This window comes from Aspergillus caelatus, assembly GCF_009193585.1.
Source record: "Aspergillus caelatus strain CBS 763.97 unplaced genomic scaffold BDV27scaffold_149, whole genome shotgun sequence".
NCBI lineage: Eukaryota > Fungi > Ascomycota > Eurotiomycetes > Eurotiales > Aspergillaceae > Aspergillus > Aspergillus caelatus.
Window position 1 is genome coordinate 1 of NW_022475412.1, and position 66,610 is coordinate 66,610.

The 66,610-nt window shown below is 46.7% G+C and overlaps 20 protein-coding genes across 20 annotated transcripts; 9 read left to right on the forward strand and 11 right to left on the reverse strand.

The window, feature by feature from the left end:
- Window positions 1–1,019: 1,019 nt before the first annotated feature.
- Window positions 1,020–3,603, forward strand: BDV27DRAFT_147175 (uncharacterized protein; the record flags this gene model as incomplete). Its single annotated transcript, XM_032070699.1, has 4 exons — window positions 1,020–1,147; window positions 1,210–2,164; window positions 2,196–2,499; window positions 2,576–3,603. 4 exons carry the CDS (start codon window positions 1,020–1,022, stop codon window positions 3,601–3,603), a joined length of 2,415 nt encoding a protein of 804 aa, XP_031925268.1.
- A 1,136-nt stretch (window positions 3,604–4,739) lies between these two features.
- Window positions 4,740–6,166, reverse strand: BDV27DRAFT_159974 (NAD(P)/FAD-dependent oxidoreductase; the record flags this gene model as incomplete). The annotated part of the gene is made up of 3 exons (XM_032072957.1): window positions 4,740–5,004; window positions 5,063–5,306; window positions 5,359–6,166. 3 exons carry the CDS (start codon window positions 6,164–6,166, stop codon window positions 4,740–4,742), a joined length of 1,317 nt encoding a protein of 438 aa, XP_031925269.1.
- Window positions 6,167–10,131: 3,965 nt separating this feature from the next.
- Window positions 10,132–12,781, forward strand: BDV27DRAFT_20298 (transcription factor domain-containing protein). The gene is made up of 6 exons (XM_032075994.1): window positions 10,132–10,494; window positions 10,552–10,628; window positions 10,687–10,861; window positions 10,913–11,448; window positions 11,502–11,639; window positions 11,691–12,781. Exons 1-6 carry the CDS (start codon window positions 10,396–10,398, stop codon window positions 12,691–12,693), a joined length of 2,028 nt encoding a protein of 675 aa, XP_031925270.1. The 5' UTR covers window positions 10,132–10,395; the 3' UTR covers window positions 12,694–12,781.
- A 107-nt stretch (window positions 12,782–12,888) lies between these two features.
- BDV27DRAFT_147178 (dehydrogenase with different specificitie) lies at window positions 12,889–14,360 on the reverse strand (the record flags this gene model as incomplete). The annotated part of the gene is made up of 4 exons (XM_032070700.1): window positions 12,889–13,178; window positions 13,272–13,481; window positions 13,512–13,836; window positions 14,235–14,360. 4 exons carry the CDS (start codon window positions 14,358–14,360, stop codon window positions 12,889–12,891), a joined length of 951 nt encoding a protein of 316 aa, XP_031925271.1.
- Window positions 14,361–14,932: 572 nt separating this feature from the next.
- On the reverse strand, window positions 14,933–15,888 carry BDV27DRAFT_166357 (alpha/beta hydrolase; the record flags this gene model as incomplete). The annotated part of the gene is made up of 1 exon (XM_032074170.1): window positions 14,933–15,888. Exon 1 carries the CDS (start codon window positions 15,857–15,859, stop codon window positions 14,933–14,935), a length of 927 nt encoding a protein of 308 aa, XP_031925272.1. The 5' UTR covers window positions 15,860–15,888.
- A 433-nt stretch (window positions 15,889–16,321) lies between these two features.
- BDV27DRAFT_166359 (NmrA/HSCARG family protein) lies at window positions 16,322–17,839 on the forward strand (the record flags this gene model as incomplete). The annotated part of the gene is made up of 2 exons (XM_032074171.1): window positions 16,322–17,232; window positions 17,779–17,839. 2 exons carry the CDS (start codon window positions 16,322–16,324, stop codon window positions 17,837–17,839), a joined length of 972 nt encoding a protein of 323 aa, XP_031925273.1.
- Window positions 17,840–18,950: 1,111 nt separating this feature from the next.
- BDV27DRAFT_159978 (uncharacterized protein) lies at window positions 18,951–19,310 on the forward strand (the record flags this gene model as incomplete). The annotated part of the gene is made up of 1 exon (XM_032072958.1): window positions 18,951–19,310. The coding sequence occupies one exon, from the start codon at window positions 18,951–18,953 to the stop codon at window positions 19,308–19,310; it is 360 nt and encodes a 119-aa protein (XP_031925274.1).
- Window positions 19,311–23,359: 4,049 nt separating this feature from the next.
- BDV27DRAFT_166360 (cytochrome P450) lies at window positions 23,360–25,069 on the forward strand (the record flags this gene model as incomplete). The annotated part of the gene is made up of 2 exons (XM_032074172.1): window positions 23,360–23,841; window positions 23,909–25,069. The coding sequence occupies exons 1-2, from the start codon at window positions 23,443–23,445 to the stop codon at window positions 25,067–25,069; spliced, it is 1,560 nt and encodes a 519-aa protein (XP_031925275.1). The 5' UTR covers window positions 23,360–23,442.
- Window positions 25,070–30,594: 5,525 nt separating this feature from the next.
- Window positions 30,595–32,457, forward strand: BDV27DRAFT_159980 (uncharacterized protein; the record flags this gene model as incomplete). The annotated part of the gene is made up of 5 exons (XM_032072959.1): window positions 30,595–30,769; window positions 30,825–31,799; window positions 31,847–31,912; window positions 31,967–32,106; window positions 32,161–32,457. 5 exons carry the CDS (start codon window positions 30,595–30,597, stop codon window positions 32,455–32,457), a joined length of 1,653 nt encoding a protein of 550 aa, XP_031925276.1.
- A 469-nt stretch (window positions 32,458–32,926) lies between these two features.
- On the reverse strand, window positions 32,927–34,605 carry BDV27DRAFT_147183 (glutathione-independent formaldehyde dehydrogenase; the record flags this gene model as incomplete). The annotated part of the gene is made up of 9 exons (XM_032070701.1): window positions 32,927–33,120; window positions 33,206–33,282; window positions 33,343–33,721; window positions 33,851–33,946; window positions 34,010–34,039; window positions 34,092–34,265; window positions 34,317–34,360; window positions 34,425–34,450; window positions 34,504–34,605. The coding sequence occupies 9 exons, from the start codon at window positions 34,603–34,605 to the stop codon at window positions 32,927–32,929; spliced, it is 1,122 nt and encodes a 373-aa protein (XP_031925277.1).
- A 551-nt stretch (window positions 34,606–35,156) lies between these two features.
- On the forward strand, window positions 35,157–36,473 carry BDV27DRAFT_147184 (sugar phosphate isomerase/epimerase family protein; the record flags this gene model as incomplete). Its single annotated transcript, XM_032070702.1, has 7 exons — window positions 35,157–35,259; window positions 35,322–35,409; window positions 35,500–35,637; window positions 35,694–35,852; window positions 35,912–36,014; window positions 36,074–36,243; window positions 36,356–36,473. 7 exons carry the CDS (start codon window positions 35,157–35,159, stop codon window positions 36,471–36,473), a joined length of 879 nt encoding a protein of 292 aa, XP_031925278.1.
- Window positions 36,474–37,198: 725 nt separating this feature from the next.
- BDV27DRAFT_131876 (ferredoxin-1) lies at window positions 37,199–38,310 on the reverse strand. The gene has a single exon (XM_032067733.1). It carries the CDS (start codon window positions 37,844–37,846, stop codon window positions 37,556–37,558), a length of 291 nt encoding a protein of 96 aa, XP_031925279.1. The 5' UTR covers window positions 37,847–38,310; the 3' UTR covers window positions 37,199–37,555.
- A 231-nt stretch (window positions 38,311–38,541) lies between these two features.
- Window positions 38,542–39,651, forward strand: BDV27DRAFT_166364 (glutaredoxin family protein; the record flags this gene model as incomplete). The annotated part of the gene is made up of 2 exons (XM_032074173.1): window positions 38,542–39,460; window positions 39,517–39,651. The coding sequence occupies exons 1-2, from the start codon at window positions 38,801–38,803 to the stop codon at window positions 39,649–39,651; spliced, it is 795 nt and encodes a 264-aa protein (XP_031925280.1). The 5' UTR covers window positions 38,542–38,800.
- Window positions 39,652–39,934: 283 nt separating this feature from the next.
- Window positions 39,935–40,824, reverse strand: BDV27DRAFT_131878 (uncharacterized protein). The gene has a single exon (XM_032067734.1). The coding sequence runs from the start codon at window positions 40,624–40,626 to the stop codon at window positions 39,982–39,984; it is 645 nt and encodes a 214-aa protein (XP_031925281.1). The 5' UTR covers window positions 40,627–40,824; the 3' UTR covers window positions 39,935–39,981.
- A 447-nt stretch (window positions 40,825–41,271) lies between these two features.
- BDV27DRAFT_131880 (PhzF family phenazine biosynthesis protein) lies at window positions 41,272–42,435 on the reverse strand. The gene has a single exon (XM_032067735.1). It carries the CDS (start codon window positions 42,374–42,376, stop codon window positions 41,399–41,401), a length of 978 nt encoding a protein of 325 aa, XP_031925282.1. The 5' UTR covers window positions 42,377–42,435; the 3' UTR covers window positions 41,272–41,398.
- Window positions 42,436–42,704: 269 nt separating this feature from the next.
- On the reverse strand, window positions 42,705–44,378 carry BDV27DRAFT_147189 (uncharacterized protein; the record flags this gene model as incomplete). Its single annotated transcript, XM_032070703.1, has 1 exon — window positions 42,705–44,378. The coding sequence occupies one exon, from the start codon at window positions 44,376–44,378 to the stop codon at window positions 42,705–42,707; it is 1,674 nt and encodes a 557-aa protein (XP_031925283.1).
- A 1,104-nt stretch (window positions 44,379–45,482) lies between these two features.
- BDV27DRAFT_131883 (major facilitator superfamily domain-containing protein) lies at window positions 45,483–47,095 on the reverse strand. Its single transcript, XM_032067736.1, has one exon. It carries the CDS (start codon window positions 47,069–47,071, stop codon window positions 45,665–45,667), a length of 1,407 nt encoding a protein of 468 aa, XP_031925284.1. The 5' UTR covers window positions 47,072–47,095; the 3' UTR covers window positions 45,483–45,664.
- Window positions 47,096–47,421: 326 nt separating this feature from the next.
- BDV27DRAFT_166369 (putative glucokinase regulator family protein) lies at window positions 47,422–49,555 on the forward strand (the record flags this gene model as incomplete). The annotated part of the gene is made up of 1 exon (XM_032074174.1): window positions 47,422–49,555. Exon 1 carries the CDS (start codon window positions 47,525–47,527, stop codon window positions 49,553–49,555), a length of 2,031 nt encoding a protein of 676 aa, XP_031925285.1. The 5' UTR covers window positions 47,422–47,524.
- An 8,290-nt stretch (window positions 49,556–57,845) lies between these two features.
- On the reverse strand, window positions 57,846–60,195 carry BDV27DRAFT_131886 (uncharacterized protein). The gene has a single exon (XM_032067737.1). It carries the CDS (start codon window positions 59,748–59,750, stop codon window positions 58,278–58,280), a length of 1,473 nt encoding a protein of 490 aa, XP_031925286.1. The 5' UTR covers window positions 59,751–60,195; the 3' UTR covers window positions 57,846–58,277.
- A 5,020-nt stretch (window positions 60,196–65,215) lies between these two features.
- On the reverse strand, window positions 65,216–65,654 carry BDV27DRAFT_159990 (ankyrin repeat domain-containing protein; the record flags this gene model as incomplete). Its single annotated transcript, XM_032072960.1, has 2 exons — window positions 65,216–65,239; window positions 65,295–65,654. 2 exons carry the CDS (start codon window positions 65,652–65,654, stop codon window positions 65,216–65,218), a joined length of 384 nt encoding a protein of 127 aa, XP_031925287.1.
- Window positions 65,655–66,610: the final 956 nt, after the last annotated feature.

Sequence of the window (66,610 nt, forward strand, 5' to 3'; positions counted from 1 at the left end):
GTGCCTTGCTCTTTGTCTCCGGATTGAATAGATCTCGAATCCATACAAATCCAACATCATCATTTGTCCAGCCACTTGCTGAAGAGGTAAAGAAGCAGCGGTGCTTTGTAGTATCAAAATCCTGGAACCAGGAGTCTTGTAGATTGCTTGAAGCCGCCTGGTAAATAAGCCCTGGTGGTAGAGCTGTTCCATCCGCGCAAATACAAGCAATAGTGGTAATCCATTCACGATTACTATCTTGTAGGCGCTGCTTTATCCTATCCTGCTCATAGCGGCGCCTGGAAAAGATTCTTTTACCCTTAGATAGTACTCCAATGAGAAATCCTTTTTCATCCATATTATACATATTTTCAGACTGTATTTCATATTCCTTGATCTTTCTGGCGAGTAACTCAAAGTATAGAGTATACTTAAATGCAGAATCAGCCCTCTTGCGTGTAGAATCGATTCCAGTAGTGTAGCGAGAGATCAGCTCATTTTGATACTTCTTTAGAAAACGGCTTGGCCAGTGCTTTCCAGGTTTTATTCCTGAGATCTCTTTCGCAAAATTCCGAAGCATCTCAGAGGTAGGATATAGGCCTCTCTCAGAGAGTTTATTAATATAACTTATAAGAGTTTTGGCTTGCTGGCTGTTGAGTAATCGCTGGTTTTCATATTGATTCTCTTTTGAATGCATAACACCCCGGTGGCGCCTTGAGAGTGTTGTACAATCAACACCGAATCTTTTGGCTACTTCCGCATATTTAAATGATTCTCCTGGATCTAGGGATTTTAAAAAAGCAAGCGCCTCATCAATTGAACCCATATTGACGGAGTTGTGATGGTTTGAAGTTGAAGTCAAAAAGTCGGTGTATATAGAAATCCGTGCGGCAGGTGGGGACGTGCGTCAGGTGATCAAGTACGGTAAATAGGCCCTACTTGCATCACGTGTCGCCTCCAAGATTCCCCACATTATTTTCCCCGACCTCCACACTTTCTCTTTACACCCTAGTTCATACTTGACGGGGATTTTTCAGGATATGGAGGCTGAGTGTCAAGTCTGTCACCAGCGATTCGCGCGCAGGGAGCATCTTGAACGTCACCTTCGCCGCCATTCCGGGATTCGCCCTTTTCCGTGTCCATCATGTTCACGCTCTTTCTCCAGGAGGTAAGCTAAGAATTAACCCTCGCGATGATATAGGGCAAACCTCACACGCCGAGGAAACATAGGGACACCCTGGCTCGCCATGTCACAACCCACGGTACCGGAGCCGATGGGCTACTTGTACGTACCAGAGGGGCCAACGCCTGCTTACCGTGTTCTCGCGCCAAGCTGAAGTGCAGTGGCGGCGCCCCATGTCACCGGTGCCAGAGTAAGGGTCGCAACTGTGTGTATCGAGGCTCTGATAAGCCCCCAGAGACTGCGCTGGTGAGCCCAAATGGCGCCAATAATTTCGCTCCTCGTAGTATCATAGGCAACGATACCACCGCCCTGGGCCATTTGCCGCCTAATCCGCAGTACAACCCAGTTTATATGCCTAGCGGCCGAGACGACATGACCAGCATTCCAGCTTCTGATAGTGCGGTTCCCATGTCTCCTGATATAGACCTCGGCTTTCCGTGGATGCTTGACTATGCAACCCTTTTTCAAGGGGGCAGTCTGGGCGACCAGCAGCCTCTTCTTGACCTAGCCACCCAGCTCCCAGATGGACCACTTGCATCAACCTCTAGCCTGGCAGACGTCCAAAGCCACAATATCGATATACCAGTTGTTTCTAACCAACAAGAGCATTACCAGTCTCGTGTCTTGAACCCTAACCGAGCATCGATCATGGATGCGACAGACGACGATATAATCATAGCTGAAAACTTCTGCCATGCCATAGTTCCGCTGAATAGGTCTTACCAAGCCATTTTTGGACTCTTCAAGAGCCAGTTAGATGTCCGCTTCAAGGACTTCTCGTTTCCCAGCCAGCCAGCGTTTAAGTCGTTTATACAGTTGTATTACGAATACTTCGACTGTCAGCTGAGCTTCGTTCACCGATCTGTACTGGAAGAACAGGACACCCCGTGGATTCTTGTCCTGGCTGTGGCATCTGTCGGATGCCAGTATACACAGTTGGCCAAACGGGAGCAGTATTCTGCCATTCTCACAGAGCTCCTGCGATTGTCGCTGCCTCTCGATGTATGTCTTTACCATCAATCACCCAGTATAGACGCCTATGGAAACGCCGCTAATAAAGCTGCAGGGCCCCAAAGCGAGGATATATGACACCGTAGTATTAGCCCAGTGCTCATTGCTTGCCATTGTCAACTTCATGTTTACCGGCTTCAAAGATAATGTGGTCAACTTGCAAATCCAACGAGCATGGCTCGCAACTTTAGTACGGCCGTTTCTTACCTCCCCCAAACCTAAGAGTTCATTATTAAGCCAAGAGGTCAACGGTCGCACCTCCAGCAACACCTGGGGTTCGTGGATCCGTTCTGAGATGGAAAGGAGATTAGCATACTGCTACCTAGGTCAGTAAACCATCTGACGGGACGGCAAACCCCTCGTTCCGATATGTCACCGCAAGCTTACACATCTTTGTTCCAGTGGTTGACAGTTGGTGCTTCATATTTTTGGGACTTCCGGTGACCTTCACGGCAAAGGACTATCAGCAAATGCTTCCCTCTTCTGACATATTATGGGGGGCGCATAATGCAGATGAATGGAGCGGTCATATGGCTCTAGATGGACCACAACCAAAGAGTCTCAAGGAGCTCTTCACCATGGACTCGGCGGCTTCAATAGCTAGCGCATCGCAGACATCTGAATTTGCCAAACTCTGCCAACACCTTATGCTATTTGTGGAAGAAAGGCGAGTTATAGCAGCAAACCAGTCGTGCATTCTCCATGATTTTAGTGACGATACTCAGCACCGAAATCCATGTTCACAACAATCGGCCTATAGCAGCCTGGACTGGAGGTACAGAATGTTGATGCCCTCAAGCCCAACAGCCTCTTTGGGCAAGGGTGTCTCAGACACAAGGGATACATTCTTCCATCTGCTGTTCATTCTGAGACATATACCTCTGGAAAGCTTGTATACATATTCTGGATGGTATGCTTCTAAAGAAGATATTTCCGGTGCAGAACTTTACCTTCGCACTTGGCTGCAAGACAACCCTGCACTCTCGAGGGAATGTGTGTCGCATGCAGGGGCTTTAATAGGCAAAATTCGGCTATCCCTTACCATGTCCTGCTACGACCCTTTCTGTCTCCTGATAGCTGTATTGTTTCTATGGACCTTTGAAAAACTAAAGCCAGCCTTACCGGCGGCACTGAGACAAGCGTCACCGGGCAGCGGACCTGCAATCATCTTCAAGATTGACCAATGTCACGAGGAGGGCATAAGAGAGCGATGGATTCGGGGTGACCCAGAAGTATCAGTGCATATTACTGGTGTTGGTTTGCTATCAAGTGCGGGAGGAACAAGGCGCCTGCTACAAGAGTACTTGCGCATCATAAGCCCCCAAACTGGTTGGCCTACGCTTCGCAGGGGCTTGATAGCTTGTGGGTGTGACCTCATCAATGAAATCGCCCCCATAACGACTTCCCCGCACCGAGATAACGAAACATAGGCCGCAGTCTATGAGGCTCGGCAAATAGTTTTTTCATTCAAATCCCGTATACCATGCGGATTGCGGAGAGTCGGCGCGGAGAGCCGAGTGCCAGGCATGGGTGTGGAATATGTTGTTTTCGGTCGAGGACCCGGCCGAGAGCTTTGACTTGATGAACGATGCTTTTGTGCATCTATGGCGTCTAGCACTTTGCGTGTTTCTCAATATGCAATCCTCCACCATCCGGAAGAATGGTTCGAACACCCACATGACAGCACGACTGGCAAAAGCAGATGTCTTTGGAGACGACGTAAGTTTTCTTTTGTCTCAGCATCGCAAAGCTAATTAGAAACCAGTGCGTAGTTGGAAGATACCACCATATGACAGCGGCTATAACATAGGAGGAAGGGAACTCAGTTTGGAAGCCCAGGAACACAAAGCCCCTGTGATTTGCATTAACCATGGACTTGACGCAGCCAAAAATCTCAATTTGCCATTAATACAGGCTCAGCCTGGGTCTCCGAGTAGCCTCGACCCTCGTGAATATGAAAAAGGCAATTTAAGCCTCGAAGAGCTGATTAGCTATGCTGAAGACAGCTATCAGGCCATTGGCTTCAGAAATTATCCAGGAATATCTGCCAATACGGAGAGCCCGACATTGGCATAACACCCCTGTACCAAAGCGAGCTTGCCGTCAACACACGAGGCCGACGACTGTATGTGAGGGATGGAGTTTCAGGTTTGTTAGAGAAGGCTCATTCCTTGTTTTCTGATTGGGGCCGGCAACAATATTCGTGACTGGAGAGACGAAAATCCACGGAGCTGCACTCCGAATCAATCCACATTCCAAGGAGAGCCAGAGGTTCGGGACGGACTGATTAATACCGAATACTGAGGGATCAATGGGCAATCAGACACCTGGGCGATATCCACTTGCAGTGAAGTGGTGCCAGTGTCGTCCAGGACGCTGGCCTCTACTTAGATAACTGATAGTTTAAAAACAGTAGGGTAATTGTTGCCTGAGTCAACCATAGTTAAATGATTATACTGGGGTTATAACAAGGTTATTATATATGCTGCTCTAATTAAAGCAGAGCAAGGAGATCTAAATATCAGAACAGGCCAAATTCAACTTCAAAAGCACTTCCAACTTTCTACTACAGCTTCGATGCAGGCTGCAAGAGATGCTTCATCTCAGCATTTGGATACTCAACATTCTGGGACGAATCAGGTCGCTCCCGATCCCAGGCCCATCTCTCAACCAATTCGGGCGCCAACTCGCTCTCAAGCATCTGTACGACGTACTTGCCCAGCACGGGGAAGAACTTGAAGCCGTGGAACGAACCGCAGGTGGCGATGTAGAGACCCTTTGAGGCAGAGTGAGGAGAAATGATAAAGTCAGATGTCGTGGTGAAAGCGTCCCTGTTGAGTGTTAAATGCTGATCGTCATGTTAACGATTTGTTGGAAGGGGGTACTCACCAGCAGATTCGGTGTTTCTTCATCTCCCAGTCCGCGCTCTCGGGCCCATACCATAGATTCCTAGCCTCGACAATGTCCTGCTTAAGGGGCCCAGGAACCTTCCACTGGTTGTAATCATGTGTGGGCGGGGGTGAAGAGATATAACGACCAGGTAACACCTCCCGGGTATTTGTGAAAATCTTAGAACCCCACCATTTGAGCTCTCCATCCTTAGTAGGGGGAATGCTGCCAATGAAGGGTTTGCCTAAGGACTGTTAGTGGCTTTCATGCAAAATGTAATTGATTGAAGACCTTACCCTCATTGGGTGTGTAGCCTTGGAAGCCAACGGGCATGTCTTTGAACTTCTTGTACTGCTCCGCATTGAGCTGTGCCATTCCTGTCGTAATACCCGCAGCCAGAATTCGCTCTTCAGCTCGCAGGCCGGGATTGCCGCTCGACGCAGCAGACCACTCCAGCAATGTGGGTGTGAAAGCGCCAGCAGCGACGATGACATGCGTGGCCGACAAGATCTGTCCTGATTTCGTCTTGACGCCAGTGCAAGAGCCGCGGCCATCGAATTGCAGAGTGGCAATGTCAGCCGTCACGTACTCGACGCCCAATTCCAGGCACTTTTTCGTGACTGCACGAAGCGCATCTCCAGCGGCGGCCCAACCACTGGCCCTGTTAATCAGAACCTCCTTGACACCAGTATAGTCCGCATTGTCAAAAATCCCGCCATAAAGCTTTCGGGCCTTTGCGACAGGCAAGGCAATGATATCGTCATTGCGGCCGAGCTCCTTGTGGTTGGTGATGACGTTTTGCGCATAGCTGCTGCGGCACGTCCAGTAAACGCCAGTCTGGTGGAAATGAGGCTTCCAAAGAGGATCCGACTTAAAGATGTCCTGTGCCTCTAGAGCCAGCTGGCAGTAGACCTTGTCATCGTAGTCAGCACGAACAACCTTGTTCCAATCCCATGATGCCGCCACACGAGAGTCGGCGTCGTATGCATCTCGGTCTACCAGCGTCACCGACGCATTGGGATACTTCTGGATGAGATGATAGGCCGTTGACACGCCAAAGACACCGGCACCAACAATAAGGTAGGAAGGGTTGCGCGAGGTCATCTTGAGAGCGATTACTAAGTTTTTCTTGCGGGGATGATTTGAGTCTCGGCAGCTCTTTAAGACTTTGGGGGAATGCGAACTTTATATTTTTCAATTGCCTGGAGTGAATTGGCCGCTTATCCGTCAATCCGTCAATCCAGACTTACTCCGTAAAAGGCTATCTCAATTGACCGACTCTAGACCCGGTGGTCGTGCGGGGGAGGTCCAGACGGAGTTCCACTGCCATTCCTGCCAAGGTAAAGGAAAAGCGGAAAGCTTACGGAAGGTCGGTCGGGTAGTGGAGATCAAAGGACTGGATTCGGAAGTCAAATGCAGTGGGAACTCGGGAAACTCATCAATTTTATATGGACTGCATCTTAGGGCATCCTGCGGCTATACCTATTTCGGACTTACATTCCCGCGGGAAGTGTTTGCAGTTTTTGGTTCCGCCTTCCATCTCTCATCCACCGCCTAGAGAGTGGACGAATAGGGATGATTCTGCGGGCAGAATGAGTTGAGAAACAAAAGAAAATGAGTGAAAATGTGGATTGGCGGCTTTGCTTCGCCGCGCTAGTGTGTGGTGGGTGTGTATATATGTTGACGGCTTTCGAATATAGAAGAAAAAAACTAAAAACATACAACAGGAGGGATTCGCTGGTGGCCACCCACCCAACTACTAACCTCCTGGCGTGTGGCTTCTGCGCGGTCAATAGATCACTGCGTGCCTCTGCAGGGTAAGTACAGATATTGATATCAAGTTATCGCGCGCATAGCGTGGGTATATTTTAGAGGGGGGTAATAACTTGCGATATCAACCATCCTGTGGTGATGGGCCAGAATATATATGCCCATCCACATCTGCCTAGGCTATCAGTCTGCCGGCTCTCTGATTAGTATATAGCCCTGTTCAGTCAGACACCCAGTCTCTTGGTAGCTATGCTTCGCCACCTTTCCTACTAATTAGTAAAAGCTGAATAGTTAAATTTCAGATATAATAAGATAAGTATATCACAGTCTCTCAAATTAATATTATCCAGTTATATTCTGATTTTGGGCGAGTCTCAGAGATATCCTTGTACAGGCTATCTCGACAATCCTATAGTATTATATAACTAAGCAGTATCGAGAAACTAATAGCGTATTCGGTAAGCACCCTGCGCATGCAAGTACCCTGCGCAGCTCTGTATTCCATACAAATCAGCGCTTTTTACTACTTGAACATCTCAGGAACCAGGGATAGTAAAGATACAATAATTAATATATAATAGAGTATAGGGTAAATAAGGCTATTGATAATTTTTTGAATTTTTCTCTTCTTAACTTTACGTTTTAAAGTAGAAATATCAAAAATACAGCTGTAATATTCGATACCGAAAGACGTATTGCTTGTATAAGTTTCTCTGCTTTATATATTAATATTTAAGTACTATTATATACTCCTCTTGAATTTTGGACTATTATTGCTTGTGGTTGCTGAGATATTCGAATACTAAAAAGGGCTGATTGTATGGAATACAGAGCTGTGCAGGGTGCTTACCGAATACGTTAACTAAGTTAACTAGGACGACTTAGTAAGCCGGGTCCAAGCGTAACGTATTTTACCGGTGAGCGGTCCACCTCCGCTCCGATTCTACCTCTAGATGAGATTGTAGAGCCTATATTAAGTACATATTTGCATTTATATATAAAAGCTGATTACTAAGTGGATTAGGACATCTAACTCTAGTATATCCCTGGATATGACAATTAGAATACCGCGGGGGGGCTCATACACACGGTCTAACTGTAGAAAGTGTAGAATCTACAGGGATAGTATCCTGAGCTTTATCAACCTTATTCTCGCGCTGGAAGCACTCTAAGCCCTCCTGAATAGCTAGGCTCTCTGTAATAGCTAGCTGTCTAGTAGAGTGTTTTTGCTTTTGGCCTTTCCATTCATTCTCCACATGATGTTTTCTTATTTCTTCCCTGACAAGAACAAGCTCATTAAGTGTCAATTCATAACCTTTGATAATCTTGTTTAATCGCGCTTCTAATAAAGGTAAAGGACTGCAGACACGTTATCTAAATATTTTTCTTGCAGCAGCTGCCTGTCTCTCTAGCTGCTTAGTAGTATAGGATATTTTAGGCGCTAAATTAGTTGATTGACTGCCTGGTGGTGTAGGAGTCTCTAATTAAATATTCAGCTTGCTCAACACCCTATCTAAATTAAATAGAACTAGGCCAGTAGCTATAGAGCTATTCTGAATATTCTCTGCTGTAAAGGCGCTTTGACAAGTTTTTAGTAAAATGTTTAGAAAATCAAGCTTGGCAATATGACTGATGCCTAGGCGTACTTTTTCTTCCACTAAGTGTCCATATCCACCTTTCAGAGACCGAAAACAGCCTACATCTAAAGGCTGAAGCTTGTTGGAGGAATGCGCAGGTATGCAGATAGGAACAATATCATTCTCACTGCATATTTGATCAAATTGAGATATAAGATAACTTCATGGCCATCGAGAACTAGAAGACAGTATTTCCCAACTGTACAACTAGTAGTTGCAGGAATAAAGAGATTTTTAAGCCAGCGAAGACCTATTATCGATAACCTGTGCTTTTCTATAGTAATTAACTCTAGTAACTACTTAAGCAGTAGCTACTAGACCTATAGTAACGCCAGTTTTGTCAAAAATATAGATATCTTCCCGTGTGATTATATATTATATTACAGTATTTTATACACGGTCAAACCACTCTTTAATAACTTTAGGATCTTCGTATTTCACTTGTCAATAATTATAGTATCGTATAACAGGGTTTGATCTCATCATATCGTTTAATCAATTTCAGAGACCCAGTTTTCTCCTACTATTTGAATAGACACTGTATCACATACAGCAAGAAGAATATTGTCCGTTTCTCGTATAATAAGACGGTCGGGGAGGCGCTCTATATCGATCTAGTGATAGACTCTATTATACAAGCAATTCCTCTTTATTTTGAGTTAATATATGATTATTGGCGCGTGTTTCTAAGCGCGAAGTAATTCCATTTAATCGTTGTTGAAGAGTTGTGCGAGGAACATTATAGACACGCGCCGCTTCACATTCCTCTTTTTTTAAGGCAGATATAGCAATAGTATTCTGTCCTCCTGCCCAGCCAGATTTCTTGAATTTTGAGGCGCTTTTAGAGGCATGGTTGGTAGTTGAATTGAGTGAGGCAATAAAACCCGTCAATTTTTGATGAGGTGGCCCGCTCGTTGGTGTGGCCCTATTCGGGAGCGCTCTCGAGCTTATAAAGGATTGGTCGGAGAATCCTGGATTAATTCTCAACTCTCCTCGACATGCGCCTAATATGTCGCGCCTTTCAGATGAAATCCAGAACAATTACGTTGACGATAGGCTTATGACATAGACACCGATTTTGTCATGTTTGCACTTTTGTCTTCCTTTTTCCATATAAATTGGTTGCGCTCTTTGCAATCCCCCGTATGCCAGAATATCGCCTACCATGGATGAAGCCATTTCGACCGAGTAGGGCGGCTTTTGACCGAGTTCTCTACGAAAGTTCCAAATTATGGTCTTCCTATCTCAGCACATCCAATACTACAACCCTACTCCCGTTTGATTGTATCGACTTGAAGATTCACAGGCGCACGCCTTCTTTTCTTGGATGCGGCCTGCTTCCCCAAGGTTACAAGAATAGGGAACCGGCCTCTGTAACAAGCAGACCATACATATAGCAGCGTTTGTCATCAACTATGTCACTGCTAATCTCACCAAGAATGCTCAATTCCATCACAACAGCAAAGTACAGTTTACATCCGTCATTCGCAAAACTCAATACCGACTTGACATCCGGATATATGAAGAGGCACAGAACAGAGCTATGAAACGAATTCATGGTCATTGCGAATTCGCTATGCAAAAGCCGGATTGACATGCGGAGACTCAGCACGTCTTATACCCACCTCCTGGCATGGTCCTTGACCTGCATTAGACTACTGCACTTATAATAATTTGTCTCTTCAGAAAGAAGTCGAGTGAGAGCTTTCATTCCTACCAAATTTTGAGATATCAGGCGGTGGGCAGTCGGAACCGCCACTGATACGTAGCGAAAAGGCACCGGAACATAGTTATCCCAGGCCCCGCGTTGGATGGCACCGAGCCAATGATACATAGGGTGCTTTGGCAAATTTGGCACCGCTCGCACCTCCCGACCGCTTTGTGTGTCAAATTGGTTCCAAGCTGCTGGTTTAACATACTCACTAGATGGAAATGTCTGGTCCTTTGGAAACTGGCCTCCAGACATTTACCAAGAAGGGGAGGCCCACGACAAGCTGCACCGAATGCTCGCGTCGAAAACAGAAGGTCCTGGCCCTCAGTCCTTTCCATTTACGACGAGCTCTAACATCATCTGCCGTTCAGTGTGATCGGAAAAAGCCCTGTAACCATTGTTCCGCTCGAAATGTCGTCGACAGATGTGTTTACACAAGACCCTTATCGTAGGTGCTCCCATGAGGTGGGGTTTACTATATGCCTTCTAAGACTCCTACCACGTAGTCTGCGATCGGGGGAGTCGAGTGTCATTCTAGATGTGCGGGAATCAGAGATGCATCATATTCAGAATGGCGAGCCGGTCCAGATGCTGCCTGATTGGACGAACCATATTCAGCGGTCCAGTCAGCTTGGATACTCATCAGTTGCTGGAAGCAACTCCTTCGTGGAGCTGGGGCGGGTGATGTGCCGTATCGTATATAAATGATATAACTCGCTAACTGGTACGTAGATTTTCAACGAGGGAAATGAATTTGAGTCTATGCATGCCGCCTATAATCGGCACCCTCTGCCTCCATCCCAACTGTGTCCTGAGGCTCTGTCGTTAATTTCCCGTTTGCCCCCCAGGCAGATTACCGACGAGATTATTGAGGCTTTTTTCTTGGATGTCAACTGGCATTATTTTATCGTGGAAAAATTCTATTTCAACGATTTATTTTCACGCTGGTACAACGCCGAAACAAGCCCGGTCACGTATCTCAGCTCGGACGGTCTCGAGAGAGAGTTGAGATACTTCCCCACACTGTTGTTTCAGATCGTCGCGTTGTCGTTACAATTCCTTCGCCCAGATGCGGCAGCGTGGCGGTTCTTTGGAGGCGAGGCAAATCTCTCGCAAAAGTATAGCGACATGGGCGTGGAGCTGTTGGATCTATTAGGCAGGCAAGACACGGCTCTGACTGCTGTCCAAGCAAATCTCTTAAGAGCATCTTGGCTGAAGAACCTCGGCCGGGGAATTGATGCTTGGCGGTCTTTGGGAGAAGCGATCAGGTTTGGCATTTCTGACGAATCCGACACGTCATAGGTACTGACGGTTTCAACAGACTGTCTCAAGAACTTGGTCTCCATCGACAACAGTGCTTTCATCAGCCAAGCTCGGATAATGTTGAGAATTCATTGGACTCGTTCTGGTATAACGAATATAAGAAGCGTGTGTGGATTAATTTATATACTTGGGACAGGTATGGCGTACTTTACGCGCGAGCTAATTCCTTTTGGTTCTGACGGAATAGTCTCATGGCTCTTGTCCTTGGTCGACCGATGATGATCAACAACTGTGACTGTGACACTCAGCTTCCAATTGATTGCGATATACCAGAGCTTCCTTCAAGGACTGTGCCAATGACACTCTCAGCCAATCCGGACAAACATCGTCCCACCTCTCTTTCAGCATCCCTCGTCAGGTATTGCATATCAGCTAAGGTTCACCTAATACGCGAATTAAAGCTCGACACCCCGTACCCCGTGGACTACTCGATGGTTGGAACTTTACATGAGCAGGTTTTGACGATTTTAAAAGGTATAAAACCGGCCCTTCGACATCAAGATCCCGACACGTCTTGTGATTCGCAGTACCACTATCTTCCTCAACAGCGTGAGGAACTCCTCACTGTCGTGTACACGTTCCTCATGGCATTACATCGGCCTCATATCAGTTCACATGCGCAAAGCCGAAGAGCTGTTTTACAGGCGGCAATTGTTGTATTGGACTCCCAACAACGGCTTTTCGAGCTAACGGAATTACACCATTATATGCTGTGTCATCTTTCGTTCTATACAGTGGACGCAGCTATTCTACTCTCCGTAGTAACTTCACTATACCCACAGCAAAGCTCCGAGGACACGAGTGATATCTACCGTGCGCTCCAACAGTCTATTGCTAGATTATCTATGATAGCACCGGTGAATCCCACAGCAAAATCGGGCCTGGATGTTATTAAGCGGTGCTATCAGAGGCTTCAAGAGCCACGTAGATCCCTTTCCGCGGCTGAAGTGATACCGGCGCATCTACCTTCTACAGTAGGTCAGCTGCAAGATACCTCGGAGGCTCCGGGCGACGAGCAAGGGAGCCATGCGGAGTACCTGCAGTACGAATCATATCCTTTTCCCGTGGAGCTTCCCCAGAACTTCTCAACAACACATGGAGTTGCACCGACACACTACTTCGACCAATCATACTGGCTCCGCCAAGTAAATAGCATCTACTCTACTGCTGCTCACGTTTCAGATCTTTGACCCAATGTTGGGGCCTCATGGAGACTGAGCCATGATTACAAAGCTTAACATAGCTGCGTCAGCGTTGGTAAGTGGAATAGCACACAACAAGCGGAATTTCATGATGTGGACAAAGAATACATGCGGCAATGCAAAAGCGTATTTTAACCTGACTGTGCCGTCCTGTCAGAGCAGTCATGCGAGTCAAACGATTATTCAATATTCGTTTAGCAAATCTAGGCTTATGGCCCACAATCTTTTCTCCATTTCGGGACTGTATGCCCAAACCGCATAACCGGGCCCGTGGCGCTGTGCAGGATCGGCTGGTAGCGCAATTTGATAATTATCCAAGTATTTGCCTCCGATACCTTCTAATTCCCTCGCAACTGCCCCCCAAACGGTGGTCACGGCGCCTTGTTCAGTACTCTTCCAATAGTTGATTAAAAACTTATTTTTCTCCCAGTCGGCTTTCTGTTCTTCTGATACGTGGCGAAGAAGCTCTGTTACTATGGCACCCGGGTGTAAGCTGAAAGCATGGAGACCCTGACCACCGTATCATCTCTCGATTTCGTTCGCTGTCCAGATGTTAGCAGTTTTACTCTGGCTATAGGCCTTCCAGAGCTCATATTCTCCTTCTAAGCTAAGATTGTCGAAGTGAACGGAGGAGATGCGGTGTACACTGGATGCCACAATGACAACTCGCGAGTTGAACGCTGGGGTTGACAAGGAGAGAAGGCAATGTCTAAAAAGATAAAACAACAAAAAGTAGGCTAGATAGTTGGTTCCAAACTGGATTTCAAACCTATCTGCTGTTTAGCCTTCCGGGCATGCCATCACACCGGCATTCGCGATTAGGATATTCAGAGTATACGACCTCGACTGAAATTCCTCGGCGCACGTACACACAGATGCCATAGAGTTCAAGCCAAGGTGTAAAAGATAGACCTGAGGACTCTCCACAATATTACCCAAGGAGGACTTTGGTTTATCCAAATCACGGGCAGTAAGGTACAAGGTTACTCCAGTATGGACGAGTGCACGTGCAGTCTCTATACCCAGGCCCGACGAGCAACCTGTGATTAAGATTACTTTGCCGACTAAGCCACCTTCACGGCCGGCGTCTTTGATGATTTGGAGTGCAGTGGGACGCGCATCTCCAGGGCCCTTTTGGCGATCGGTGAGCTTCGGCGTATTTGGAATCCATCATGGTTTGTGTGGGTACGATTTTCACATCAGCGAGGCGGTAAACGTGAGAGCGAAATGGAAAGCAATCTACTTTAGGCTATATTGTTCGACGTTATATATATGATTTGCCTTCCGCCTCAGCTGCTCCAAATAGCGTCCAATGGATATCGAGTCTTTTCAACGTTTTAGGATACGTACATCTCAGTTTGTTCTTGTCACCGTTGACCTCGGCTTTACGAGATTATCACCGATGCTGACAATCATTTCAAATGCTGACAAATGTCAGCTTCCTAACAATGCGCGAGGTACAATGCTTCTATTCATTTCATGTCGTTTCGTTCTGTGTCGAATCCGTGACCCTGATTATCGCGCCAAACCAATTCCTGCATGTCATCTTTAGACTTTTCATGAATTTGGTTCCATAAGTGGTTCTTCGGCAAAAGATCTGCAGTGCCAAGTGAACTTCGGGAAACTGTGACGTCTGATTTCCCGAGCACTCGCATTGTGGGGAAGGCCTAGCCTACTCTGGGCCTGAGCTCCAATATTCTTCGCTCGAAAAGGGAGAGTTGCGGTTATGATGTTTGCATGGTGCAGACGAGGGATGGTTGGGAGCAATAGAGGAAGCCCTTTTTGCGCATCATCGGTTAATTGTGCTACTCTCGATCGGTGGTTGACTGGAACTGGCTTTTCAGTCGGAAGAGTAGTCAAATTACGCCTTGATCCCTTGGGCACTAACCCTTTGTTTTTTTTTTGTTTTTTTTTTTTTGTTTTTTTCCTTTTTTCTCTTGGTCCAGCTCAGGACAATAGGTATTTGATGATGCTTTCTTGGCCAGGAGCTAATAGTGGAAGACAGATACCAATCTAAGTAATAACGATGCCAGTTACCAGATATAGCTTCATTAATTTCAAACAAGGCCTTTGATTCCTAAACTACTCATGGGAACCGCCATTGACATTCAATGGTTTCAAGAAACAACGAGTTGCAGAGCACAAGGATAGGAGAAAAAAAAAAAAAAAACATCTTTCAATAATCCTCCCATTGCCATACATTCTGACTCAACCCTCAGCATTAATCTTAGAGATTTTTCCCGAAAAATTCAACAAGCTTCGGGCCAGAGACCGCGAGGTCGTCATAAAGATCGAAATGGTTCTTTCCTTGGACGATGAAGAGCTCCTTGGGCTCATAGGCCGCCGCAACAGCGTCTTCACTGTAATGGAGAGTCTGGGCCTGGGATCCGGCGATCATCAACAAGGGCCGTGGGGATATCAGGTGTTGAAAATGGAATGAGTCATAGCTGACCATGAGGTCGTAGCTAGATGGTGGAACCTTTTGGTCTGAGCGCGGGTGGTTTCCACGCTGCGAACCATAGTAGGAGGCGGCATCTTTGAAGAACGAGTCGGCATCCTGCGGAATCTGGGATATATCACTGCTGAACATTGGTGGGGGTTCGATATGGGAATTGATAGCTGTGTTTATACGCCACTGGCCGGCCGCATGCAGTGCACCAGCAATGGCCTGAGGTACTTCCTTGTTGTTTTCCCTGTGTAGCCCCCCATTGCGGGTCATACGGCCAACGCAAGCGGCACTCACAGTAGCAAGTGCCTTGATACGGCTGTCCGACTGCGCGGCATACGATGTATAACCACCCGAGGCGCAAATCCCAAGTACACCAATCCGACTGGGATTGACCTTGCCCTTCAGGGTGCTCAGATAGGTTACAGCAGCCTTGTTGTCTTCGACTCTCTGATGGGGATCTTCCAGCCCGCGTGGCTGGCCGGTGCTTTCCCCCTGATAGCCTGCGTCGAATGCGAGGGCATAGAACCCAGATTGAGAGAGCAATCGGGCATGGTCTGCAGCGGTTTGTTCTTTAACACCGGTCATGGGATGGCTAATCACGACCGCAGCGCCGCCGCGATCAGGGGAGCCAGCAGCAGGAGCATAAAGCTCGCCGCTGATTTGCAGCGTAAAAGACGGGAAGGTGACCTTTGTGGGTGCAGACATTATGTAAGGATTATCAGTGGAGGGGTAACGGATTCTTGGACTGAATGTGTAAGGAAGATATCGGGCTTCGTCAAACAAGAGACCCTTTTATGCAAGCAGCCAGAATAAAGTTGATGTCTAGAGGCCCATCTATATGACGTAAACGACCCACTTCTTTCCCGACAAACTTCGGGAAAAGCTTTGATGTCCGGGGCAGCAGTACTTGCTGTATACCAGAAAACCCTGTCTTGCTCGGCGATAAAAGCTGACACCGTCTTAACTTCGAACCTTGCTTACGGACATGACAAATTGGTCCTCATAAATCAGAATGCTTCGATTACAAATCGGGCCCGAGGTGTCGTTGGGGGATATCCATATTAAAAGGGCCTTTTGCTTTTTTGATGTTTCTTTAACGGTCCATTCCACCAGCAAATCGCCCTCCTTTATCCACTGTTGTTATACATTTATACGCATACCACAGCTATGAAGAAGACCCTCGTTGTCTTCGGGGCCACCGGAAACCAGGGTGGCTCGGTAATCGATTATGTCCTCAACGACATAGAGCTCTCCAATCGCTACCATGTTCGCGCTGTGACTCGCAACCCGGATAGTGCAGCAGCCGTAAAACTCAAAGGCAGAGGTGTCGAAGTAGTTCAGGGTAATATGGACCATCCTGGCACTATTGAACGGGTCCTTCATAACGCCAACATTGCCTTCATCTTAACAACGTACCAGACCACAAAAGTCCGCGAAGTCGCCCAAGGCAAGGCAATCGCTGATGCAGCTGTCGCCAAAAACTTGGAATTCATTATCTATAGCACCCTACCAAGCGTCATCGACATCAGTGACGGCAAATATCGTGCGGTGGAATATTTTGATAGCAAAGCGGAGACAGAGAAATACATTCGAGCATTGCCCATCAAGGCGGCCTTCTTCGCACCGGGGTGCTACATGCAGAATTTTCACGATGAAATGAAACCTCGGGCACTCGATGATGGGACTTACGAGCTTGTGAATTCCGTACATCCCCACACGCAGCTTCCTCTTATCGATATAGCAGACTCTGGGAAATTCGTCGGGGCCATACTTGCCGACCCAGACAGGTTTCAGGGCCAATTGTTGTCGGCTGCGACGGAGATGTATTCGTTTGAAGAGATTGTAGGGATATTGAGTGAATCCACGGGGAAAAGGATCAAGTTTTTACAGGTGACAGAGAACTCGTTCCGGGAAAGCCTTCCGCCGGACTTTGTGGAGAGTCTCCTGGAGACAATGAGGTACTTTGAGGAGTACGGATATTATGGCCCACGGACAAAGGAGAATGTTGAGGCAACTGCGAAAGTCGCCCGGGGGAGATTGACCACACTTCAAGAGTACCTCCACAAAGAGCCTATTGAGTTTTAATGCACGAGCATACAAATTTGTCTACAGCCCGGGTTCTCTTTATTAAATGCCAGGTATTAGTTATGGAGGACAACCATAGGGAACAGACCATGTAGATCTAAGCAAGTAAAATAAGCGTCCAGCTTGTAGGGAAAAAGCACACTCTACAATCAGCAGAAATGAGAGGAGACTTTGAAGCCAATTGGAGAACCTTAACCTTTGAAAGCAAGATATATTCTTGAGAAACCAATGCTATAGTCAGGCCTTTGTACATTTCTATCAACGATGACCAGACCATAGATCAATTGTGCTGCTCGCTGAATGATGATCATAGAATAGGGTTGAATGACGGCGTTGGGGACCGAGACCGGGAAGTTTTGCTATACATTTAACACACCTAGGACTACGTCACACAGGCATGAGAATTAGCAGCTCTCAATCCAGACATACCCCGGAGCTTCTCATGTTAATAGCCAAGATAACCAGAAATTTAAAATAGAATATCACTGTCAGATACCAAGGTTATCATGCAGATCATTCAGTGGCTTAACCCAAGAAAGGTATATGAAAACAATTACATTGAGCCTATTGCTAGTTCCGGGTTATCTGACGTTTCATTAATTATGGACAAGGAAACAACAACAAAACCAATCAATTATGAAGAAGCCAAAAAGGAAATTCACGACATAGTAAATGAGTAATGGAACTGCCCCGAACACCTCCAGTTTCTTGCAATTTCCCTTCCAGAAGCCAACATATTGGGTTCTTCCTCCCTAGGTTTCTGGGGCCTGAAGAGCCGCATAACTCTAGTTGTAACTGTTGGGACGAGGTCCGCCTACAAAACGTCAGTATCATGCCTAGTATAGGTAGTAGTGTATATAGAAAACTACTTAAAAAAAAGGAAAAGCCGTCGTTTTATATGATCTCTATAGAACCAGATAATTCAATTTAGGAAGCTCTATATCAACGTTTGCGGACATAGTTGACCAAGGAGATCAAGAATCTAGAGGCCGGAAAGAAGATACTTCTTTAGACCAATGTGTTAGAAATTGTGTTGAACTTTTGTTGTATCTTTGTCCTTAACGCTGGTTTATCGTTGCGATACCGCAATCTCTTGTGATACTCTTATAGGTAGCTACGTATTAGACAGCTGCCATGTAATGGGAATGTTGCGTGGACTCGTGGGTTAAGACAATTTAAGTGGCAGATATGCGTTGTCCTTCGGCACAGTGATCTCCGGCCATTGATTCGCATCACCAATCATGGAGGAAGGTGCAGTTGTAGCTGAATGCACACGAATCCCCTAATCATAATAAACAGTGGTCTCGCTTGAATGACGATTTGGATGATGAAGCATTACTGTACAGGGGCTCGGTTGCAGTGGTTCCATAGAATCATTTTCGAGTGGTAGGTATCTATCGGTCTTTCTTTCTGCTTTTCAGGCTAAATATACTCCTACGTGCTATTCAGCGCATACGCTAGAAACTCCCTACATCATACATGATCAGAAATATGGACAGGCCCCTTTCTTTCTTTTTGAATTGAGAAGATTGAATGTTTATAGACAACTCCCGAACCTTGGCATGATGATTACCCAACCAGATGATGGCAGTCGAGTGGTCATGAACGATGATTACACAAAGCCGCAGAGCCCTGCTTTCTGCGCAAAGCATTCTCACTGTGCACGGTTCACTCCTACCTCTATTATAGATACATTGGAACCACTACCACCATGCGTCTTGGAACACACGAGGGTGCCAGGCCCTGGTCATATTATGATATTGTGCCTCCTAGCCGCTCAGACGCTCGCACTTGCGAGTCCCCATTCGTAAAGTGCGAGGTTGCCGAATGCACCGCTACCTCAGCGCACGGGTTGTACGAATCGATGACTCTCAGGATCGGTTTTACAACGTGCTGCAAGTACCTCGACAGCAATGAGCTCGAGAAACGGATAGACTATAGTTCTAGGCAGTTGGACAGGATGGAGGTTACGGTGATCTTTTACGATGTGGGACTGGGCAAGGATGGGCAGATTGAGCAATTGTCCGCATTCTCTTCTAGCGGCGAAAATTTCAGCGCCATCAGACTATAAATGTACCACTACTAGATTTCCTATAGATTGGTGAATCTCCAATATTAGACTCTAATATAGATATAGAATAAGTTATTTATTAAAGTACTGAGAATACTTTTAATATATAATATTAGATATTATAAGCTTTGATTAAATCTAATCGATTATATTCTTTATTATTTCTCTCCCTTCTTTTTTTAGTATATATTGTTATAATCTGAGAATTATTTAGTAGAAGATATATAATTTTCCAAGTATATATAAATACTATACTTAGGCAGTATTATTTATATATATTATTTTTATATTTTATATCTTCTTTCAAAAAAGTATTGTATGTCACAGATCCGATGATGACTCTGTGTCACAGAGGATCTACTATACAGGGTAGATAGCCTGTCAACTAGGTAAGGAAACGTAGGCGGAAAGAAGAAGAGATATCTATCATTGACTGCGTAGTAGAATAAATACAAAGACATTGATTCTTGTCCCTTCTATCTATGTTTTTGGACCTCCTTAAATAGCTTTAGGATCCTTCTCTATTCTGTATATCTTTCCCGCTGAAGAGTCAGTGAAAGGTCAGGTAGTCTCTCCTCCGACCAACTCTAAACCGTAGGGGGTCCGAGGTCTTATGTAGGAAGGACCGGGACCAGGGCCTATACACGATGAACCAGGATATAGGGTCCCGGGGGTTCTGCAGACTTCACGGGCCGATTCCTCATCGGCTCCGTGACATCAGGATTATTATGGGACTTCTGCTGGCAGAAATCGATAAGAACCCGTTGTTGCGGAGTGGCCGCTATGACCCTCCGTAACCATGACACTGTATAATCTGTCAATACCAACCGATTGGCCGCAATGGATCGAGCCAACCCACCTAGGGCCTTTCAGACCGTGTTCGTAGGAAACTCGGTTTTTGATGGCAAAATCGAGTACACTGATCAGGTTATATAGATTGTAGGAATTCACGTCCTTGTTGTGCAAATCCATTTAGTCTTCTGGGAATGGATCTACATACCTTTTAATCTTCTTCCCACGCTAGTTCAACTTGGCTGTCCTCTCCAATGTCTCGCAAACCATCTCCAGGACGGATCTTTGGCCGGATCTAATCAAGCCACCTTAGCAGTGCTGATACTGTAGGTGGAAGGGTTGAAATTAGGAAAATTGGTATTGTTAGGAAAGTAGCTCTACTTGGTGATGATCGTACTAGGTTTGCTGTGTGGACTATAGTGTATATCGGTATTGTATTGGTTAGAGGTGGCGGAGGAGCGTTCATCCTGTTTATTGATGAGGAAGTCATACAAGGCTTTATTGTCTCGTATATCGCCTGATAATCGCATGCCCATGCCACAGATTGCGATGAGGATATTAGTGCCAGATTCTAGAAGCTCAGGTGTCAGTCTGCCGGTCACGGATATCAGGTCATCATCGCCAATTATACGCCTATCCTAGCCATGGCCATTAGATAGAGAGCCATTCAAAGGACCATTTGGGTCGTCATGCAAAGATTTGCGCATGTTGAATGAATCGAAGACTCCGTTTGATGCCGGTTTGGGCACGACGAGTGCAGGATTGGCAGCACCCAAGCATTATGTGAGTCTCGGGGTTTTGCAAAGGAAAAGCTTTCTCCTCAGACACTTCATGCATGTCTTTGTTACAACCGATCTATGGTGCGCGAGATCACTACCTTTTCAAATCCACCCAAACCCCCTCGAAAGGCGACTTACAATCATACACAAGCTCAGAAAGCCCCACCACCGCCCTTTGTGAGATACCAGGATCTCCGCAGCGGAGGTAAATGATAGGTAAAGGATGGTCCGTTTCAGCAGCAACCATATCCCCTAAAACGATTGAAAGTGGAGATATTTTCTTCCTGCTTTCATAAAGCTGGTATTCTTTGTGGGTTGAATTGTTGATCCAGCAATAGTTAGGTTAGTGTATAGCCACTGATTGTTGATGAACAATCACCCACACACAGGCAGTCGTATTGTCGCATGCCAACTCTACCCCTAGATAGTCGGTAAAACTGCTGAACCATTAGAATGAGAACTCCTTTCACATCCACAAGGGGTCTAATTACCACCGAGTAGTTTAATTAACGGTTTGGCCGTAAACACGTATCCCTTGCTTCACTTAGGTTACAAGATATTTGTCTCGCAAGCCCCTTGCCGTTAACTCGCGGCAGCGCGGTTCTCCCGATCTTATGAAAGTTCTGTCAATCATGCATTCAGGTAAATAACTACAGCTGTCAAATTGATAGAATAGGGAAGATTATGGCTCTCAACTTTGTTGAGGGATTTAAATCTGTAATGTTATATTTCGCTGAAGCTAAAGGCCTCTGTTCATTATAACCAAAAGACACAAAATCCAAGGAAATGACCCAAGCAAGGGATTCCGCGATCGTCAAGCCCTCGAATGGATGAGGTATTGTGCAGTCTGTTTTGTTTCTAGTTTTGCGCCTGCAAAGCGTCTCTTCCGGTCACATAATATCCATACGCAGTGACCCGCTTCAGTTGCTCCTGATTTCTCTTGATCTAGAAATGGGAGAAGCTCCATTTTACAGTACTAATATGGAATGTACGGAGAGACTAATTGTTCATTTACCTAGCCTCGTTTGTTTTTCCATGGTCTCCTGAGGATACCAATGCGAAACCTATGTCACTGTATGAGGCCCGGATATCCTGAACTGTGTCACTCATGCACATCAAATTTTATCTAGCGTGGGCAGACTGTCAGGTAGTCGAGATACTGACAGTCATTTTGCTTCCGCAACGCGTATTAAGCCAGTGCCTGTCCAAAAATAGCTACTTCTCTGCAACCCCCCTCCCCCTTCATCGATGATTGATTGTCTTGACATCGAACAGATTATACCCAGGCTTCAAGTCAAGCATTACCGGGGTAGCGGGTGCAATATCCCTCAGCCGCTGTGCAAAAGTTAGTTGAATAAACATGTGGGATCTAAATGCTCTACTGTTAACAATAATCCAAGTCGGAATGACTGCATCTGCTGATCTTTCCTATTTCTTCTCCAACATCTCTTTGAGCATTCCAAGCATATCCTTCTCGCCATTCGCCTTGAAGAGCCTGGGCAGATAGCACCGCTCTTAAATACACAGTAACAACTCCCACATATTGATGGTAGGATTCTGCTTCATCCTAATAGGTTCTCGTCTCATGGTCTTCATATACTTGTGAATCAGGGCCACGGCTTGCCTTGGGGATGGTGCCTTCGTCCCTATGAATTTCCGGGGTCAAGCAATCCCCAGTTCTTGCACAGTTGGATCTTGAAGCGCTGAAATAGATATCACGGCTCGGATTGCTACTTCATTCGCTTCTGTCCTAGCACTGAGCTTGACATAAAGTCTCTCCCAGGGAGTGGTTATTGATGACGCGGTAGGGGATGTCAATGACGACGAACGGGTCGAGCATGAGTCAAGCGGCCACATTGCATTGGTTCTAGTCCATCGTATATGTCACTTTCACTGAGCATGGGTATGGGATGATGGTTCGAGGAGGCATGGGAAAGTTCTCAGGGTCACAGATGGTGTTAGGTCGAGTGAAAGTTAATCTATCGGAACGTGTGAGCATCCTTTCGACTTATTATTATTATTTGAGCATTCCCTACCTATGTTTATGGGTTAGACTAATCGTAATTGAATTACCTGTTGATAAGTCATGGAGTGTTAGTTGTGCATACCGGGCCATATACACCCTGTCAGAGCAACTCATTTTTAATGTAGGAGAGATGGGAGCAGCCCACTATCGATGTCAGAATTGTTCTTTTATAATTCTAATTGTAAGCAAGCATGTTGTATGATACAGTTACAATTTTTATTAGGCGCAGCCAATCCTGACCTGGTATCAGCCCCTTGCAAGTGGGCTGCAGGAAGGGATGCATCTTTCACGAATATGACGTGGTACAGGGGATCATTCTTGAAGATCATACCCCTGTTAATTCGCTTGTAACTGAATTCAATCCAGTTCAGTCCTAGATACAGCGTGTTGAAGCCCCTTGATTCTTTCCTTTTGACCATAAGATGAAAGATCTCTCCACCAACTCGCATGCCCTTGTGTTCCGATCTACCAATTTCTATCTTACATTGTAGTATCAATCTTAGAGATTCATCTGTACATCGTCCGTTCCTTGGGTATGGGATCTCTACTTGTCATATCTGTGGTGGCAGCGGTGGTTCTCCGTTTGCTCTGGACGCTGGCCGTGAACTTTCAGCATAGGCAAAGAGCCCACCGATGGGGTTGCGCCCCACTTCCCACCTACCCTAGTGATCTATTAGGGATTGGCCTCCTCAAGGAGCTCTTGACGGCGCACAAAGCTGATGCAGTCTGTCCGATGCTCGAGCATCGAACTGCGCACATCAGTGCGCGCGAAGGACGCTATGTGACTACCTACGGGTGGACGACCTTGGGTCAGGAGACTTGCTTCACCATCGACCCCGAAAACATCCAAGCGGCTTGCGCGACTCAGTTCAAAGATTTCATTACGGGCGAAGTGCGACTGAAAATTAGTAGCCAGCTCGCTGGTAAGAACATTGTGAGTCTCTCTGCTAGAGTCATCGTCTATTCTGCCTAGGCCCGAAATGTTAATATAGCGCGAGCAGATGTCTGCAGACGGAGAGGAATGGGCGAAGTACCGCGCTATTCTACGTCCCCAGTTTTCTCGCAACCAGATCAGTGACCTGGGTCTCTGTGAACGCCATGTGCAAAACGCAATGTTAGCAATTCCAGCGACCAGAGGGCAGTGGACCGCACCCTTGGATATCCAGGAAATCTTCCGCCGGTTTACCGCTGACTCCTCGACTGAATTTCTCTTCGGGAAAAGCATTGGCAGCCAGATATCTGCCATCACTGGTAGGGAAACAGTAGAGGCCGATTTCGCACGCCATATTGATAAGTGCATGGAATACGTTGGAAAACGGGCTTACTTGGGACCCTTGTACTGGCTGGCCAATAACCAGGAGTCCCGGGCTTCTGAAAGCAAAGTTCACAAATACGTGGATCAATATGTGCAGGACGCTATCAAGGCCTTTCAGGAAGGGAAGCTCCAGGCAGACCCCGAGCGGTCGCCTCAGTACATCTTTCTCCACGCCTTGACTACCGTCACGCAAGATCCTATTGAGCTTCGCAATCATGTTATCAGCTTGCTCATCGGCGGTCGCGACACCACCTCTATCCTGCTCAGCTGGACGGTCCTACTTCTTGCCCGCCATCCGGATGAGTTTCAGAAGCTCCGCGAAGTAGTTCTCTCAGATTTCGGTCCCTACGATACCCCTCGCAACCTCACGTTTCAATCTCTCAGATCCTGTAGCCGTCTGCAATATTGCCTGAATGAGAGCCTTCGGTTGTATCCAGGCATACCAGTCATTAGCCGCATCGCGGTCAAGGATACTACGCTCCCCCGTGGTGGTGGTCCTGACGGCTTGCAACCTATCTATGTGCGCAAAGGTCAGCAGATTGTGGGCGGCATATATCCCTTGCATCGGCGCAGGGATCTATGGGGCCCCGATGCTGATTATTTTAAGCCTAGCCGGTGGGATGGTCGTAAAACATCATGGGAGTATCTTCCTTTCAATGGAGGACCAAGGAGATGCATCGGACAGGAGTTCGCCTTGACGGAAGCGGGATATGCCCTTGTTCGCTTGGTCCAGCGGTTTGATGGGCTGGAAGATGTTAACGCAGACGAAGAGATTAAACAAAGGCTGACCTTGACGAGTTCTCCTGCGCAGGGTGTTACTGTTCGGTTGCATGCGCCACAAGGATGAATGAATCAGTAGAGCCTGACGTCTCAATCTGCCTATCTTGTTGACCCCGAAATGATGTAAACAAGATGAGCAATGGCTTTGTGGATAAATATACATGCACATATCATGTCAACATAACGATAAAAATCAAGGAAAGGTGCTAATACCATGGGAACTCCAAGCTCCAATGACAATGCTTCACCACGACGAGGAAAGTTTATAAGTATATTATAGACCCGATTTATAGAGCTACCTAATTTACAGTAACAAGAGAAATTAAGAAAGTAAGTATATAAGAACAATACTTCTGTACAATAAGGGTTTGAAACTATTCAGGTGATATAATAATATGATATACGTATAGCTTCTTGGGATTAGGCAAAATCAATAAATCGATTCTCTTGTACCCTTTGATAAAATATGAAAAAGTCACAAGTCCTCCTTAACAGGCTCCAATAGATTTCCATATAACTTTACACGGCCATACTTTATATGCCACAACAACGCTTTCACACATATATTCAATTGCCGCCTGTCCTAAATAGTAATATTATAGCTACGTGAAGACTGACTGGTCTGGAGGGCTCTTCGCTATGGCACGGTAAACTGCCTTGGGCACAACTATATATAGATCTATCCTCAACTAGATTCATCCAGTAGTATTGTCACGGATGGAAAAGGGGCTACATAATGTCCCAAAACCCAGATCCACCAGATCACGTTGGGTAGATTGATCAGATCTCTAATCTTATCTTTTAAGTCCCCTAGACGAATGTGTTTGGTTCCTCGAATCCCGGGATTTAACTGAAAAGCTCCCCTAGCCAATCAATGCAATTAGGACCTCCATATATTATCCCTGTGCTTAGGAAATATATGCTACAGAGTCAATATATAGTTCAATACAGCCCCTAGGATCGAGGAATAGGACGGATATTTAGTAGCTAATGTTTTTGAGCAGAGGTTCAACTTTTGCAATCACATAAAAAAGAAACATTGTGTGAGAGAACGCCCAGCATACCATTATTCATGGCGGATACAAAGGAAGGATACATATCCACAGGAATGGCCAAGCGTCGTAAAGTCTGCCTTAAATATCCAGTAACGTTGACAGAATATAAGAAGCTGTAATGCCCACCTACCTGGACGAGAAGGTCATACAAGCATATTAGTGGATTAGGGGTTGGGCACAGTTGCCAAGTAATAAATATGCAAAAGAAGAAGTGAGAATACGTGTACCTTCGAGATATTAGACATGAAGGACAAAGTCTAACTCTATATACAATCTTCCTTGTACACGGTCTTACACCCAGGGAACACTACATGTGATAGAGATACACCAAATGCATCCTAGAGGCAACAATGCCTCCTCAAAAGGACTCTGTCTCCCAACCCGTTATGATTGCGGCATTGTTAAAATGGCTGTGATTAAAGGAAGAGGCAGGCAGTACAGAAACGCCAAGAGATACAATCTGTAATCAAGGGAGTTCTCTGCGTAATCAACGGATATCTCACTCACCAAAGTGATGGTGTTAAACATCCCAAACAATTGCTTCACTGCGAATCTAATCCATGGAGACTTGTATATAGTCAGGAAAAGGCTGTCACGATGTGATGGTTCCAAAATAAGTTCATCATCCAGCGTGCGTATCGCCCCGCAAACAGCTTGCTGAAGTAGCCAGGTAAAGATCACTATGATTGGCAACTTATTGAACAGGAAATTCAGCACCTGCCAGACGCTTGAGACAGCTAAACGGAAACTGCGGATGTGGGTTGGGATCAGCTTCTGTACTTGAAACCAAAGAACATGTGGAATGTGCGAAGTGGGTTAAACATCAATAGTAAACAGCGGAATTCTGGCGACACTCTGAAGTGTGGCTTTAGAGTAAAGAATATCTTTGCCTAATCAAATAGAGTTGGAAGCATTCTCCGATGTGGATAGCTTATTATAGATTTCTGAATTTGTAGACTCATAGGGCACACTGATCAAGAATGTTTCTTGTATTATCTTATATAGGGAAGAACCTACTCCAGGCAGCTCGGTCAAGCTGAAATAAAGTACAACTTTGCAGATCTTTTCCTCAGAAGTAAGAAGCAAAGCTATATTTCCTGTGTATAGTGATAGCTCTGGGGAAATTATTGTATAGTTTAGTAGAAAATAATATATGATCATATTTCGCTCTTGGGGAGATAGCTCCTGCACAGAAAATGTATCCAGAATAATCCGTATACAAATGCTGCTTCCAGGGAAAAAAAACCTATCCATATATAGCTCCTCTTCTAGGTAGTCGTCCAAGAAAAGATAAATTTCTTTTGTGGACCGCCGAGACCAAGTTCTATAGTCGACGCATTGAACCCTATCTTCCACTCTACTGTATATATTTTCCTGAATTTGCTTGATAGAAATAGCTAAACCAATAGTAGGATTTTGACTCAGTCGATGTTGCAACAGCGCGAGGTCCGGCTTGCGTTGGGAGGGCTTGCTGTGGGGGACTGGGAGAAACAATGTGCAACCCCTTGTTCGTCACGGAAAGGGAAAAGTTATCACCATGTTCGGCGACTATATACAGGATAATACTCTCACGATCCCTGAAGGCAGCTGGTGAACGAGCCAGAATTCCCAATCTTTCTTCTTCCTCATGCCTCTGACTGACGCGATGAGATTGGTTACGTTGATAGCTTCTCCAGGGTTCCAAAACACCCCAGGCAAGAATAGGTTGTTGGATGCTTTAATTATTTCTTCCTGAAGTATTCGGAAGGCCCTCTTACCTTTACTGTATATCAGGGACATGTTTATTCCGATGATCTCGAGAAGACAATATGCCATATCTTCTGTACAGGTAGTTTTGCGAGACAAAGCCCAACTCATTCTCTCGGCAATATTTGCTTGGTGTAGGATAGAGGAAAAGGGTCTTTGCAGTGTATCCCCATCCACATAATCAAGCTGGCTATCTGGTTTCGAATATATGGAAAGAGTAGCATATCTAGTTGTCCTACTGGAGAGGAGCCTTATATCTACCCCTATAATAATATGAAGTGCTTTGTCCAGTTCTATCTTACTCGCAATCTGTGACCAGTCGGATATATAGAAGACCATATATTCCGGAACCAATAGCTCTTATAGTATCCACCCTCTTGTAAAGCAACAACCTTTCACAAAAGAACCTTAATAATTTTAGGGATCAGAACCGGGTGGTATATCAACCAGAAAGGTATAGTAAACTGTAGCCCTCCCGCACCAACAGAACATAGAGTTGATTGCCTCTGAAAGCTCGGAGCTGCTGCTTTTATCGATATAACAGATGTCAACCTATACATATTCAAGTCCATCCTTTAGGGCTTGCTGGCAGGTGTTCAGAAATTTCTCATATCCTTTCCGCCTTGCACAGACCTCCTGCGGTTGCTGAATTTGTTGGAAGCTGACTTCCTCATCTTCCTACGTGTGTGAGGATAGCGTATGGAGGAGCCTCGCTTTCGAAGAACTCTAATGTGACTGTTCTAGCATTCTAGAGCCACATGGCTTGTGGGATTATAGTGATATGATGGGTAAATTAAATGCTAAGTTGGTAGTGCGCTTTCCCATTGTTCACCTAAGTATGTGTTATGAGAGATTTTGTTTCTTGATAGCTTTGCTGTATGTTGAAGATGGGGCCGATAATGGCGCGTTGCGCTTAGCCTCGCGTTCAGCCTTGTCCATCTTTCTCCATTGATTGGCTAGCAAACCATGAGGCTTAGAGAGTAAACGTTACCTATTCGAAAGGTAGCATGCATCCGGGCGCCGGGCTATCTGCCAGGCACTTATGGGGGAGTGATCGCCTGGACCACTGCGGATGGCATCCTCGCCATGATGAACGCGGGATGGAAATCTGTGAACCGCATCAAGTTTAAATTCACATGATGCTTCATATACAACATCTTTGCAGTCCGTCTTGCTGCGCATGTTATTGTCAACGCGACAGCTCTTTCAGAGCCTGTGGGGCTGGGAGAGTTGGTGAGAGTGCTGCCAATTATTGTTGCTGCAGTGCTTCTGCGCTGGTCGAAACTGGTTATATGTTACGGGGGTATGAGAAAGCCATCCAGCAGATCAGTGAGACTCTGCACATCTTCATGAGATTTGCTACATTCCTGACGCCTCAACTACTCAGCTACTAGCGTTGTTTTCGAAAGCTTTCACAAAGCCGCATTTTGCCACATGCTACAAACTGACTCGTGGTTCAAGGCGTGCTTTCTTGATGCACACGCTGAAGAATTGCAAGCATACATAATGGCGCTGCTAGACCCCTTGATAAACTCAGTTGAGCTGCAAACGCAAGATGGGGGTATTCATCGGGAGCTTAAAGCTCTGAAGTCTGAGGTGCTTTCCTGGCGAGTTCAATGTTGCCCAGCTGATGGTATACGATATGAGGTCGTCCAATTTAAGCCGGGTGAACTCTTCGACCTTGCTTTGATGGAAGCGCAAGATGCTGCAGGCAGTCAAGTCTCAGTTCCCGACAGACACTGTCCCATCAAGTTATGTGTACATGGTTTGGTAATGGATCACACGATCAAGATAGAATCATCCAACTTACAGAAGGTCAAGTTTAGTAAGCCTTTCCAGACTGTCACGTACCCAAGACAGGAAAAAGGACAGTAGCTGGTGAAATTGCCAGTGGCACAGCAATTGTAATCCTTCAAGACCTAGCCGATGTTAGTAGCTAATATATCTACATGTTGAACAAGTAAAAAGATAAAAATGCATAAATTGAATGACACCATGAAACAGGTATAACATATTAAGCTTGAAATTACAAGCAGTGATAGTCAAAGGTACATAGAGAGCTACTGGCCTTCCGTAGGTACAGGAGGCCACTATGCTCCTTACATACAGGTAGTAGTATCCCGAGTGGATTGATTCTGTCTGTAGCGGTTGTAGCTCGCGTACGGCGGTAGCTATGGGGTTAATATACCTACCGACCCCTATACTTTGGGGATAGGACTGCGGGCAGCAGATCGATTAACTTGCGTTTGTAATACCGGCTCGGATACGGCTGAGCGGACCGCGGCTAGATATGGCCGTTTCAAAATAAAGGACCTCCTTTCCAAATATAGTGCAGATATGAACGACAATGCGACCTTGTGCTCCATCGGCGTCGGCAACGCCGATGCTATCGGCAGGCTGCCGACCACCAAGCCAACCTTCGGGTACCAAGCCGAAGCACGCCTAATACTTTCTCATAGGCGGCTGGTCCACTGGATACCTAAAGAAAATAATAATCGTCCTGTATGGATCATATCTTGGTAAATCCCCAAGGATTGGTTTACTTTGTGGGGAACTGGGCTCGTCAATACGACCCTCTAAATTATGATATGCAATCCTTTGCGACGAAACGATGATCTACTGCAGGGGAAATTAAAGAAAGGCACATGGAAGAGAACTTCATTTTGGCCCCTGTCGGGCCCTGGGTCTCATAAAATGACCGTGGACTTGGATGATATAAAGACGCTTACGATGAGCATGGAGAGCTTGAAAGGAAGCATCCCAATTCTTCATCTTGCCTCGACAATACAAGATGCATCTTGTACGCGCTTGGCTGGCTTCGTGGCTTGTGCTACACGCCCAGAAGGGTCTGTCTCTGGTATTCGAGGAAATCAGCCATCTGCAAGTAGAACCGCATCCTCTAACTCTTCGTGGATCTGAATACTCGAACCTTGATCTACTCAAGCAGGATTCATTCTATTACAGTGGTAGGTGCGACTTCGGGTGTCTGGATAATAACCACTTACCTATCTTTACTTTCAGGGAAACAAGATGGCCAGTCATCTTTTGCCAACTTCACAGTCTCACTTACCGGCGAGCAAGAGAACATTGTTTCCATGGAGCGTTTTGGGAAACTGCTCGAATCTGTTCACTGCACCGACACTAGTGTTACGGTAAACTTCAAAGAGGAGCAAGCTTTTACCTACGCAGAGCAAGCCTGGGAATGGGTCAATGATATGGATGACCGCACATTTGTATTAGTGATTGCAAAGGGATCCTGCAATGGGAACACCAACAGGCTTCCATTCATTGTTTCTAACGTTACGTACGACAAAAGCACCAAGACAACGAAGCTTCAGGGTAAACGCTCAAGCTGGAACGAGATCGCACATAGCTATGAGCTCAATATAGGCAAACAAAGAGCCTCTTCCTCCGCAGCAAGGCGTGATATTGACAGGTCGGCATCTCTGGACTTCAACCAAGTTATACCGGTGAAAAGTGGAAAACTCCCGGTTGACAGCGTTGATGTTACCTGGGAATGTGCAGACTGCAGCACGCAGGGTGCTTTTGAACTTGATTTTCATGTGAAGACTGTTGCTGGAATTCCCAAGACGGGAAGCTTGAGCCTTAGCCCCAACGATGTATCAGCCACCTTTATGCCACGAGTTGCACTGGATGGTGACCTTAAGAACCAAAAGAGCGGCGAGGTTGACCTCGGGAGGATTCCCCTTAGTGGTATCTCCATTCCAGGGGGTATCCTGAACATCGGGCCTCAGATTGTTTTCAGTCTCGGATATATGATGGGCCCATTGACTGGCTCTGCTACAGTCACGGCTGGGATTACTGCCAACCTCAATGATTCTGCTGTGGTATCTATAGACCTTGAATCACGTAGTGTGGAATCAAATGGCTGGACGCCTTCGGTTGAGCCAATTCCAGTGGCAGTTGACGCGGAGATCGAGGGTGCGATTGAGCTGCATCCTAAAGCATCATTGCAGATTTCTGCCCAGGTGATAGGTAATATATCCACTCAAGGAATAAAGATTCCAGGCTAACAAACATAGGCAAGGGAGTCGAGGTCGGTCTCAATTTGAAACCGAGTCTTGCTGCGACTATGGCTGTTGTACATTGTAAGCACATGCCGATATATACATCTTGATTCTTGAAATACTAACATATCACAGCAACTGATGGAGCCTGCCCTGATGATTCCAAACACCGAGAGAATGGCGTCACGGTCGACCCATCGGCGAGTGTTAGTCTCAATTTTGAAGCCACCTTTGGCGATGACAACGGGGAACCGGATGTTAATCAAATCCTTGCGGTATGTGGCACCTAGTACTCCGAAAGGTCGGACGTTAACAACTTGGACGTACAGGAATACACTGCGCCACTTGAATCACAATGTTACCCTCTTGGTGCTGAGTCTAGCAGTAGCGCGACTCCCTCAGGAAGTCCAACCCCGTCCAGCAGTGTCCATCCAACTGTTCCAGCAATCCCATCCTCTTCCTCACCTACGCCAACAGTGTCTACTACCCCTTCATCGGCTCCACCAAGCTCATCAACATCCCTGTCTTCCTCCATCCCTCCGTCCACCTCGTCAACAACTCAGCCAAGCAAACGCGCGCACCACCACCGACGTATGGGCTCTCATCGGCGACATGGTGTTTTGTAAAGGGATAGCCCTCTAACAACTCTGTGCACCCCGAAGGACAGTCCCCTACTGTTGCTCATCGCTATTTCTGGTTAATCAATTTCTGTCCTGGACCTCCTTTCGTTTTGTTCCGCGGATTCATACGATTAATCCTTGTTGCTTCCCTTGTTGTATTATACAGAGATCTTCGATGTCATCTTCTCTTACCTAATCAAATTTCACTGTTGCTTTGTCGTTTCCACTAGTCCCTTAAACAAGTAAACACTGGATAGGTCTAAGTACAACATATAAAATGTTCAATAAAATTAAAAGAAATAAATTTCTATAAACAGCCAGTAAATAACCCACAACCCAACAAATTCGGACTATTAGCGCCTTGAGACTTCCAACATGTCAATCATAACTTTGACGTAACCTGCCAATTATCTCAGCAAACTCAGACCCTCCATCAGGCAATAACCATGCTCCTATGAACATAGACCAATATGTTTTAACTGACCTGTCCTACTGTCGTGGATTCAAATCCCCCGTTCGGATGGATCAGTACCTTTGTATACCCGTCCTCTCTTTTATCAAACTTCTCGTACGCAACTTCCGCATGGTCGAGCCTGATCTCATGGGAGACGACAAAGCTAGGCTTGGCCTTGCCAGCGATAATCAGGTCTCTCAGGTACCGGTTATATGCTTTCACATTGCATTGGCCAGTAGCAAGCGATAGACCCTGCAGCAAGTTAGGAATGCGAACATGTCGATGTCAAGGAAAAAGTACTTTCCTTCTCGAATAGCTTTCCAAAACTGAGACTAATTGCGCCCTTGGCGGCAACCTCATCAGATGCACCCGGGTCACTAGTGAACGAGAAGATTAGCCCCATAAGATTATGATAGGGTTTGAGTGAGACCGCTAACCTTGGCACGTAAAGTCCAGGGATCCCCATGCCTCCGCAGGCCCTTGTGACACGGATCATGTTCTCAAGCACAATGTTGGGCTTTTCCTTCGAGCCACTGGTGTCGACGGCCTGGTAGCCGACAGCATCCACCGAGCGGTCGACCTCTCCGCCGTTGAGACGAATGATTTGGTCCACGGCATCGCCCTTGGTGAAGTCAATTGGGGTACAGCCGATCTTCTCTGCAACAGCCAGTCTCTCTGGAACACGGTCTACAACGAAGACGCGAGAGGCTCCACGTAGCTGGGCTGAGTAGGCTGCCATCAAGCCAACGGGACCAGCACCAAACACAGCAATGCTTTCTCCTGACTTGAAGCCAGAAATCTCGACACCATGCCAACCTTATAGTTTATCGTTAATACAGAGGCTCCGGGGGAGGGTGATCGTGTGAATCCATACCTGTCGGGAAAATATCTACAGCACTGGGTTAATAAATAGGGTAAATAAGTTAAATAACGTTGGCGACTCACCTGCGAGGAGAACAAAGTCGGCTTCGTGCTCCGTGCCCGGCGGCAACAGCAGAGCGTTAAAGTCGGCGTACGGGACTCGGATGTACTGAGCCTGGCCTTCACATTCCAATCAGATCAACTCGCCAACGTTTTTGTCTTGGGATCACCTAAAGCACATACCTCCGCGATATGGCCCCATAGCCACATAGCCTGCTGGAGATTAGTAAAAAAGAAATCGTATACATCTGTGTCAATGTATTACCATAAGCACCACCTGCAAATCCGGGGTTGACCCCAGTGCAGAACGCAGTTTTGCCTTCATCACAGTTGCGGCATCGACCATCCGCAACATTGAATGGCATGACAACGCGATCTCCCTTCTTCAACAGTGTAACACCTTCTCCTAGTTCCTCGACGATACCCATGTTTTCGTGACCTTTTATGACTCATCAGTAACAGCCACTGTGCTATTTCCATGTTTTCGTACCAAATGTAATACCCGGCTCGGCGGCGGTTCTCCCTTCATACATGCTGAAGCATCATAAGTTTTCTGTGCATTTTTTCGACACTCTTCACCCCCCAAAAGTATACTTACTGCAGGTCAGAGCCGCAAATAGCAGCCTATCTCATGGGTTAGTAAGGATCCCCTGTGCGCGGCAATGTTGGTAACCCACCGTCGTGACCTTGACAATGATATCGTCCGGATGTTCCAGCTTGGGCATCTCAACCTCTTGGACCCGGACCTTATGAGGGCCGACATAATTAACCGCTTTCATAGTGTTTGGGGCCATTGCGACAGACTCGATTGAAAGGAAAGGAGATGACAATCCAGGTCGGTAAAAAACAGTTATCGCGTGCGAGGAAAAAGTCGCGGTGCGATCAATAGGCATTTTATACTCCAAGAGCTACCCCGCATCGCTATCAAGGCCAGCTATACTAATGCAATGCTATCGACTTAGTCGAATTACTTCAATAGAATTTATTTTCCCCTCACGGCCAAGCTTTAGGAGATAATCTCCGTAAAAAGTAAGGTGGGGACTCTTCTGCCGTTCTCGGCATCTTTCCCCGATGCTTGATGGGGAAAGATTTCCCCACTTAGACGATCTCCGATGCCCTAATCTCGACAGATGGCGTCAACGGACCCGCTGCGTGGTTCTTTACTCTTTCGATCTTGCTTCTTCCCCTCATACTATTGTTTGTCTTGAGGTAGAAATAAAGCATCTTTCCCAGTCTGCGATGATGTTGCGTACTAAAGGCAACATCAATTCCTACCTTCGTTTGGCTTTGACCGGTTTACAGACCTGTTACCACTAAGGGAACAATCACAATGTCACAAATCCTCCGATTCCGCTCCACGTGGGGTGTTGACACAGGCGATAACTACGAGAACTGGGCAAAGTGGCTTCCGACCTTGAAAGATCAAGGTTATGGTAAGAGACGTGAGGGTTCCCCCGGAGCAGCAGTCGACTAACGAGGTTCTGTGCGATCTTAGTGGGAATTGAAGTTGACATAGCTCCTCTGCCCAACGTCTCCACGATCCGTCGCATTTGCGATGAAGTCGGCCTAGAAATCTGTGTTATGTGAGTCTCTTGCACATGTGAACTCCACTCAACTTAGCCCTCACGGTCATCTCTACAATGTAAACAACAACTCTAACACCACACCCCAAGGATCCATTCCAAATGGCCCTGTTATGCAGGTCCGAAGCCAGTGGGCCTGACTCCAAAAGATCATCTTGAAAACTATCGGGCCCAGCTCGAGATTGCCAAAACTCTTAAGCCATTCAAGATTAACGCACACTCTGGCGAGTACGGTTCCCAACCCATACCTCATAACGGGGAGGTGACATTGACCACGAGCATAGTGATGGGTGGTCAACTGACCAGGCCGTTGAATTCTTCACGGGTACTCTCGCCATTGATGCCGAACTCGGACTGCAAGGTATGGTGAGCCATGAAACTCATAGAAACCGGGTATTTTTCAATCCCTACTCTACCGTAGCAGTCTTGAAAAGGGTCCCAAGGTAATACAAGCCGCCCACTAGTAGACTTTCATGAAACGTCAGCTAACGATTGATCCAAGCCTGCAAGTTACGGCCGATTTCTCCCATTTTGTTGTCGCCTGCGAACGTCTTCTTGATCAGGGCGAGGAGGACAAGGAACTTCTCCGCACTATCATTCCTCGTGTTAGTTTCCCTTTTCCATCGGAGCTATCTTCCACGTTCTGACATGTGTTTCCCTCTAGGTGACCCATATCCATGCCAGAATGGGGACAACGCAGTCGTCACAATGCCCAGAGCCAACCAACGACGTGTTCAAAGAGGAACGACGATTCTTTGAAGATTCCTGGAAACAGATTATTCAGTCAATTGTCCAACGTAACGCATCTCCGGTTACTTTTGTGCCTGAATACGGGTATGTGGTCCTGTTTTCAGCCCAAAGTCATCACTATGCCTTCAAAAACTGCATTATCCTTCCATCTAGATGCTTTGTCTGCGCATGTGCTAACATATTCTATGACACTTAGACCATTCCCATACCATCCCTTCGGCGCTGCCGCCAGCTACTCCGACGTTGCTGATAGTGAAGGTCGTCGCCTTCAGACCCTCTTCGAGACATTCGCCAAGGAGGCAGCCTCCTCGTAAGCGGTGGTGGGGGGGTTAAGTTTAACGCTTGAAATATTACTATAGATTAGAGGTCGGATAAGATTTTATGAGATAAATACATGACTATGAAAATTAAAGTATTTGATAATTGCTAAATTCCTACTTCTACATCCAACAATCACAACAAAGTACAAGCAGTTTGGAGAAGTATACAGATTTCAATCAAGTCCATCTGCGTTATGTAGAATCTCTAGATTAATCTGATTTGCTATTGAATTGCTACTATTTAATAAACTCGGTCAACGTACAAATCAAGACTACTATTAATCATGTAAAATTGAAATTATACATATAATGTCATGAATGCTCGTAAGCACTTAGGTATAGACGCGAGCATAGGTTAGAAATTTAATGCATGAGCGGAAGAAAGTGATTTCAAGAAGTTCGAGAGAAAAGATAGAAGAGAAAAGGAAAAAAAGAAAAAAAAAAAAAAAGGAAAGAAAAAAGAAATAAAATATACAATCACTTCTCGCAGGATTTCTTCAAAATATAGTTAACTCACATAAAGTAATAGCTTTACTATTGTATTAGGTAGAACCTATCGGACCACAGTAGAACATATTCAGAATAAGCTAAGCATGGAAATGATAAACTACGCCAGGGGTAAATTAAAAATTGCTCATAGAGAGAGACAAAATATTTGAGGCGAAAGATCTCAGGCCAACTTAAAATGTAGAAACATATGTGAAGTTCGAATGATTTTTGTTATATAAAAGATAGAAGATACACTATTGAAGCCGATATCAACCCATCGCGTACATATGAAGTATTGCTAGGCTGACTGCGGCCTTGCTTTATGCTTCAGTACGAGTGTAGTGCGTAGTGTGGTTTGCTTTAAGGCCACTTGTATGGAGATGCCCGGCGTTTCAATTAATGCTCGTGTTACCGTTGAGGATGTCGTCCTAGGCGTTGTAATGTGCTGGGTGAAGGTATTTTGACTGGTCATGATAGGGGGGACAGAGGTGGCGTAGTGCTCCAACTGATAAACGTGGTTCCCATCATTTTTGTGCTATCTATATGGAGAACAACCCCGAGGGAAAAAAAGGAATTCAGGTGTCCTATCAGTAAAGGTCGTCTTCCTTATGGGTGGAAATGACACAGTCGCTGGTGGGGTAAGCGACACAGAGTAAGACGAATCCAGCTTCTATTTGGTCGTCGTCGAGAAACGATTGATCTTCCTGATTAATTGTGCCAGAAATGATCTTTCCAGCGCAGGTGGAACATGCGCCTGCACGGCATGAATAAGGCAAGTCAATGCCTTGTTCCTCGGCTGCATCCAGGATGTATGCATCCTCATCACAATCAATGGTGAATTTCCCATCAGGGGTCTCCAAGGTAACTTTATAAGACATCGTAATCGGTGATAAGAGAGGACAGGTTCTCAGTAGGTGCTGCGGCGGATGAGGTGTGCGGAAAATAGAGGCAACTGTGGACAACGATGTTTATTCTCAAGCGGGGTTTTTGGGGTTTTTGAATCTTCCTTTCCCTAATAGAAAGGATATCGACCCTAGTCAATGATACCCCTCAAATTGTAACGTCTTTGATCCAGTGGGTACGTCTCTGAAGATCAGCGCGATTTGGATAGGACAATTGTGGACGTGGCACCATAGACGAAATGTTGATCTAAACAGTGGATCTGTCTGGACGTCGCTTACTATCGTGGACCATAAATATATTTCGCCCTCCAGCCTCAGCTGCGAATAGTCCCGCCAGAGACTGCCAGAGTGACGCATAGTGGCGGTTGAGTCGACGATACAAAAGTTGGAATTTGGTTCCACTTCTTCAAGAGTACAGCAGGACTATATCAGGATAGGAGATGGATCTGCAATACGCAAGGCAGCTGAGAGATCTTCCATCTTTTTCCTCATTTCTGCAGATGCGAAGAACGAGGCTTACATATTCACAAACTATGATTGGTCCACGTTATACGAGTTCGGAGGAATCATCCTAGTGCGCCGATGGTAAGAGGAGCGTGCGGCAGATCCGTGATCATTATGGTACCAAGAAGCAAGTATTAACCGCAGTGAACTGTTTCAAGCTAACCAATGGGATGCTGAGCAATCGTCCAACGATGCCCCGATGCCAACAGGGTTCCTATGTGGGAGATGATATCGACGGTGTGCTCGAAATAGGAGCTCAGCGTGTCTGGTATCGCCCATTCCCTTTGATTGACTACGAGGGCTTTCTTTTTGGAGCTCATTTGTCTCAATTCCCGCATAGCAATTTTAGCTTCAGTTCACCTCTTTGACCTTCAACTTCTTCTCTCTTTTCAGATACCTTTGCATAGTGGGAGGCACGTTGACACCATGTCAAGTCTCACTGAAATCGCCTCCAAAGCCGACTACTCAGCGCACCTGGCCGCCCTCTCACCCTCTGCACTCCTTATCCTCTATTTCTACACTCCATGGACCGTGTTCAAGACCCAAATGACCGCTGGCCTAACCGACCTTGCCTCGCAGTACCCCGCCAGTACCCCGCCAACCATCTCGTTTGTCAGCATCGATGCCAAAGGGCTGCTTGACATTGCAAAGGAATATGGCGTCCGCATAGCCCCTTGTGTCGTTTGCCTGCGTAATGGTCTAGTCCTCGAGTCCATTCGAGGCGACGACCCCAGTATGGTCCGCAGTGCTATCGAACGCTATACTGGCATCAAGGCTCTCCCCATCCCCGCCGCCCCAGCTCTTACCCCGGAACAGCTGAAACAGTCCAAGGAGGCTCTAGTCACCCGTCTTACCGAGCTGGTCAAGGCTGCCCCTGTTATGCTATTCATGAAAGGTACACCCAAGTCGCCTCAGTGCCGTTTTAGTCGACGGTTGGTTCGGATTTTAGATGAGCACAGCATCGAATATGGTTCCTATAATGTCATGGCCGATGAGGATATTAGACAGGGCCTGAAAGAATTTGGTGACTGGCCTACGTTCCCTCAACTATGGGTTGACGGTGAGCTGGTTGGTGGACTCGAGATTGTCAGTATCTGTAACTTGTCTAGTTCTAACACATCGTTGCTAACCCCGTATTTCAGGTCCGCGAGGAACTTAGCACCAATCCTAACTTTATGTGCCAGTATTTGGTCAACAAGCCACCAAATAGGGGCAGTTTGGGTAATACGCATGAAGAAAGTAAATTTCCGCCCAGTCAACCATGCCTTGAAGTATAGGCAACACAGATCGTCCTGCAATAAACTATTCTAATAAAACACCCCGACAGAGACGGACCTTAGCTAGCGTTCTAAGGTGGACTAAATCGGTTCAAATTGATTGATTAATTAATTGAAATAAATCCTGAAAATTTTGGAATTCAAATCCGACCCAATTGCAACTCTAGATGAGACAGTCAAGGGTTCAGAGCAGAACGGGCCAAGTAAACTACAACCCTTTCTGATAACCTGGAAGGTTATATGGTGGCCTGTCACTTAATGCCCTCCTCCTATTCAACGCCATCATGAACCACCAGATCCCGACCGTCTCTCAGAGTCCGTACGTCCAGCTTACTTTTCCGAATCAACTCTGATAAACTCCCAGACAGTCCCACCCTCTCGTTGCGCGTCCACCGTTAACTCCCGGTCATCTTTCCCCCCGGTGCTCATCGGCAAAAACTCATTCCAGTGCTTCACCAGCAAGATATGTCCGCCATCTGGGTGCTGACGCGCACAAAACCATTCCCACTCATCATGCCGCTCTGCTTTAGCCTGGAACCGCCAGTTGCTCTTCCGATTATCATGCCCAATATATGTACCAGAGACTGCGTTATAGAAGCCGAGCCACATACGGTCGTTCTCCACACAATGCCAGTGACTGCCACGACCGTAGTGATATAGGCTTTCCACTTCGTTTGCTTCCGGGTACAGGCCCAAGACACCCTTCTCTAGGGCTATGACGAGCTGGGTCTTGGGGTCGCGGATGATGTACGTGCCTCCTTTCCAGGGACACACCCCTACTTGACTTTGGTTCACGCTTGAATAGCTCGGCAAGGCAAAATCTGGGTGTGTATATTCTGGTATGTTGCCATCATGCTGCGGCGCGCCATACTCATCGCTGGAGATGTGAGATAAAGTATCATGTGTGGGTGTGTTATATCCACCGTCATCCGAGGCGACGGACGACGGCTCGGAGCTTCTCGTGGGAGTGTCCATATCACACTCGTCCTGTGTATCTGCAACTAATAAAGAAGAAACTAGAGATTAAGATGCTCAGCGTAGACCGATGTTATTTGAGGATCGATGCTTTCTCTTGCGTTCGACAGGCGATCTGGAGCAACAACGCATAGAAGATGATGCATAGGTGGGGCAAGTGGAGAGCTTCCGGCCGACGCACTAAGCCTTTTTTAGATCAAGTCTCTTCTACTACCCGAAATTCATTTGATAATTGGCAAATAAAATAGGCCATATTGAAATAAGCTATAGTTATACTATCGGTCTAGCCTCTAGGATATGCTTGGTAGAAAGCAATCAAGCATAATTGGCCCTTTTGTTCCTGTGGCATAGCTATGACCGCCGCTGAGATCACCGACAAATTTGGTCTTCAAGGTCTTAGATGACGAACCTGAATAAATTGATTTCGATTATATCTCCTAATTCTCTTCACCGCAGGGCAAAAATAATATATATCTAGTATACTGGCGACGGAGTTCGTAATGTTCACGGACGCCCGGTATGCCATACTGGGTTGTCAAAAGGGGAGTGTCCATAACCATGGTCTCTCTATATCCGGAGTAATAATTACATTGCCTATAGTTTCAGATAAAAACAACATTGCCTATGCTTTCAGAAACAAACCGAGACTAGCATAATTATTTCCAAATTCTGGTAAAATAAGACTCTGACCTTCATATTTATACCTCATCAGCGCTAGCGAAGCCTTAAAAAAGTCATGAAAATCTCAAGACACTTTCGAAACTACTCCAAATCATACCCTAATATCACCCGACTTAACTTGCACCGCAGTTCCCCGAAGCTCAACACTCTCTACCTTGCTCTTATCCTCCCCATTCAGAGTAACAGCAACACCGATATCACTCCTCCTCCCCATTTCCACTCCCTGCACAATATCATAATCATACGCAGTCTCGCTCGACTCCCCACTCCGAGTTAAAGTCAAATACGCAGCCAATCCACTCGCCGCACTCCCCGTAGCCGGATCCTCAAAATTCCTCAAGAACATCCGCGACCGGATAACCGTCTTCCCAGTCTTCTCATCATAAACCCCCGGAACAAAGAAATACACGACAATCAAACCATCCCCTTCCCACCCAGCATCCAGATACCCACCCTGAGCCACCGAAGTACAAGGAACAACCTCCCCACTCACCGGCCCCTCAGCCGCAGCCAAAGCCTCCAAACTAGGTAACTGAACATGCACCTGACTCATGCCCTTCACAATCGAGAAAACCGGGAATCCCGCAGTATCATCCCCCCCAAGATAAGGTCTCAGGGAAGGATGAAGCCGCAGCAGTTCCGCCACCGGGAACCGTTTCGAATGGATATGCACATTATGCGCGATCTTAGCAGCAACGGTACCCGAGTTCGGGACGCGGGTCATGGCGAACGGACCCGCTTTTGTCATGAGAGTTTGCACATTCGTGCGATCGTCATTGTCGGGCGAGAGTTCCAGGAACCATGTTACTGCGCCGATGGTGGGATGACCCGCGAAGGGGAGTTCTTCGGCTGTGGTGAAGATGTCGATTTTTCTGGTGGGGTCGGCTTTCTCGTGCGGGTGCACGAAGATCGTCTCCGGGTAGTTGAATTCGCGGGCTATTAGTTGCTTTTTCTCTTGCGTGATGGCATTTTCTGGGTCGTTGGGGAGGAAGACTACGCCTAGGGGGTTGCCTAGGAAGGGTTCGGTAGTGAAGACGTCGAGGGTGACGAAGCGTAGAGTCTGGGGCATGATGGCGTGGGATCAATGGAATAGTTATGTTTTGTTTGAGGTGAGGAGGGATGGTTGGCGGGGAAAATGATGATTTAATAGACTCGGAGTCCTTTTTTCCTCCCCGTTTGACTCATTGACACGGCCCGGAACCCTGCAGAACTTTCGGCATCTCCGGGGCCCCACTCGGTACCACTCCGCGAGATTCTGCAGGGCATACAACAACTAAAAAGCTTTCGTAACAGTATCATACGGGTCTTTTGATGGAAATATCATAGAGCGGTTCAAGTTATGTACATAATCTACCCGACCTCGTTTAGGTAGTTCCCTTTATTACTATGTTCTACTACTAAATCACCAATGTCCCATCGCCAATATTAACCGGGTACTGATCTAGGAACGTAGGATATCCCATGTCATTCATGATTGGGATGTCGGGTGCCCAGTCCGGAAATTGGCTGAAAAAGGACTGGTCTTGGAAACCCAAGAACCCATCCATATTCGCAGGGTTATCGGTGGTGGATGGGCAGAAGGCTGCGATATCTGACTGCGGGACTGATGGCTTGTCTGAATTGCCATCACGCGCATGTTGCTGATCATAATGTTGTACCTGCTTGCGAGCCATGGGATACGTACCCAGCGGGTTCAAGATATGCTCTAAGGAAGACTGGGACGGTCTAATATGATCGTTATTGTCTACCGGGCTGGATTCTCTTATGGAGCTAGTCGCTCTGCGTTCGAGGGTTTCCTGTGAGAATCGTGTGTTGAAGTGCTTCAGCGCCTGCGTGGCTGACTCGTAGTACAAATCCGCCTTGATATACCTTTGTAGGTACTTCAAGATTGTGACATTGGTCTGCAATATACCTTGATAGTCGCTGTGGGATAGGTGAGAGAGCGGCGGATCGGGTTCTTTCCATGACGAAAGACTGGTGACCAGGACACTGCTGCATATCTGCGTATGCACCGCATAGGGAAGGTCAATGATGCTCAACTTGTGACAGTTCCAGAGATCTTTTAATAAGGAACCAATGTAGACGGCCTTGCTGATACAGGTGCGATGGCACAGTTTGATGAATTCAGCCGGAGCGTTTTCCCGTATCCATTTAGTCGCAGTATTCGGGAATACCAGTCTTGATACACCGACACGATACAAGTCGTTGAATGTCTGAGCAATGAGAATATGTACGCCGAAAAACAAGTTTAAGCGACCAGAGCCCTTGAAGATGTATATATTCTCCGCGGACATTTTGAGGCTGTCCGGGATGGAAGCATCAAGCTCCCTGATTTCACTGTCGAGCTTATGGAACTGAGAATTTTCCGTGACTTCCCAGGGGATTTCACCCTCCAAGTGCTTGACATATTTCAAGATCTTGGAGCGAATAGCCATTGCTCTAATATAATATGCACGGATATCAAGATTCCCAGCCGCACCCACCACTGAAGTGTCAGCGAAGGGAAGTAGTTTCCCCCTGGTCAACATTTCTGTATTGCATGGGATGTTACGCACAAACAGGTCTTCGGAGCAGGGGAGCTGCACGTAAATATCGTTGGAGGGTATGAGGCAAAGCTGGTTGATACCGCATTCTATGGAAGCATCGAGGAGATAGCACGCCCATAGAACGCGTCTCCTAGTCTCCTTCGCAGCCCATGACATCTTACTTTTCCGACACAGGATGTCATCGTCGTACTCCATATTCAGCTGTAGGAGTTGAACTTGTCTCGCGATGAAGCCTGAGATCAGGAAGCCCTTGGCATAATCGCCGACTCTCAGGTAATATTCATGGAGAAGGACCCCTGTAATGAGACACTCGATTCGCGGACTTCCAAAGCTCGAAAACATCGATTGCATCGCGGCCTCCGCCCAGCCTCTACCGGCATCAAAGAATAACACGGTGGAGCTAGGTCCATCCTCCTTGGCAGCAATCACTCTTGCACAGTAAAATGGAGCAGCCAACGCACACATGGCATATATCAAGCCAGACATCTCAGTGAAGATCGTCTTCCTGTCTTTAAAGCGCTCCATGAAGGTCGGAATATGCAAGAACCCCATACAGCGGACTGTATGAATTTGTGCGAAATAAATGTCGATGAGCTCTCGCACCCGATCAATAGGTGGTAAATTCCTCATGACTAGCCATGTCGGGATGGCGTGAGATGACCCCTGAACGTAAGCCTCCTCTCGGGGGTTTGGTTCTTCCTCGTGGAACGAACAGTGCAGGCCCTTTTTGGTGCATCGGGTGCATGCAGATCCGCCCGAGCACTTGGACTTTGTTCGCTTGCATTCTAAACAGGACCGGAGGACTCGCCGTCGTTTAAGCCCAGCCTGCGTCACCGAGTCACTGGATGTAGGTCCATCGTCTGTCACGTTGGTATCCGTGCCAGCTTCCGTTGTATATACACACTGTTCGCCAAGATTGCGACAGTTGTTGCAAAAGCCCGCACTGCGGTCACATTTGATCTAGTCGTGTGTTGAGGTTAGAGGAGGTGGAATAGTAGACACGTGTTGATATATAGCTTGAAGCTAGTCTAGGCACGTACCTTCCGCCGGCGGCAGATCAGGCAGCTAGCAGACTTTCTCGACCCGCCCATGGCCCGGCACTATGAGGTGGGTCGTGAGGACGAAGCTCTGGGTCCGCACGAAGAGATCGGTGTTCAGAACACTTTCTTATACGAGGTTCTTGTTTTGCCGGCGCCTGAGGCATCCATGGATGACAGAAATCGTGAACCCCGAAACAAAGCCCGACTGCCGCTATCGGCGGATCTCGGCTATGAAACCCCACCTCTCGGCTGGTCCAGTCGCAGCCCTAACCAGACCGGCGTGTTTGATCATCTATATCATTTCCTAACACGTAACAAACTAAAAGTCGTCATTCGTGGGGATTTTGACGCCAGGCATGTCAGCGCAGAAAGAAGCGAATTTATATGCGCAAATAGTAAAGTTAAAGAAAATGTTAGTAAAAGCTCAGTAACATATGGACATAATGATTACTCAGAGAGTGTAATCTGAGACAAATCATAACGTTATTCTTCTTACTAACATCAATACCCCCAAAAAGTTGGAGCGACTTGTGGGTCTGGACCCTGGTAGAGGGTTGCGGTTCCATGTATTAAATGAGACAGCCTATATTAATCTACTATCTATTTGCTATGAAGGCACGAGCATCCACTGAATCCCTTCATACATATTCTCTCGGCCAATAGGACCAATAACATTTTGTCAAAAATTACCAGCGGGAAACCATATCTTGTTCATAAGTAGTTCACTCGTCAGAAGCGCCCTCTGGCCTATAGCCATTAGTTACTGCCGGTTCAACAGTGGTCTGTTTCCGCATTGTCTTTCCCCTTTCTTAGCGTCAACACAGTAGGAACTGCCACCAAAAGACTACCAATGCAAAGTCCCCAATTCATAGCAAATTCGGACATGGCATTGAGCTTGTTCGCATTAATTCGCCAGGCCATGGCTCCTCCCGCAGGCTTAAGAGCAGAGTAAGTACCAACGATCACGGCATTGACCACAGGGTTCTGGGACTGCGCCCCGATAATCCAGTAGCAATACGATTGCCAAAACGAGTCATAGGCGCCGTAAAAGAAGTACAAGAACATCGGGCCCAGATACTGACTACCAGCCTTGTAGTCAATGTCCTGCTTGAAACCAAGCTGCATACGCTGGTCATTCCAGACCTGGAACTTGTAGCCTCCTCCCCAGATTGCCATGCCTGTGACAAACAATACTGCCCAGCCGACCCATGCTCGAGCACGGCGGTTAATCCCCTTGAGATCTAGGACAGAGCCCATCAGAAGCCCTCCCACCATTTGAGCAATCCAGTACAATGCGCCATTCAGCGAGCGTGTGCGCAGGTTGAAGGTCTTGCCGTTAACGGTATTCTGCTGGTATGAATAGAACACATTGGCATTGTAGAACATGGGATAGAGGCACATAACCCTCCAGTCGAAGACAATCTTGACTGTCTGCATAATCGAACGCTTGAGGTTTGACCAGTTGAGGGCCTTCGAGTCCTGTGAGATCCTACTGCCGTGGTATTTGCGAGACAGTGACTCAGTCGAGCACACAAACACCGATAGAGCCCACCCAAACAGCATAACAACGATATAGGCAATGTACGTGGAGTCGGTCACAGTGCCAGATTTGGAGTGGTAGTTCAACCCGAAACTGGCAAGAGAGCCTATAGCTCCTCCGAGGTTGAACACTACCCAAAAGAGAGCGATCGCTCGCCCACGGGTGTTATCGTTGGTATAGGTAACCATGATCGTACCTTGGGCCACCCAAAAGAAAGCGGCACCAAGACCGAGAATCGCACCAGCCGCAATTACGAATGCGCCGTTTGCCGTTCTGTTGAAGTGCAGTAAAGACCCTGCGTATAGAGCATATGTCCATCCTCCGATAAGAAGAGATAATCGGGGACCAAGGTATTTGTAGAATGCGCCCACTAGAACCAGGGCCGCGCCAGCAGTGCATGCATGAGTCGCGACATTCGAATTCGCAGCAACAGTACCGTCTACCTGGCCAGAACCTCCCATTCCAGTGAGAGCATTGTACATGCCCGGATTGCAGAAAGAAATAAATGAAATCAATGACACTTGAAACCACGGATCATGGTATATTCTAGACCAAATACTTTTGGCTGGCCCTGGTGGAATAAATTCATTATCATGAGAGGAGGTTACGTCTGGCTCAGCGGATTTTATTTCGGACATTGTGCCAGCGGACCAGGAGTCACTATGAATAATGACAGTCGGAGGAAGAAGGCATGCGTGTATATATAGCCACAGGTGCAGCAAAATTCTGGTCTCCCATTGCGCCAAGCGAAAATCAGACGAGGTAGGGATGATAAATTAATCCAGAACAGAACAGGATTAGCGGTTTATGAAGTTACATTTGCTAAAGAGACCTAAGTCGTGAATGCCGAACAAGAGTGCCAGACTAAAATGAACTACTGCACACTAGGCGAACGTGCCATTTTGGCTTGAGGTGCAATACGGATCTCGGGCGGAGATCGGCTACCGAGTTCCACTTTCACGCCATATCTTGCCGGTTTCTACTATATGGCGACCCTTGCTGAAGCGCATTTACATTCTTCCAAAAATAACAATATACCGAACCCATGAAAACCTCTAGCGGTATTGCGTGCAGTCGCTAGAGTCCAGATCATGGCACCATCGAAACATGTCGAACGTCTGGACCTACTGCAGACAGAGGCCCGAACCTCAACTGCGGACAAGATCGATCTTCTTGACACACTGGGCCTCTGTGAAGAGTTCAATAAAGAGGAGAGTCGAGTCGGAGGCGCTGTCGCGTGCTGTCTACCAGCTATTGCATCATTGATTGACGATTTAGCTCCGCGACTCGAAGCTGGAGGCAGGCTCATCTATGTCGGAGCCGGCAATAGCGGCCGAGTCGGGTTCATGGATTGCAGTGAATTGCCAGTGACCTTCTCGGTCGACCCCCAACAGTTTCTAACCGTCGTTGCAGGGGGTACTGAAGCCATAATCCACGCCCAAGAAGGGGCTGAGGATGTGGAGAGTGACGGAGCTCTGAGAATGGAGGCCCTCCAGCTTAATGGAAAGGACACAGTAATTGGCATCTCAGCGTCGGGACGAACCCCATTTGTTCTAGGAGCACTTCAAGTAGCTCTTGAGCATGATGCACTCACAGCTGGTATCACGAACACGCATCCGTCTAGAATTGGCAAGCTCGGAGTCAAACACATCATATGTCCTTTAGTTGGTCCCGAATTTCTCACGGGCAGCACTAGACTCAAAGCGGGCAGCGCTGCTAAACAAATCCTCAACATGATCAGTACCTGCTCTATGGTAAAGCTTGGCAAAACATACAAGGGTCTTATGATTGATGTTCGAGTAAATAATTGGAAGCTAAAGGCGCGTGGAAGAAGAATCGTACGCCAGGTCTGCAATGGAGCCCCGATGCATATCATAGAGAAGAATGGGCTACCATCGTCACAGGCTATTGACATCCCTGAAACAGCTGAGGGCGATGCGGTCCTTGACTCTCTAATCCAGGAGTGCCAGGGCAGCGTCAAGTTAGCCTGCGCGGTAGCTATCTCTGGCTTTCCTCCGGATGTTTCCAGGCAGATACTTCATTCTGCAGGTGGTAACTTCCACGTTTTTGTTCAAGGAATTAGAACAAAAGCCCCGCCAAGTCCCGTGTCTCTTGGTGAGCCCGACTACTGTCTTTGTGTTGACGGTGGTGGAACGAACTGCACCGTTTCGATTGCAACAGAGTCCATGGTTGTTGGTCAAGGGGTGGCTGGTCCCTGTAATTTCAACTCAGTCACTCTAGAGGAACTCATGGATCAAATAAAATTGGCCACAAAGCAGGCGTCCTCGATGGCGCTTGCCAAACAGGGATTTGGCCCTCCCGATCTACCAAGATTCTCGAAGGTCTGGGTAGGACTGGCTGGGCTGTACCATGCGGACCAGATTGCAACATTGACTCGTCGTCTGGAGGAACTTTTTGGTGTTTCTATAAATCATGGAACACTACGCCTGACCAGTGATGGTATACTCCTCGGCTCCTGTATTGCAATGGATGACTCGGTCGAATGTGCGATTTCCGCGATCGCTGGGACAGGATCGGTAGCAACTGCCTTCAAGAAGGGGCCGTCTAACGAGATTGTCCAAGTTGGTCGGACCGGAGGCTGGGGCTACCTGATTGGGGACCAAGGGAGCGCTTTTGATATCGGCAAAAGAGCGCTTCAGCTTGTTTTGTCCAGTGTGGAGCAAAAGCAATTTCAAGCAACTCACAAGCTCACAGAGTTCGAGAGGGCAGTATTGGAAGAACTCAACTCTAACGAAGCAGGCGTTCTCAGAGACATATATCACGCGACTGGTAGTCCTAAAGAGAAGATAGGCGACATGGCGAAGGTTGTCACAAAGTTAGGGTTTAGAGAACGAGACCCCGACCCTCAAGCGCTAGGGGTCCTAACATCTGCAGCTGGCACTTTGGTTCAGCAGATCAAACCGCTGGCTGAGATCTGTGACCCCCGTAAATGTGCACTCATTCTGTCGGGTGCCTTGATGAATCTTCCGGCATATCAGGATCTAATCCTACGGGAGTGGGACAAACAACACCAGTTACCGTTCAAGAAAGTTTTAGTGGTCAATGATGCATCAGGCTATGCTGCAAAATTTCTAGCTATGCAAAATTCGACAATAAACTAGCCATGCAAATTCAATCCTTGCATCTTTCCACGTATAGATTTATTGGTGACAAGCAGGTTTATAACTGTAAAGGCTATCATGTAAACAGGACGTTTATTCATCATAGTAGACAAAGTCATCCATAGTGCTAATCGAAGGATTCTTAGTTCAAGAGAGTCTCGGTAACACGCTAACGAATATGTGGCAACCCAACATCCCAGGACACAGCTGAGGCGGCACCGCTAAAATTTCTTGCCAGCACCACTAAGTTACTATTTCAGCAAGGGAAGACAGTATGGTGGCGGAGAGGAGAGGCCCGAGAGGGTGTTGTTGATTGTGTTAGATTTCAAAACAGTATTTTGTGTGCTGGCTCAGCTGTGAATCATATTTAATGACCAAAAACTGCGCTAGTGGTGCTGGCGAGAAATTTTAGCGGTGCTGCCTCAGCTGTAGACTCATAACATCCATATAGTTAGTACTTTTCCTCCACCTAGCCCGGCGACTTTCACATATATAGGACTTTATCAGCCCCATCCAGCCCCGCTCTCTGCAAGGTTGCTTGCGATGGGAGTCTTAGGCCTGGAGTCCTTTCATCTGGCGCTTCGGTATTGTTGGCGAAATTGGCCGCTTCGTACACATACAAAAATCATCGAAATAGACTGGAAAGGACCGAATTTGATCGGAACGGAGATAGATGTCTTAATTCAATTCAAAGGTATTCGAAACGCGTTTTTGCCTTCAGCATTGGTGCATTTGTAGAGTGGTACGTCAATAGATTGAAGCAACTCACCAAGCGTTAGATATCGGTCAATTAGGTATTTAAGGCTGCCGGTCTGAGATTGCAATCTTGAAACGACTCGCCATGGTATCGATTAATCAAGGATGGAGCCGCACCAACTGTTCACCTATGAAAAGATAGTATCCCTTAGAAGTGATTACCCAGGGCTTGTCTCTGTACGCTGCGACCACTGGCGGACCTAGCTCTGGTGGTAGGTCTGTCAATAGAATTATTCTTTCTCGTTTGATTCAAAGAGCCTTGACTCTTACTTCTTGTATCAAAACTGGAAGGTAAACACTCAGCTGTTAACTGCACTGGTGCTGTTAACGGAGTTCTATGCGCCATGGATCAGATCATCTTGTGCGTTTCAAGGGTTATCCTTTCGGTAGAGGATCCACATCTTTAGTACGACTGGCCGTTACTCGCCACTATAAGGAATCCTCGGATAAGCGTCCGATGCATACTGGCCAAATCATCCGGAGTACTCGAGTACACGTGCAGCGTGATGCTACTGACATCTCCATATCACCAACCCTTTCATAAACCCCCCGTTTCGTGTCCTAACACCAGAATCATTGATACTATCTCTCCTCAGTTGTCATTGGATTTATCTTCACGTATTGAGTTCATCCAGCGTAATCCCAATAATTCCTCGTATATCAGCATCCACACTTGCACATCTGGCGTTGCGGCGGTAGAGCCAACCGGTGGGACTAAGGTTTTAATGTACACTGGTGGAACCGCACTCATTTCCTGCGCGTTCTGGTTAAGCTGGTTACGCTTATCCGACCAAGAACACCTCCAATATATTCCAGGAAACGAAAGGTAGGGGTGTGAATCAAATTGGGGCACATCTGCAGTCCTTGCACGTACCTTGCGCTTCGCCTCTTCTGCCATTTTTGCCAACTTTGCCAACTCCTTGACATCATCCTCTTCTTCACATCCCTTTTTCTCCATCTCCTCCTTCTTCTTCATCTCCTTCTTCTTAGACTTCGTTTCTCCAGCACAAGGCAGCACCCGCCGGCCTGTGAAAATCTAAATGGGTCAACTGGCCGCAAGCGACGCTTCACAACGACCGAGACCGATGGGCCTCCAGACCAAAGCTAAGGGGCGTTGTCAAAGAACTAGTCGGAAATAATAAAAGTTGAGGTGCCCTAAACCATAGGGTAAACCAATTGAAACTACCAACCAGAAGAGTCAAGCTTTGTTAGGGAGTATTTTAGGAAGACCATGCATGAAGTACATGGAATTCATCATGCTAGAAGCGAGCAAAATCAGTCTTCACGGATGTGAATGCTTGGGCGAGGTATCCTGACTAGCATCTTGTGGGAGGCTTGTTGGGTCTTTGAAGAGTTCTATGACTGCTGCCGTCGAGAAAGAGGACCCCTTGCGCAAAGGCAAAGAATTCATCTTTTCCATGTAGCGGCTTGTGAAATAATCAGAGGACATGGTCGAATAACCACTGTGTAGGCAATAGTAAACTAGTAATATTTTGTGCAGAGTGATTTTCAAGCGGCCACAGCCGGAGACCACATACAGAGGAGATGTTAAGTCTGCGAACGCAGCAACGTTGGCCCTGCAGGGCCACGCAGTCGATATTGAGGAAATCGCTTTTCGACCACTGCTGAAGGCGTCGTAGTGTTGGAGGTAGCGAAGGACGGGCGACATTAATCGAGTATTGTCATGTGTTAGCATGTTATTCATTAAGGTCCCTGGTAAAAGCAGATGTGGATGGTGGGCGTGGAAGAATATGTGCACTAGTTCGAGCGTGCTCCATGAGGCACACACAGTAGCCTACCGCATTCCCTTCTCCGGTGTCTCCTGCATCATATGCGTAGAAGTCCAGCTCAAAATACGTGTCATTCCCGATCTCAAGATCTAGAAGACTTTCCTGGTGCTCATTGTTCGGTTTGAATATGTCAAGGTCCCAGGGATAGTATTCTGAACCCGGTAGTGTGGCGTCAATAAGGAGCTAGCCAGACACCAAAATGCCTCTCAGGCTATGATATCCGCTAGGAGCATAGTATCGTTCCGAAACAGATAATAGTCGCCTGAGCTAGACTCCATATTATCGAACCAATGTATAAACCAGCCCTGCAGCTCCAGATAATCGAAGGCATATCAATTAACGGCCAACATTGCGCCCCGGGTATAATTCAGAGCAACGCCATCAATATCCACATGTTCAAGGGTTCTATGTGAGTAGTTATATAGTAAACCTACCGATAGCCCGATCTTTCTTCTCTTGGCTTCTACCACCACCCTCTTTACCTGCAATGTTTTGGTGTCCTTTGTGAGTTTTGATGTGTTTTCGAAGACCGTTTGTCTTGCTCCACTCTCGCTATTATATGAATCAATATACAACTAGTTATAGATTAAAGATTAGATAGCACTTACATATATTTAGCTACAGTCACTTGTTCGACAGAACACACTTCGCCAAGTAAATTTGAGATATCATAGCTCACGCGAGCAAGCACGGTGCCCTGTCTTTTAAGATAATCCGCCCTAGCATTGGGAGTCTCGGTGTGTAGCTTGTTATTGTGAGGCAGTCGATAGGTGACATTGAGTTAGGTACTCGGATTTCTCGCAAGAGTGGAAGTACTGATAGTGCACTGAACTCCCGCCATCCATCCGACCATAGAAGATCCGCCCGTGTTGAGGGCCAACAAATAATTAAATGATTACCGGAAAGTCATCTTCCTTCGCAAATTCGCGGTCGTACTGGGCTGTATATTCCAGAGTATTCAATAGAGACGTCTGCTCTTCCTCGGGCACCCGAGACTGGTATGTCCCATTATGTATAGCACCGCTCGTCACGGCTAATTCCCTAGTTCCATCGTGCTACGACCAAAGGAAGAGCCAAAAGAAAAAGGTCAGAGATGATTCCATTCTTCTAATCTAGCTCTCTGTGCTCAACAAAAAGGTTTTGCCTTCAACACATATGTGGAAGGACCCCAATGGGGAAGAAGCGTGTCTGCTACACATCGTTCCCATCGTATAGTTGGGACACTGCCAGCGTATTATGGGGATATACATAGTCCTCAAATAGTTCGGACTCGAGTATCATCCTTACCGATTAGAAATTTCGGTTGTTCAGCTAGGTTCCATTTTTGGTAATCCACAGAGGCTAGTATCTTCTAAAGTTCCGAGATGATAGAAAACCATAGAAACGTACTGGTGTATAAAGATTAGGTATCCCAAAGTAACAGTGTTGTTGGATAACCTAGGAGGTAGGTGAAACATGCCCCGGGGTCCATAGTGAAAGTCCGGCCTGTTTGTTCAGAATAAGGTATAGGTCGGACTGAATAGTCTTATTCAGTCCCTTGACGTCAACGACGACATAATAGGTGTCCAGAATCGGTTGTTCTGTAGTTTGGCATACCCCGCCAGGCCACTTCAATGCCACAGGACGCTTCGTCCCCATAACAGGATACGTGTACGTCTCGGCTGCACTTTGGGCGGCGTGCAAGGGTACTTCTATAGAGTACAGATGCTCTGTGATACGAGCTCTTACTCCTCCGCAAGATGCAGTAGCTGATGCAACGTAGCGATAACACATAATTCTCTTTTCGAAGCATGAGGAGAGACACCCCAGACAGCCTTTGGGATACTCCCAGAATAACTCTCAATCATGAACTTTGGCATACTTATCACAGGCTTAAACGATCTCTTTGATATCATTAAGTACCGCTGATGTACTGCTTCCAACAGGGTGCTGTGGCAGCTTCGCCCAAGATTCGTCAACAGGAGAACCACCACACGACTTTCGGTATCTTCATGTTTTCAGAGTGAAGAACAAGATAACAGTGTCGCATAAAGGCCTGTTGTAGGTTTCGTAGGCGTCAAAGCTATCCAAAATATGGTTCCGACACCCGGCCGAAGGGTGTTCGAAGTAACCAGCGGTCAAGAACAAAGATAGACCTGCTACCGACCCGGCTATTCGCTTTCTTGTTCGATTTTACGAGAACCACTGCATTTGCATCCGATGCTCGACGAGAGGGTCCTGTCGTCAAGGAAGCTGAGCTATGACTTGCTTATGATGTGGGGCATTGTAGCAACCTGAATTGGCCGATGTGTGCTCCATATCTAGGAAAGAAGCGAACCAGCCATGGCCACATCGACGAAAACTGCTAGTATGTCAAGATAGTCGACTGAAAACGGCATGGTGATGGCAGAGTAGGGTCTCCACCTCATGCATTTGACGATACGGCTGAAGTAACTCCCGCATATCAATGAATGGCGCGGCGGAACACCTTTAAATCAGTCGACGCAATAACCAAAGAACAGGCAGTGTGGATGTGCTGCTGAAACTTGTTGGATTATGCGAAGCATACTCTTTCTGCCAGTGGCACCTGAATTTGTGCAAAATTTAGCATCGGCGTGCCTGTAGGTAGCGGCTCAGTAAACTGAATTGGTTGGTCGAGTGTAGGGTATCTGTCAACCGGGTATTTCAGACTTCCCATTTCGACAAGGTTGCTTCCCTGCAAAAGTTCGCAGGGTCCGGGTCAACAGCAGTGTTCCTGACGGACTGATGGCTCTGGGATATCTTGAATAAGATTATTGCCCAACGCAGGGTGCCCGTCAGCGGGCCCCAGAAACAAACAAACAAATAACAAAGGAACGAAATCACCACAGATCAGCCTAGTCCTCCAAGTTGCCTCTAAAGGCCTCTTGCCAGCGAGTTCCTATTTATCATTGAGCAAACGGAAAACGTTGCGGTTGGAGGCACGGATGCTCCGCGTTCACCGTATCGAGCTTGCGTAGGCAAGTCTTAATATGCTTTCGCGAGTGTGTCTATAGCCTCTACAGCTTTCCAACCGGAGACATGGCCTGCAGGCGAGCTGCTTCGGCCCACGCGGGTGCTGGCAACGGCCGGCACTCGTTTTTCAGACCTGCATACCGCGTGCAGGGCTGCCCAGCACAAGTTGTTTTTCCTGGGTTCAAGCCATCGATAATGTAAGTATTTGGTAGCCGACGATAACCTGACCGGTTCCGGTTCAAGTCCTTATCGCACACCAAGGGCCCAACAACGCCGTCGAGATTTCCTTCAAACAACACATTGGCGCAACGAGCACATGGCTATAAGTGTAGACTGAAAGAAACTGTAATTACAAGGAAAGTTGTGTGCTTGGAAAAGACAAGGTGTTTTCCCCTTCTTTGATTGCACGGTTGACCTATTGAGAATATAGCAGGGCAAGGGTTTTCAGACAGACAATAATGGTTCGATAGCATCTACATAAGCAAATGGAAGAAGATGAAGATGATACCCTCCTTATCTAGATCTGAAGAGCAAGAAGTATGTATGATAGTCGATGAGTTCTAGAGAGAGGGGAAGCGCTTTTAACCTAGACAATAGCTATTGTATAGTGAAAACTGGGCTGCCTGGTAGGAATGATATTTTCTCTACCCTGTGAATCATAAATTGAATGTCATTACGGAGGTTAATATCTTGAATGAATAAAACATATCACTGATAGTATTCACTCAAGGAGTCAGTGACATAACCGGGTTCATGTCTTTCAACCTCGACTGCGACGCTACAATTAGGGTTAGCCGAAGCATTCCCAGATCGTATTATACGAGTAACCCACCCAATGTACTAAACTTCCCTTGAATACGAGCAAGAATTTTCCAGAATACGTACAGTCGATCCACTGCGCAATACCCACCTTACCCTCCTTTAACCCTAAATAAGATACCAAGACCATCCCGAAACCCACCACGAACTCACCTCTAAAACAAAAGTAACCAAGAACCCCCTATCCACAAGACTCGACACCAAACCACCCAAACAGCACAAAGAAAAGAGAAAAAGAGAAAGAGAAAAAAGAAATAGAGAAAACAAACAAACACACACACACACACACACACACACACACACACACACACACACACACACACACACACACACACACACACATACGTGTCCCTCCAAACCCCACCGCTCCAACTAACGCAATCCCGAACCCTCGGAAGCAAGCAAGTACCGAACCTCAAAAGAAACAAAGTGGGCCCTAAGTTCAAACCCAAGATGCGGTACCGAACACCCAGAAGCAACTTTAAAGGCTCACTCGTCATTATCAATCACTTGACCCAATGAAACTCGGATTTTACTTACCGTCCGTGGACAAGGAAGAAAAAAAAAAGACCAAATCTCTGGTACCGATCTCCATCTGAAATCTCAATCTCATCGGAAGGGCTTGCTCAGTGCCCACCGATCAGTTCCATGAGATCTTCCGGGTTTCCCGCACGCGAGCCAAATTCGCTTCGGGTACTCCGTATGGAATAAGTACTTGTTGTCTCTTGTCCCGTGCATTGTGTGTGTGCTAAGAAAGAAAAGGTTTTTTTGTTTCGGGGTTTGCTAAAGCTTGACCACGTGGAGAAGAATCTGAAACGAGCGTGTTTGTTCAATTTTATTTTATTCTTTTTTTTTTTTTTTTCTTTTTTACCGTTTTGTTTATTTTCAACTAATTATTTGTTTGTTTAGTCTCCTTTCAGCCTCAGCCTCAGCCTCATTGAGATGTTTGCCTATTTATCCGTTTGCTACTGTTTCATTGTGTCCTTTTTTTAGAATGCTACTTTTTCTTTGTTCGAGGTTATGCAGGGCACAGGGCACCCTGCGTGCCTTAACTCTTTTCTTAGAAATCGATTGCATAGATTAAGGTAGACTACATGCATACAAATGCAAGGCATGACGTAGATCTCCTAAAGGTATGTACAGTATGTATATAGGTCGCAAAGCTTAAGCCAGTACGATACACAATTCCCATTATTCAGCGCTTCAACTGAATGATGGGATCTACATATGATTAAATTTCAGGATCAATGGCTACGTCAAGCCTCCTTCCCGTTTCTTTGATATCAAGGTACTTCGGGAGAGAGGGGGGCAGGCAAGGGAAAAAAAAAAAAAAAAATACCAAGGCAATCAAAGATAGAACTAAACTAGGGCAAATCCCAACAAACACCCGATCTCTTTCCCCCCCAAAACGGGAAACCCCATCGCGAACACACGTTGACAGTGCCGATCATCGAATCCAGATCGTGAATCCCGCACGGACGAAACGCAACCCTAAACCCAACTCAGAGATGAAAGCCGAAAGAGCCGCTCGTTTTGGGTAAGTCCAGGAGAAACAAGCCTGACTCGCTACAAGGGAGAATACGAGATGGTTGTACAAATCATGAAGTCATGGACGGGATTTGGTATACTTACTCGGGTTCCTTCCCGTTGCTGGACACTTGGACACGAGTGCAGTGGGGGTGGTTTTCTCGGGTTCGTGATTGATAATGGATACGGTGTAGATGAAGAAGGAGGCTGGAAGGATCAGGGAGATGGAGAATTCCCACTTTCAATCTCCCCAGCCGTCCGATTTTGATTCATGGCAATGTAACGTGACAGTATCTCTTATGTGATTATGGGGTTCGCTTACAAGTGAAAAGATTGGGTGGGTCGTTCGGCTCGGGATTCAATTTGATATCATCTATTTTACTTTGAGAACGGGATCAAAGAAATTCAACTTCTCTCCTTTTTTTGTTTACTTTGCCATCCAATTGGGTATTGAGAATAACCTGTCCGGTTCGGCCCACTCCAGGAGGTACCGTGAATGAACTCTTCGGCATTATGATACAGGAAAAGAAAGGTCTTCAACAAGAAGTGGATTCGGTCCATATCAAACGGAGTGAAATAAAAGTTCGAAATTTAAGCCAAGAAGCCCGCCACCGTAGAATGATGAAATAGAAATAAAAAAAAATAGAAAAAAAAAACCCCCGAACGCCTTGAACGCTCAACAGGAACCGCTGGACAATCCGTGTATAGTATAGTAAAAGGGAAAACAAAATAGTGACAGGAAAATAAGTGTAGGTATCAATGAACAAATTCTTCCGCCAAAGGAGGGTAGAAGTAGGAAAGGCAGAAGCAATGGTCGAAAGATTGAGAACAGGGAATCGTTTGTAACTTTCTGGAAATTAAGCATTAAGACTTTTGATGGTGGATTTCCGCTTGGATCCGAACATAAACTCCATGAAGCTCTTTTTCCCCGACGGGTCGGAAGGTTCAAGTGTGGACTGCCGCATAAGTCGCAGACTCTTCTTTCGCTTAACTTTTTGCTGGAAATCGGTCTCAGCCACATCCTGTGGGTCCAGACTGCGGACGCTCTCTACCTCAGACCGGAGACTGCTGGACGAGTAGATGCTAGAAGAAGTTGAGGTTTTCTTCAGTGGCTGTCGGAGTGGTGTGGGGGCGCGACTATAGCTAGAGGTGCTATAGGTGGAACCAGATCGTTCCCGAGTGAAAGAAGGTGAGGAATAATATGGAGAAGGGCTTGCTGTCCGAGATGGCGGGCAACTTGACTGCAATGGCAATCCTTGCACCGATCTGGCACTCGAATGAGTGTAAGACATAGACCTTGTCCGAGAGTCGGCCCCAGCGCTGGTAGGGGCTTGACGGCTATGAAAGAACGGAAGACTAGCACTGCTCAAACTCTTGATCGATGGCGGACGGCGGAGAATATCCGTCGGACGACGAGGTTGCCCCTCGGAAGAGACCTTCTCAGACACAGCAGTTGCGGGGCGTGGGAATGTCATCGAGTGCGTAGGCAGTGTCATCGGAGAGGGCAGTTCGGGTACCTCGACTGGTGAGCTGACGATGGGACCCGATGCCACCATGGGTAGTCGATCAAGATCGCGGGTGGTCAGATGCATGCTGCCCCGTTTTAATGCTTCATTCTTCGCGGGGGGTTGATCCCACTTGTTCCATAGTAAGGGCTGGGAGGCTGCTGCCCGCCGATGCGAGTACACCCCCTGAGAGCCGCTCTCGTTTGAAATATCCTTGGTAGTATTAGGTTTAGGAGTCGAGTCCTTAAAAGGGGAGGGTGAGTATTCGGAGACTGGGCTGATTAGGATTAGATTAGGCTTTGCAATGGGTTCAACGATCTTGACCTGCTCTGCTACGAGCAGGTCCGAATCTTCATCGTCGGAATACATCGATGCCGATGATGTAGAGGCGAGCGACTGAGGTCTCGTCGATACAGGTGATTCCGATGGAACATATACACTTGGGGGCAAGAAGATTGGAGATTGTAGGGGAGATGTAGCGTCAGGGGACGGGAGCTCAATGATGACGTCGTCATCATGTTCGAAAATATACGAGTCTGCTACAAATGTCGTTGCACTGCTTCGTTTGATGGTGTCCATTGATACGGGGCGAGACGTTTTTCCGGAGGATGAATATGTAGGCAGGAACCGAGGAAAGCCGGGCCTCTCGATCTCCGACTCGTTGATATCAGGATTTGACGGTTCATAAGCCTCCACAGGAGAGAAAGCATTGTCGTGTCCACCCATTTCGGACTCTGAGATATCCTCCTCGTCCGACTCGTACCGCCGTGGTAGGTGCTGCTGGTTGATATACTCCAAACGAATAGGCCCGGCGGTGTCGTACATAGTTTCTTCCACTGACTGTGTCCGAGGTTCACCAGGACCAAGTTGAAAGGAGATCAAGTTGATTATTATAAGAAAGAATGGCAAGTAGAAAGACTGTTAATGATCGAGTACGCGACAATGAGGTGGTCAGGACGGCGACGATAATAATGATATATGTCACCGGATAAGAAGGATGATACGCTCACGGTATCATCAACGATAACAAAGGAGTGTGCCAACAAAAGCAGTAAAAAATCAACATAGAAGGACCAGAGACGAAAGTAGAGGGAGGGTCGCAGGTGAGGAGAGACAAGAACGTCAAAGAGTGAGACGGATATAGGTGAGATATATCAGATCACTAAGAGGAGATAATCATCCTTTTTCTCTTTTTTTTCCCTTTCTCTCCTTCTCCTCCTGTCCCACACGGGTTGGTATGCTCTAAAAGAAGTGGATCCCCTTGTCTCTGAAGGTTTGAACAGGGAGGAGTGGAAAAATAGCCACCCTCGATGCCATGAGATCACACAACCTTCGGAACGGAGGACGGACCACGCACTACATTGATCTCCACCGGGCGGACTATCCGTGGTATTGAGGTAAACGGGAGAAGTGGAGAGAGAATGTGTGTGTCTTTGGTAAGTACAGTAAGTACAAGGAAAAAGCCGTGCACACGTGGAGTCACTTACGAAAAGGGTTTGTTTTTTTTTTTTTTTTTAGTTTTTTGCTTACTTTCTCTTTTTTTTTCCTTCTATTTTTTTTTCTTTTTTTTTCAATAATATTTGTTCTACTAAATTTCTATACTATATGAGCATGGATTAGAAGAAGAAAAAATAAAATAAAATAAATCTATACAGTATGTTACAGTAATTTCTTTTTTTTTTTAATCTTATTTGAATATTATTTTTTCTAATTTCCCTTACCGGTTCTTTCCTGCAAGCCAACGAGTGGACCGCTGCCTCAGGATATCACTTCAAGTTTAACCCTTGCATTTGCAGAGTTCTTGACTAACACCCGAACTAACCCTACATTGGTGACAACGACAAATACCAGAAATAGCTGGAACTCAACACGAGAAAGAGAGCCGCTGGAATAAGCTCGGCTATCTCCTGCCGGCGTAGCGCGTTACAATTCAACGCCATCCGGGCACAAATGAATAATGAAGGGGAAACAGACCGAAGGAACTTGTGTAATTTTAGCTTTCTGTCCTGCTTTACACGACACCTTGGTTCGTACCTTGGGAAGCGGAGGTAATCTTAACACAAAATAAATAAATAAATAAAAGAAGAGGGAAAAAGGAAAGAAAAAAAAACCCCCAATGACGAGAGGTTCAAGTCGGGGAGGAATTGACGTATCAACGTGAGCTGTCGACAGGGGAGGTCAATGCAGTGACCATGGATGGACGGAGCTTCTTTTTAGGGCCAACAAGTTTGGCGGCAACATTTAGATTACTTTAGTATTACTTAGTGGAGATCATGTGCGTCTTCCCCTTTCGACGGTTTAAACCGTTTTGCAGCCAAATTTTCTAGTCATCACTCTTGCCGATCGACGATTGAGATATGGTATTACTGTTCATTGGATGGAGTGGCCAGGGGAGGGGGGGGAGGTTCTTCTCTGCCGAAAGATTAGAGACCATGCAGAATACAACATTCTCTCATGGAACGAGAAGAATTTTCTATTTAATCTATCGTTATCGGTCTAAGACTCTACGGATATGGTTTAATATGCTTTTTTTTCATAGAATGTGCCATTGTCGGTACTATATCATGGACTATCAAGAATGACCTTCAGGGCAAACGTCTGTGCTGGGGTGGTTTCGTCTCCTGTCCTAAGCCACATGGGGTAGCATTCCGTGAGAAACTAAGTAACTTAGATTGCCTTAGATTCATGTTCGGCCGTTTGTTATTGATAGAGAACGGAAATGTGAATCAAGTGATGGCGCCCCACTAAAACAAGTGGAGAAATGTTGCAGCAAATAAAAGAGAAACAAGAGGAAAAGAGAAAAAGAAAAAGAGAGCAGGCAAACTTGTCCAAAACAGGTTCGGAAATCATTCGATTCCTGGGATCGAAGCCAAAAAGAACAAGAAATGGAATTTTCTCAAACAATAGTCGACAACCTTCGCAATGACCACCCTCCGATCACCCACAATTATCATGTATCAAAAAGTCAAAGGACTCCTCCTGAAATGGGGACTGGAACCAGAGAAAATCACCCTCCAAGGACCACCCACTAAGGGAAAGCTGCCAAGATCTCCGTTGCTGCACCACGGTGGAGCATCTCTAACTCAAACACACCACTTCGAGCATTAACCCCAAAGGATGCACACTAGTTTGCTCGTCCCGCCTTGGAAGTTCATTTGCCTCAGCAATCCATGGAAATTGTTAGTCAGGTAATACAACCAAGGCCTGTTTTTTTTTTCTTCCCCATGGTGTACGAGGATCAAAAAGAAAGAGAGAAAATTCTCCGATTTGCTCAACAAATAGGAGATTTTTTTCATCGGCGCCCACAGCAATAGACCAGAACCTCCCTACTGTTTTACTCGAACCCTTGCAGCCGCTCACGGACTGTGTGTCGGTCTATAACAAGAGGGAGAATTTCCCCCACAACCTGCTCTTCGGATATGGGATCCGAAGAGAACCGGGCTCAATGGTTCGTGGAGTTAAAAAAGAATCAATATTCCTATATATATATCACCATTATACGTCGTGGATGGTTGACAGCTTCACCGACTTTCGAAAACTCTATACCACATCTTGACATGCAATAATTACTTAGGGCATGGAGACGAGAATTACCCGATTCGGCAGACTAAGACAGTAGGAGGCTGGTCACTATGATCGTCGTCACCAATGCATAACCAATCCTCTGATCTTCATAAAATTAGACAAGCATAAACCACGGGACAACAATCAGTAAATAAATAAATACAGGGGGAAAAAAAAAATAAAATAAAAGCAAGTGCGGCAAGTTCAACGAACCCCGTTGAACTGCAGGAACACGATTTTGTTGCAATGTGAAACAACCCCGACAGCGCATGGACCAAGGCATACACCATGGTTTCGTTTCTTTTTTATCTATTTTCGCGTCCTTATCGGCTAAACGGGAGATATTTCGGGGACATACGAACTTTACGACCGGATCGAGGAACGGCCATCGGGTTTAACTCGTAGTATACATACTCGGTACATGTGGCTGGAATATGGAGCGACATACATGATGCGAGCTCTCTCGCTGAACCCTGGAAGGAGGGGAAGCTGCAAGTATGACTGCGTGGTTACACGTATGTAGGTGAGTAGGACTACGTACGTGCCGTCCAGCATCGACCGGGCAGAGCCGACTTTCACCAAAGTCGTACAGACATGCTTCTCCCTTGCGTTGGTTTTTATCGAGTCTCTCGAGTCCAGCCCGCCAGGTTGTCCAACCCTACAACGATTACAACCTGATGTAGCAAAGATCGCCAGCAAAACTGCCTAACCATCAGTAAAATGCCTAAGCAAGATGTAGTTTAGACTTTCCCAGATCGCTCAAATCAGTAGATAGCGACGATGATACACGTATCATCTGCATAATGATATCGTGGCGTCTGATTGTTCGCCCCCAGCCATCACCTACTTGCCAGCTTCCCCAGACGCTCGGATGGTCGTGAAACTTAGATACAAATCGAGAGGCAATCCAACTACCAGGTAGGATACGAAAGGAGGAAATAGAGAGCCAATGCGTTAGGTACAAGATACCGTCTTTTCCGGCACTAGGATGAGAATAAAACTCATCGGTAAACTTTCTTCCCCTCCACGGCTTGCGGTTTACCTTCACAACCCCACTTCTCGTCAGGCCTTGCAATATCCTTGAGGAAAAGCCTCAACTTCCGTTGACTAACGGTAACTCTCTTGTTCAACGTCAGCTTCTCCACTATCCTTACCCTTCGTTTGGCTGGTGACAACCTTGGAACTCAACACTCGCTACCGTTCGGCCTTGGCTGGAGCAGACACGTCGTCGTAGAGATTCATCAAATATCCATCTACCAATTATCAGACGGCAGGGAGATTAGCGTGATAATTCAGCATCACGGCTGCAACCTCGGGATGGTCGTATTAAAGTTGAGTTCCTATTCCACAAAGTATGCTTACAGTTTACATAGCGATCATCACAAGTCATTTGCGTACCCTGTCCTATAGACCCAAGCCATTAATGAGGTAATCAAATGGAATAAGGCCAGAGGCAAGCCAGTAAAACCCGCAATAATCGCCACATCTCGCCCTACAATCTGCATACATCACTCACGGCACATAGTAAACGCTAATGCGATAAGCCCTGTACCCCAGTTGATAACCGAACCGCGTTATTGGCAATGCAACTGTACGGGCTCCTAGATATGCAGGACTAGACGGAAGCCAAGTCCAGAGTCAGGCACAAGGCACCGAGGGTGGCGGCATGACAGGTACCCAAGGGCACAAATCCCGATGGGCGCTACGGGTTCTTCCACCGTTTATTTCGTTCATGATTAGTAGATAGAAATCAAAGATGGAGAAAGGGCAAGTCCGAGAATGCATCTATGGTCTGATGATGCAGAATAGTGACAGGGGGGTAAAAGCCGAGTCAATGCCGAAATGACCCTAGACAGGGAGCGGGAAACGCGTGCCCTTCATACTGGCAGTGACGAGGGAGGGAATTCTATGCAAGCATTGTTCGCGGACCCTACATTTATGTTAAGGATAGGGATTGTAGGGTATAGAATGTAGGCATGGATGGGGTGAAGAAAGATTCCTTTGCTCCGGTTCCACTGCCTGGTGTGATGTGATCCTATGTATGATATGTAGGGCCAAGTGTGCGGAAATAATCCTGACAGCGATGATCTTGCCTAATTCAGCATAATTCGAGGAGATCATTTTCTCTGGAGGATTTATCCCCTCTTCTTTTTCTTCATCGAGCTAAGACGGCATTGCCCTAATCCCAGACAGGCGAAGCAGAGTCATGGCCATGAAAGATAAACTCCGACGAGGCAACTACCCAGTAATTTGCCTTGTGTTGGCTGACCGACTTTCTAGCAAGGTAACTCTGCGATTAATAATAGAAATGTTTCCCTGCTATAACCACTACTAGCAGCACTAAACCAGCGACGTGTCCGAATAGGAAATGGACGGAACTGGATTAACGAAAAGCCATATGATCTGATCTTCACCCTGGTGGGGGACATAATAACGGTGTTTACCCGGGCAATAGGAGTCGCACCATTGGGGGAGGGGCAAATGTCATATCCACTGCCTTTTCCTTATTACTTAGTGCACTCGTTGTGCATGAAACTGGCACTGTCTCCGAGCGAGTCGGAGTGACTCCAAATTTCCATGAAGACCTCACGTGATCTCTCCTTAAAGAGACGTCCTTTATCACTCTAGGACACGCACCCACCGTCCAAAGTGCTTCCCTCGGTAAGGACTAGAAGACCACTCACTCTTCCACGCTTCCTGCCAGCGAAATAACTTACCCATTACGGTCAGGTTTCATTACGCTTGCTCTTCTAAAGCAACACTATTTAGCCATCGCGCTCTTTCACGCCCTGATACCGTACTCACAATAGCAATACCTCTACTTCGTTGTCTTGAAGACTTGACGATCTCCCTATAGCCCTCAAGAGTAGCCATATGTAATTTTGTCGGTCCCCTCCCAGAACTCGGGTCAATCTGCATGCGTCTCATGGAGAATAAGAGCTCAGCTGCCTCGAAGTATGGGTATCGTGTCGCTATTAGCAGGGCTTCATATCCGCGATTATGTCTCCATTCCGGGTCCACCGCGTCTATGACAATAAGCTGCTTCATGGCGATATTTCCAAGCTTCATGACGAGATGAAGGGGTGTAGTATCCTTGACATCTTTTACATTTGGATCGACGCGTTTAACAATGAGAAAGCTGCTGTACGGTCTCGGTATGCCCATGGCGAGCAGCTAGCAGAAGAAGAATGCGTCGATGATTGTCTCTCGAACCCGAATCCACACACATAAGAGCAAGAAGGGCATCCGCCCCTGAAGCTGCCATTATTAACAAAGGTGTCTGTCCGCCTGTATCCCTACCATCTGGTGACCGTCCTGCAGAGCCTTCGCGGTTAAGATCTATCCCATCCGTCGCGAGAAGAACCTTAACGATGGGCTCATGTCCATTTGGAGCTACCCATGGTAGAGGCCATCGTTGGAGCTTGTCATCTTGAATATTGAGGTTAAATTTAGTCGTGGCCGAGGTTAATCTCGCTGCTCCTCACTGAGTAGTTTGAACACGCACCAGTGCGCTTAGTGCACGATCACCAAACTCCAGCGTCACATCCGACCTAATTCGGAAAGGGAAAAGCCGCCAAGATGTCATATCATATCCAGGTACCGGATCCACCAATTGGAAAAAGACGGGGGATTTCTTGCTCGAAGTCAATACACAAACATTGACTGCAAGACATCTTGGAAGGAAGGTTTCAAACGCCAATAGTGTCCGGAATTATTGGCCTCAACCATGGCCCGCTGAAATGGTCAGACAGTCCGTACTACGCGTACTCCGTGTACTCCGAATGTGGAAGATTCAAGACAGATAGTGTTCTCCGAGGCTTCGGAAGCAATTTAAAAATCAATAGTCCTCCGAGGCTCTCCACCGCATATCCACCTCGAAGAAAACGGCACTTGCTATAAATAAACTCTGGTCAAATGGGAGGAAGAGCCCTAAAGTGCGAGATGTCATATATATGATCTGATCTGTATAAATCAAACCTTGGTTCTCATGGCATTGGACCGTTAACTTATAAGCGTGTGTGTGCTAATTAATCATTAATCCTACGTGACAATTGCCCTTACATAATGTATTGAAACTGTGTCCTTGGTTTGAATTCAGGTCATTCAAAGCTTACACATAG

Excerpts from the sequence above, each read along its gene's own strand:
- BDV27DRAFT_20298 (XM_032075994.1), top strand. The coding sequence starts at position 10,396 with ATGGAAATGTCTGGTCCTTTGGAAACTGGCCTCCAGACATTTACCAAG. Across the intron at positions 11,449-11,501 it reads TCTTTGGGAGAAGCGATCAG|ACTGTCTCAAGAACTTGGTC; the intron begins GTTTGGCATTTC and ends CGGTTTCAACAG. Across the intron at positions 11,640-11,690 it reads AATTTATATACTTGGGACAG|TCTCATGGCTCTTGTCCTTG; the intron begins GTATGGCGTACT and ends CTGACGGAATAG.
- BDV27DRAFT_131876 (XM_032067733.1), bottom strand. The coding sequence starts at position 37,846 with ATGTCTTATAAAGTTACCTTGGAGACCCCTGATGGGAAATTCACCATT.
- BDV27DRAFT_131878 (XM_032067734.1), bottom strand. The coding sequence starts at position 40,626 with ATGGACACTCCCACGAGAAGCTCCGAGCCGTCGTCCGTCGCCTCGGAT.
- BDV27DRAFT_131880 (XM_032067735.1), bottom strand. The coding sequence starts at position 42,376 with ATGCCCCAGACTCTACGCTTCGTCACCCTCGACGTCTTCACTACCGAA.
- BDV27DRAFT_131883 (XM_032067736.1), bottom strand. The coding sequence starts at position 47,071 with ATGTCCGAAATAAAATCCGCTGAGCCAGACGTAACCTCCTCTCATGAT.
- BDV27DRAFT_131886 (XM_032067737.1), bottom strand. The coding sequence starts at position 59,750 with ATGTACGACACCGCCGGGCCTATTCGTTTGGAGTATATCAACCAGCAG.